The 64,856-nt window shown below is 45.8% G+C and overlaps 2 protein-coding genes across 2 annotated transcripts in view; both read left to right on the top strand.

Moving 5' to 3' along the window:
- Window positions 1-4,786: 4,786 nt before the first annotated feature.
- On the top strand, window positions 4,787-51,090 carry LOC306764737 (aminopeptidase N-like; the record flags this gene model as incomplete). Its single annotated transcript, XM_079251966.1, has 21 exons — window positions 4,787-5,078; window positions 11,154-11,454; window positions 12,288-12,430; window positions 12,562-12,698; window positions 15,486-15,612; window positions 19,087-19,241; window positions 19,724-19,837; window positions 19,923-20,066; window positions 20,180-20,245; window positions 21,524-21,589; window positions 22,286-22,458; window positions 22,607-22,683; window positions 23,960-24,093; window positions 24,165-24,220; window positions 44,485-44,632; window positions 44,712-44,803; window positions 44,886-44,993; window positions 45,061-45,228; window positions 45,302-45,442; window positions 49,355-49,436; window positions 50,929-51,090. The coding sequence occupies 21 exons, from the start codon at window positions 4,787-4,789 to the stop codon at window positions 51,088-51,090; spliced, it is 2,886 nt and encodes a 961-aa protein (XP_079108092.1).
- A 12,877-nt stretch (window positions 51,091-63,967) lies between these two features.
- LOC306764727 (aminopeptidase Ey-like) overlaps window positions 63,968-64,856 on the top strand; it is a gene marked incomplete at both ends in the record, with an annotated part of 26,284 nt that continues 25,395 nt past the window's right edge. Inside the window, one exon of the mRNA XM_079251953.1 lies at window positions 63,968-64,110. Within this exon, the coding sequence (XP_079108079.1) occupies window positions 63,968-64,110 (143 nt within the window). The remainder of the gene's footprint in view (window positions 64,111-64,856) is intronic.

Raw genomic sequence — 64,856 nt, 5'->3', positions numbered from 1 at the left:
TATTGAGGTCAGGGTTCTGGGCAGGATCCAGCCCTTCTTCGGACCTGTTTAGGTCTGGGTTCTTGGCAGGATCCAATCCTTCTTTAGACCTGTTGAGCTCTGGGTTCTAGACAGGATTCAACCCTTCTTCAGCATTGCTAAGGTCCAGGTTCTGGGCAGGATCCAACCCTTCTTTGGACCTGTTGAGGTCTGGGTTCTTGGCAGGATCCAGCCCTTCTTTAGACCTGTTGAGGTCTGGGTTCTGAGCAGGATCCAGACCTTCTTTAGACCTGTTGAGGTCTGGGTTCTGAGCAGGATCCAGCCCTTCTTTAGACCTATTGAGGTCAGGGTTCTTGGCAGGGTCCAGCCCTCCTTTAGACCTGTTGGGGTCTGGGTTCCTGGTAGGGTCCAGCCCTATTTCGGAATGTTGAGGTCTTGGTTCTGGGCAGGATCCAACCCTTCTTTGGACCTGTTGAGGTCTTGGTTCGGTGCAGGATTCAACCCTTCTTCAGCATTGCTAAGGTCTGGGTTCTGGGCAGGATCCAGCCCTTATTCGGACCTGTTTAGGTCAGGGTTCTGGGCAGGATCCAGCCCTTCTTCGGACCTGTGGAGGTCTGGGTTCTGGGCAGGATCCAGCACTTCTTCGGACCTGTTTAGGTCTGTCTAGGCAGGATCCAGCCCTTCTTTAGACCTGTTGAGGTCTGGGTTCTGAGCAGGATCCAGCCCTTCTTTAGACCTGTTGAGGTCAGGGTTCTGAGCAGGATCCAGCCCTTCTTTAGACCTGTTGAGGTCAGGGTTCTTGGCAGGGTCCAGCCCTTCTGTAGACCTGTTGGGGTCTGGGTTCTTGGCAGGGTCAAGCCCTATTTCGGACCTTTTGAGGTCTTCGTTCTGGGCAGGATCCAGGCCTTCTTCGGACCTGTGGAGGTTTGGGTTCTGGGCAGGATCCAGCCCTTCTTCGGACCTGTTTAGGTCTGTCTAGGCAGGATCCAGCCCTTCTTTAGACCTGTTGAGGTCTGGGTTCTGGGCAGGATCCAGCCCTTATTCGGACCTGTTTAGGTCAGGGTTCTTGGCAGGATCCAACCCTTCTTCAGACCTGTTGAGGTCTGGGTTCTGGGCAGGATCCAGCCCTTATTCGGACCTGTTTAGGTCAGGGTTCTGGGCAGGATCCAGCCCTTCTTCGGACCTGTTGAGGTCTGGGTTCTGAGCAGGATCCAGCCCTTCTTTAGACCTGTTAAGGTCAGGGTTCTTGGCAGGATCCAGCCCTTCTTTAGACCTGTTGAGGTCTGGGTTCTGAGCAGGATCTAGCCCTTCTTTAGACCTGTTGAGGTTTGGGTTTTGGACAGGATCCAACCCCTCTTTGGACCTGTTGAGGTCTGGGTTCTGGGCAGGATTCAACCCTTCTTCAGCATTGCTAAGGTCTGGGTTCTTGGCAGGATCCAGCCCTTCTTCGGACCTGTTTAGGTCTGTCTAGGCAGGATCCAGCACTTCTTTAGACCTGTTGAGGTCTGGGTTTTGGGCAGGATCCAGCCCTTATTCTGACCTGTTTAGGTCAGGGTTCTTGGCAGGATCCAACCCTTCTTTAGACCTGTTGAGGTCTGGGTTCTGGGCAGGATCCAGCCCTTATTCGGACCTGTTGAGGTCAGGGTTCTGGGCAGGATCCAGCCCTTCTTCGGACCTGTGGAGGTCTGGGTTCTGGGCAGGATCCAGCCCTTCTTCGGACCTGTTTAGGTCTGTCTAGGCAGGATCCAGCCCTTCTTTAGACCTGTTGAGGTCTGGGTTCTGAGCAGGATCCAGCCCTTCTTTAGACCTGTTGAGGTCTGGGTTCTGAGCAGGATCTAGCCCTTCTTTAGACCTGTTGAGGTTTGGGTTTTGGACAGGATCCAACCCCTCTTTGGACCTTTTGAGGTCTGGGTTCTGGGCAGGATTCAACCCTTCTTCAGCATTGCTAAGGTCTGGGTTCTTGGCAGGATCCAGCCCTTCTTCGGACCTGTTTAGGTCTGTCTAGGCAGGATCCAGCACTTCTTTAGACCTGTTGAGGTCTGGGTTTTGGGCAGGATCCAGCCCTTATTCTGACCTGTTTAGGTCAGGGTTCTTGGCAGGATCCAACCCTTCTTTAGACCTGTTGAGGTCTGGGTTCTAGTCAGGATCCAGCCCTTATTCGGACCTGTTGAGGTCAGGGTTCTGGGCAGGATTCAGCCCTTCTTCGGACCTGTGGAGGTCTGGGTTCTGGGCAGGATCCAGCCCTTCTTCGGACCATTTTAGGTCTGTCTAGGCAGGATCCAGCCCTTCTTTAGACCTGTTGAGGTCTGGGTTCTGAGCAGGATCCAGCCCTTCTTTAGACCTGTTGAGGTTTGGGTTCTGAGCAGGATCCAGCCCTTCTTTAGACCTGTTGAGGTCAGGGTTCTTGGCAGGGTCCAGCCCTTCTGTAGACCTGTTGGGGTCTGGGTTCTTGGCAGGGTCCAGCCCTATTTCGGACCTGTTGAGGTCTTGGTTCTGGGCAGGATCCAGGCCTTCTTCGGACCTGTGGAGGTTTGGGTTCTGGGCAGGATCCAGCCCTTCTTCGGACCTGTTTAGGTCTGTCTAGGCAGGATCCAACCCTTCTTTAGACCTGTTGAGGTCTGGGTTCCTGGCAGGGTCCAGCCCTTCTTTAGACCTGTTGAGGTCTGGGTTCTTGGCAGGATCCAACCCTTCTTTAGACCTGTTGAGGTCTGGGTTCTTGACAGGATTCAACCCTTCTTCAGCATTGCTAAGGTCCAGGTTCTGGGCAGGATCCAACCCTTCTTTGGACCTGTTGAGGTCTGGGTTCTAGGCAAGATCCAGCCCTTCTTTAGACCTTTTGAGGTCTGGGTTCTGAGCAGGATCCAGCCCTTCTTTATACCTGTTGAGGTCAGGGTTCTTGGCAGGGTCCAGCACTTCTTTAGACCTGTTGCGGTCTGGGTTCCTGGCAGGGTCCAGCCCTATTTCGGACCTGTTGAGGTCTTGGTTCTGGGCAGGATCCACCCCTTATTCGGACCTGTTGAGGTCTTGGTTCTGGGCAGGATCCAACCCTTCTTCAGCATTGCTAAGGTCTAGGTTCTGGCAGGATCCAGCCCTTCTTTGGACCTGTTGAGTTCCTGTGGTCCTCTACCACAGTCCTTGGAGCTTGAGGATCCTTCTAGGCCAGGGGTGTCAGAATCCAGTCCTCGAGGGCCGGAATCCAGAAGGTTTTTATTGTTTCCCTCCACCAACACAGCTGATTCAAATCAATGGATCCAGCAGCTTCTTGTAAACCAGTTTGAGTGTCGGTCAGGTCTGTGTTGGAGCATGGAGATAACAAAAACCTGCAGGATACCGGCCCTCCAGGACTGCAGTTTGACACACCTGTTCTAGACCTTCTCCAGGTCTTCCTTGAGGCCTTGGTACTTCTCCAGTTCCTCCTTTTTTCTGATATTTCTATCATTGGGGATGGATCCATCGATCACTACGGCTTTCCTCTGCTGCTTATCCATGATCACTATGTCTGCTTGGTTGGCCATCACCATTTTGTCGGTCTGGATCTGGAAGTCCTGCAGGACCTTAGCCATTTTATTCTCCATCACCTTGGGAGGTGTCTCCCAAGACTTAGGGGTCTCCAGTCCATATTCTGGACAGATGTTCCTGTACACTATGCTGGCTACTTGGTTATGGCACTTCATGTATTATTTGCCTGGTAGTATCTTGCACCCTGCTGTGAGGTGCTGGATTGTTTCAGGGCTTTCTTTGTACAGTCTGCACCTGGTGTCCTGCCTGAAGTTGTAGATATGAGCCTTGTTGGCCCTGGTACTCAAGGTTTGTACTGCCATGATCTGTGCTGTCCTTTAGTCCAGCCCTCCCTAGTCATTGGTAGGACTTGTTCATATCGGCCACTTCAATGATCTGTTGGTGGTACATCCCATGCAGGGGTTTTTCCTCCCATGATGGTTTCCCCCATTTCTTTCTCCTCCATGTTCCATTGCCCAACACATTCCCTTCGTGCTTTTTCCCATGGGGCCCTCTTCCCAATGTAGACATGGAGCTTGGATGCTTCATCTTGGATAGTAGCCCTGATGCTCACTAGTCTTCAGTCTCCTTCTTTGTATTTAGCTTAAAGTTGCTGGACACTGGATTTGTAGTGTCCAACGCCTTGTTGTCCAACAGTAAGCTAAACTTCCCAAGTGTGTTGTAACAGGGTTTAATAATACTTATATATATTAAAATACAATATGCAAAGTTATGTTTGACCTGTGAAAACATTTTTTATGGAATAACAAAGGCAGAAAAGTTGGAAATTAGACATTCCTTTATTATATAAACAACACAAACTCAATAAGTGCAAACAAGTTTCACAAAAAAGAAAAAAAAAATCTGAAAAACAGTTGACGGACTTGAAAGTGAATGTTTTGCATTTCTGATTGTATGCATTAATTTCTGATTAATCAACCAATTTCTTTTTAAACAGATCAATGTTACAATAGATGAACAAAGATTATTTTCACTGCCAAAGTTGAATGCATCTATCTGGCAAGGTTTTTATATATATATATATATATATATATATATATATATATATATATATATATATATATATATATATATATATGTGTGTATATATATACACACACATACATATATATTATAATTATTCTCAAGTGTTTTGGTCAGAAGCAAGTTAGAACCAGTTTTGTCTTCATGAAGGTTACTGTTAATGTGTCACCTGTTGCAGTAACTAGGAGGGGAGGTGCTACTCACATATACATGTACAAGTTGACCATGCGATCCTGCGTGCAGTATTGCAGTGCAGGCAGACAGCATGGGGAAAGGTTTCTACATCAGTAAAACTGTCGGGATCGTGGGGATCTTTGTGGGCGCCGCAGCCCTCTCCACTATCATTGCTCTGTCTGTCGTTTACTCACAGGAAAAAGCTAAAAACAATGATCAGGGTGAGGGAACGACCACCGTCCCCCCTGTCACAACACCTGCCCCGTCCAATGAACCATGGGACAAGTATCGGCTGCCCAAAAGTCTGGTGCCTCTAGAGTATAACGTGACACTCTGGCCGCGACTGAAACCACACCCAACGACTGGATTGTACATCTTTACTGGTAAGACTCCAACCGTCCTCCTAATTCACTCAGAATCTCAGGATTGAGGTGCTGCGCAGCTTTCTGTCAGAGGAAAGAGTTAATGCTTCCTCCATCCTGGCTGTCCAAACTTTTATCACATAACTAATAAACTCTGAAGTGTTTATTTAAGAAATGGGAACCAAAAAGTTAATTATTTGTTGTTCAGAAAGGCCGATTTCGGGGACTGACTCTCTTTAATCAGTTTGCATTGTCAGCATTAAAACTTAACCAGCCTGACCCAGCTTAAAACTTCTTTAAAATAACTTGAAATCTCTTTTAAAGTCCCGTGTATAATGAGGATTACGATCATGACTGTAAGATATGTTTTCATCCATCTGTTGTGGAAAAAAGTCTGCCACAAGTTTTTTTTTTTTATTTTACTCTGTGTCTCTGTTATTAGATAAGCCTCTGCACTGCCCTGCAGGCCTGACAAAGCTCCTTTCTCTGAGTTATTGAGCTCTTTTTTCGCTTAAATATTGACACATGGTCACAGTGCTGCAGTGCTCTTTAACTTTGCTATTAAATTAATGTAAATAAAATGGTCTTGCTCAAACCTTGAAAGATAAACAGGTTTGTAGAGATAATCAGTCTCTTAGGTGTCATTAAATCACAAAAACAAGATTAAAATAGTGAAAACACTGAACAGTCAGATAAGAGACTGAAATACTGATCATATTACTGAGTTACACCAAAGTTTTAGCCTGTTTCAGCTGCATAGAAATGGAAATATAATGATCACAATCTGAGTGAAGGAGTTTAAAACCCAGACTCTTTTTAAACCTGCTGTTTCTTCTAAAGTTTTGGAGATTATTATTTTTATTATTTAGTAACTAAACTGAACATGTTGATGTCGTTCTGGAGGACATTCATGTCTTCATTTTAAAGCTGTACAACAACAGGCCCAAGATGGGTTAATTACATCAGATGCTTTTCATCACTGCTGTATTAAATAAAAATGCAAACATTAAACATCATCACCAAAGAAAAATGTCTTCACGACGCCGCTTGATTTTCTCTTATGGGTTAACTGTGGGCTTTCCTTATGACCCTGGTTCACTTCTTACTGGTGTTCATACATAGGCTGTATATAAAGAGATGGGCAGAGCCCAAATATAATGTCACCTGTACGTTTCTGAAGAGCTGAATTGAAGCTCATTGGGTGGTTTCCACCGTCGCCATCTTGGCAGCGTCACACGTTTTGTTGCTCCGGAAAAATACAAAAATGGGTGAAGAGGTGGAGCTGAGAGGGGGCTGTGAGTGTGGGGGTGGATGATTGACACCAATCAAACCCCAAGCTGCCTGTAGTTAAGCGCTAACCTGAGCTAACTTGAGCTAACCTGAGCTAACCGGCTAATCGAGGTGGGTGGGCTTAAGTAAGGTGCACGACTAAACACTGTGGCCGTGCTACACTCTGCCATTTGGCCACCGGACAGTAGATACCTGTCAATCATACGGACACGCCCCTAATTATGCAGAATTTCCATGTTAAATTACATCTAAATGGATGTACACACACACACACACACACACACACACACAGTTGTCATAAAGATAAACCTGCCTCTCACCTACTGATTGCTGGGATAGACTCCAGTTTCCCCGCGACACTAATATGCACCAAGCAGTTAGGAGAATAATATAATATAATATAATATAATATAATATAATATAATATAATATAATATAATATAATATAATATAATATAATATAATATAATATAATATTACTTTCTTGTCATTAATGTTACATGTCTGTATGTCTGACCTTGGACGAGCTGGCTTGAACTTTGAATTTCCCCTCGGGGATGAATAGTATCTTTAATTTGATTTGATAATATAATATAATATAATATAATATAATATAATATAATATAATATAATATATTTGATTTGATTTGATTTGATAATATAATATAATATAATATAATATAATATAATATGATTGGATGACATTATCCAATGGGAACATTGGAAAAATGGCGCCAGTGTGTGTGGCCTGCCGTCTGTCACTGCCAACATTGTGTCTGTTTGTGCTGTTTCTGTCACTTGTTACGCGTAATGTCAACTCTCTACTGGTGTACGATCGCCAAACACTGCTAAATCTTCGACTTTCTACCAAAGATCTGGTGAAATTGGATTATGCGGGGCATAAAACCTTGCCCCCGTTTCTATCGGGGATCCCAGCTCACCTTTGCCGCGCCCTAGCTCCACCTCTCCGGCGTAAGCGTCCCCGCCGCCGAGGTAAACGCAGCGGTCAGCTGGTGAGGCTGAGGGCCTGCACGGCGCGCTTTTCTACGGCTTCCTGGATCCCGTTTGGAGCGATGCCTCGCATCTTTATTTCTCGGCGCCCGCTGGACCCTGTCGACACCTGGCTGGTGCCTGTTGTCGGCCCGGATGAGATGTTTCAGCCCCGCGGCCCCTGCTCTCCCCGTCCCCGCCGACGCGGGGTGAATCTGTGTAACCTGCGGCCTCTGAGTCGGGCTCCCCGGGCAGCTGACGCCGCGCAGCCGCCGGTTCCTGTAAGGATTTGCCTGGTAAACGCTAGATCACTAGCAAATAAAACTTTTATTCTTAAGGATTTCTTCACGTCCCGAGGATTGGACTTTCTCTGTGTGACTGAGACCTGGCTGAGTGTTGGTGAGTCCAGCGCTTTCACTGAACTTTTACCTCAGAACTGCTGCTATTTTAACTCCCCGCGGACGTCGGGCCGAGGTGGAGGAATTGCCACTGTTTTTAAGAGTCATTATAAGTGTAAGCAGCTATCGTTACCATCCTCGTTCACCAGCTTTGAACTGAGCCTGTTTGAACTTTGTCGCTCTCACACTGTGTTGTGTGCAGTGGTCTATCGCCCTCCCAAATACAATAAGGACTTTTTAAATGACTTCTCTGATTTTCTGGCTGAAATCATGCCTAAATATGACCGCGTCCTTATTGTTGGGGATTTTAATATTCATGTATGTTGTCCTGATAAGCCAATGGCAAAGGACTTTTTAACCCTCATTGACTCTTTTAATCTTGTGCAGTCTGTGTCTGATCCCACACAAGAACGCGGACACACACTTGATCTTGTTTTATCTTTTGGTTTGCCTGTTTTTAACTTAGAGGTTTGTGACGCAGCATTTTCTGATCATATGCCTGTATTATTTGAGGTTGCTCTTGCCTGTAATACAGTTAAACCTCGCGCTGCTGCCAGACGCTGTCGCATCATTAACCCTTCCACTGCTGTTCAGTTCTCGGCCGTTTTCAGTCAGACTCACAACTGTGTCACTGAGTGTATGGACAACGATACGGAGGAGCTTAGCTCATGGTTTCATTCCACCTGCCGCTCTGTTTTAGACACCGTGGTTCCGTTAAAAACCAGGCAGTCTAGGACTAAATCTGAGCCCTGGCTGAATGACGCAACTCGTGCTGTCAGACGCGAGTGCCGTAGAGCTGAGCGGAAGTGGAAAAGGGACAAACTGCAGGTGTCATTTCAAATTTTAAGGGACTGCTGGCGTCATTATCAGACAACTGTGAAAGATGCTAAAAGGAAGCATTTCTCTGATATTATTATGTCTAACTGTCATAAGCCTCGTGTTTTGTTTAAAACCATTGACTCTGTTCTTAATGCCCCACAGACTGTCTGTCTCGAGTCCTCCCCTGCTGTGTGTGAAAATTTTCTTCACTTTTTCATTGATAAGGTTGCCTCCACTAGGGCTTTAATCTCACCCTCTGCCTATGACACTTCAGTCTCTGTGCCCTGCTCTGCTGTCTTCGACAGGTTTGAATCTGTGACTCTGTCCTTGTTACAGAAGACTGTTGGTCAGTTAAAGCCCTCAGGTTCTCCGAATGATGTGGTCCCTCCTCGGCTATTTAAAGAGGTTTTCCCCACTATAGGGTCCTCTGTTCTGACCCTTATCAATAGCAGTTTGTCCTCAGGTGTGGTCCCTGGAAATTTCAAACATGCAGTAGTGCAACCTTTGATTAAAAAAACAGGACTAGATACTACTGTTCTTGCAAATTACAGGCCTATCTCTAAATTGCCTTTTATCTCAAAAATCCTCGAGAAGATAGTTTGCAGCCAATTAATGGTTTTTCTGGAAGAGCAAAAAATTCTTGAGGTCTTCCAATCTGGTTTTAAAACCTTGCACAGCACCGAATCAGCTCTTCTAAGAGTTTTTAATGATATTTTTTTAGCTACTGACTCCGGTGATTGTGTTATTCTTGTGCTTCTAGATTTAACTGCTGCATTTGACACAGTGGACCATGAACTTTTGATCTCTCGTCTGAAACAGTGGGTGGGTGTCAGGGGTGTAGCACTGGAGTGGTTCAGGTCATACTTGGCTGATCGAACTTTCTGTGTCAGCCTTGGTGACTCTGTGTCCTCCTCTGCTCGTCTCTCATGTGGGGTCCCACAGGGCTCAGTTTTAGGCCCTCTTCTCTTTTCTCTCTACTTGCTTCCACTTGGTTCCATACTTAGGAAGCATGGTATTTCTTTCCACTGTTACGCAGATGACAGTCAGATTTATGTCCCTCTCAAAAAGAAAGATGCATATTCTGTTAAACCACTACTCAGGTGTCTTGACGACATAAAGGCCTGGATGGCTATAAACTTTTTAAATTTTAATGAGAAAAAGACAGAGGTGATGGTTTTTGGTGGCACCACTGGGGCCCCCCTTGTAGATCTGGGTCCCTTGGCCCAGTTCATTAAGCCAACCATCACAAATCTTGGGGTTAAAGTGGATACTGATCTCAAGCTCGACTGTCAGATCAGTTCAGTCGTTAAATCGAGCTTCTTCCAGTTGAGGCAGCTGGCCAAAATTAAACCTATTCTTTCAAGGCAGCACTTCGAAACAGTAATCCACGCCTTTGTGACCACTAGGCTGGATTACTGTAATGCACTTTATGTGGGGGTTAGTGGGTCCTCCGTGGCCCGTCTTCAGATGGTGCAAAATGCTGCTGCACGTCTTTTAACTGGCACACGTAAACACGAGCACATTTCCCCCATTTTAGCCTCACTTCACTGGCTGCCCATACGTTTTAGGATCAGTTTTAAAATTCTTTTATTTACTTTTAAATCCCTCAATGGTCTTGCCCCGCTCTACCTTTCCGAGCTGCTGCAGCCTTATACACCCCCCCGCTCTCTCAGGTCAGCTGATCAACTGCTCCTGAGTGTACCTAAAACGAAGCGCAAGCTGAGAGGTGACCGTGCCTTTGCTGTGGCAGCTCCTAAACTATGGAATGATCTGCCTCTCCACATCAGACAGGCCTCCTCTCTGTCTGTTTTTAAATCTCATCTTAAAACCCATCTTTTCTCCTTGGCTTTTGACACCATGTGAGATGTTGAATGTACTATTATTTTTATTTTATTTTTATTATTTATTTATTTTTTTGTTTTGTTTTTGTTTATTGTTTTAATTGTATAGCTGTTTTATGTCTTATTCTTCTGTACAGCACTTTGGTCCACTGTGGTTGTTTTAAAGTGCTTTACAAATAAAGTTGGATTGGATTGGATTGGAATATAATATAATATATCTATTTTTTCTAAAATTTTCCAAATCTTCGCTTATTTCTCAAATTATTCAGTTTTGTGTAGATTATTAGTCCCTCAGATGCCCAATATCAGTCAGTTAAATCATTAAGTGCTTCACACTGAGGCTCCTGTAAAATAGATTACACAACAATATAATTAGATAATCACTTATCAATCCCTCCCTCTTGCAGAAAAATGGACCAAAGAAGGGAAAAAACAACAAAACCAAACAGAATCACTGTGCAGTTATGAGAAATTAGTGTAGAAAATGTTCTTATTAGATGTTTTACTGTTGTGAAAATAGTTTGTTTGACGTTTACCATTGAAGTGAGTTCAGTTTGATCTCACAGCCTGATACTGTGAATGGTTGGATCAATAAGGCTGAATGAGTCTTTTCTTATTCTGTTTAATTTTGATAAGAGGTATCTGACGTGTGATGCGCCTTTCTGACTGGATCCAGATGTGTGTGTGTTTGAACTGTTGATGTGAATTTACCAGACATGTCTGCTGATCAGCGTGTGTGACGTCTCTTGGTGTTTCAGGTATCTCAGATGTAGAGTTTGAGTGTGTGGAGGACACCGACCTGATTCTTATCCATTCCAATAAGCTCAACTACACTGTGATGGAGAACGGGCAGCTGGCGAGGCTCACCGCTGCTAGTGGTGGCGCTCCCTCCATCAAGTCCTCCTGGCTCCAGACCGTTACTCAGTACCTGGTTCTGCATCTGGATGGCAAAGTGACCAAAGGCAAGAAGTATCACCTCCACACCGAGTTCACTGGAGAGCTGGCCGATGACCTGGGAGGCTTCTACCGGAGCGAGTACATGGAGAATGGAGTCAAGAAGTAGGTGCTTTCTGTTTGTGGACGGGTTTCCTGTTTCCTACTTTAAAGGACCACTGTGCACAGGAAGTAGCTCCATCTACCACCACTAGAGGGCAGCTTACCTGTCTTATTTATACCTCCATATGAGAGCCAGCAGCCATCTTTCTGGGGCTGGACACAACCAGAAAACTTCACATGAAACTGCAGTCACTGCAAATGTGAGAAAAACAAACAAACAAAGAAGAAAAATCCAGGCTACAATCATAACTTTAGGTTCAGTCAACACTTTTTTCAGACTGGTTGCAAATGGAGCCATCGAGTAGCATCTGCAAGGTTACAGCTATAGTTGGTCCACAAGTCTTTTATTCCCTTAAAAAATCATTTCAGGTGCAAATGGGAGGGTTTGAAGGGGTTGTTTATACCTAGAGTGCTGAAGAAGATTACATTTCCTTTAAAACATTTCAGGTGAATTAATTATAGATAGCCCTGCGATGGATTGGCAAGCTGTCCAGGGTGTACCCTGCCTTTCATCCAAAGACAGCTGGGATAGGCTCCAGCTTCCCCGCCATCCTGAATTGGATTATTATCAGGATGAATGAATGAATAACTATAAATAATTGTTTGTGGTTTGGTTTGTTCTGCACTACAGCTGCAGCCTAAAGCACTACACACAATGACCTTATGAAGTAGATTATTCATTCATCATGATGCTGATATTTCAGTACTTTTCTGTCTCATTTATTCAGTCTCAAATCTGTCAATTATTTTTAACCGTTACCAAGTCGCTCATTCTGCTCTTTGGCAAAATATTGAAGGTTTGCCTTAAACACGAACGTTTGTTTATTTCCTGTCAGGGTTGTTGCTACCACCCAGATGCAGCCCACAGATGCGAGGAAGGCCTTCCCCTGCTTCGATGAACCGGCGATGAAGGCTTATTTCTTCATCACTCTGATGCACGAGCCTGGAACGGTGGCTCTTTCCAACGGCAGAGACATAGGTAGGTTTACATGACTGTGATCAGAGTCAGACAGAAAACAGCTGCGGATGCTAAAATAGGAGCCTTTATTTGACTAATGGGTTGGGAATGATAAAGATCTTAAATGAAAAACATGTTTTGTTCTGCTGCAGAGACAACCAACATTAACATTGAAGGCCAGACTGTGCAGAAGACGGTCTTTGAGCGAACTGAGAAGATGTCCACCTACCTGCTGGCCTTCATCGTCAGCGACTTTGACTTCATCAACAGCACTATTGATGGAGTTTTGGTAAATGATCCCTCACAGAGATCATGAGCTGAAATCAGTGTGTTTCTAGAAAATGTATGGAAGCGTTTAGTTTAACAAGAAGAAAGTTATTAAGCCGAGACTAAAGGCCTTCAGGCACCTACTCCCAATATTTCATCTGGCAATGGTTTTATCCAATTAATGAGAAGTCAGAGGGAATGCTCACATCAGTGACAAAATCCCGCCCAGAGATTCTGGTGAGTTCAACGAGCTAAGGTGAAGGATAGTGAACCTGAGAAGGTGTGATGACAGAGCCGCCTGAAGTCAGTCAACAGCCAGGATAGTGTCGCTGCTACGGTATCACCAGGGCCAAGCTTCGTCTTGTCCTAGTGTGACAGCACTCGTACTCGTTTGATCGGCGAGAAAATGCAAAAACAATGTGTCAGAACGACTCCCAACAGGATGAATTATGAAGATGGTATGTAGCTGCCGAAGTCGATGCTGACGTTGTCCCACGGACGTCCTGAAGTCTGTCCTGAAGCAGCCGAGGACTGATCAAGTTCTGTCTTTTCTTCGACAGGATAAATCAGCGCTTCTTTTGCAGCAACAGCGTGGTGTTGTCCTCAGTTAATATGTAATCAGTGTTTGTTTTTGCCCCCTTACCAGTTTGTTTCAGAATCTTTATTCATAATTTTGCTTTGAACTTGCTGTGCAAAAACACAAATTCACTTCTGAATTATTCACAATTCTGTGTAATTTCCATGCATTGGTCTGACTTTCTGAACTGGTTCTATAGCAGTGGTTCCCAAACTGTGATAATTCCTCTTTAGAGGACATCGGATGGCTTGCTGTTATTACAGGGGAGGTGCAGCAAGGTTAAATGAAACTTGGGAGTTTTGGCACTGGACAAATTTGTCTAAGTACCAATGATGAATCAACAAGAGAGACTTCAAGTACTAAAAACAGAGAAGAAAATATGATGCAGCATATCTGCTTCTGCTTGAACAGGTAACAGTCAAGTAATGATAATAATCAATGATGGGTAATAAAGAGACCACAGTCTTTTGCTTGTATCTAAACATTCATTCATTAATTCATTCATTCATTCATTCATTACCCTAACCGCTTAGTCTGATTAAGGACTGTGGGGTGTCAAAATATTATAATCTAATATTATAAAGTATGAAGCCAAACAAGTTACAACACCACTTGGGGACTTTTCATCCTCAATACAAAAAAAAATCTGCAGGTTACTTCAGAACTAAACCAACTATCATATCTATCAGAGTTGTTTTACTAAAGTAGAATCCGTCTCATTGAAAACTTGTCTCACCTGAAGAAGTCTACAGAGATTCCTGATTTAAAATGTTTCGCACTGAAGCGGAAGAACGGATTGTAATGCCAATACGGTTCACATACAGTCACTAAACTAATGATGCATTCCTTAGTGTGTTTCTTCAGTTCATGTGATGGGGGGGGGGGGCGCTTGACATTGTTGTGGTCGATGAAGACGGGGCTTTTGGCAACCACTATTCTATAGCATGCCCCCCCCCCCCCCCCCCCCCCCCCACCTCTACTAAAGTAACCAAACAAACTCCTGTCCATTATCTTGTATATACGTGGAACCATGAATAAAGCCAACACATATCAAACACGTGTTTCCCTGGAACCATGTTGGGAACAGTCAGGAACAACCAGTCCCTCTTACTGGGCCGAATGGAGCTGCTGTCACACGTTTGTAGAATCAGATAGATTTTATTTTGGCTTGAAACAGCTTCCATATGCAGGAGGTCTTGTCCAGGTCTCATCTGTTCTCATGTCCATAACAACCAGAATGTTTCCTCTCACGTTCAGTACAGTAGCTGCTAGGCTAACTGGAAAGCTAGCTGCTAGACTAGCTGCTAGACTAACTGCTAGGCTAACTGGTAGGCTAACTGCTGAGCTAGCTGCTCGGCTAACTGGTAGGCTAACTGCTAGGCTAGCTTCTAGACTAACTGGTAGGCTAACTGCTAGGATAACTGCTAGCCTAGCTGCTAGGCTAACATCTAGACTAGCTGCTGGCTAACTGGTAGATCATTTAATTATTGTGAAAAATAATTATTTCTGTGTGCAACGTTGTGATGAATCAATTAAACAGTGAATTGTTAGGATCTGTTAAAAAATAATTTGGGCTGCACGGTGGCACAGTAGTTAGCACTGTGGCCTCACAGCAAGAAGGTGACTGGTTCAATCCTTGGCTGCAGAGGGGTTTGGTCAGTGCCCTTTCTGTTTGGAGTTTGCATGTTCTCCCCGTGTATGCTTGGGTTTTCTCCGGGTTCTCCGGCTTCCTCCCACCATCCAAAGACATGCATGCTAGGTTAATTGGTTTCTGTAAATTGCCCATAGGAGTGAGTGAGCGTGAATGGTTGTTAGTAATTAATAATAATAATAATAATAATAATAATAATAATAATAATAATAATAATAATAATAATAATAAAAAGAAGCAGTGCCCTGCGATGAACTGGCGAACTGTCCAGGGTGTACCCTGCCTGTTGCCCAAAGCCAGCTGGGATAGGCTCCAGCTTCCCTGCAACCCTGAATTGGATTAAGCGGTTCAGAAAATGAATGAATGAATGATGTTAAAAAGTAACGAGTCAAGCCGAGATATTTGAGTTCAGTCTGGGAGTCTCAGGTAAAAATGAATGGCATCATCACCATGAGGAAACTTTGATCACACGATAACTGATCAGTTTTTGATGACATGCTCCTTTTTAAAGTCAGACGAATGTCTCAAGCTGATAATAAATGCAAGGCTGTGTAGAATAACAAGGTTTGTTTTGCATTTAGATCCGCATCTTTGCTCGTCGTCCAGCTATTGATGCCGGCCAAGGAGGATATGCTCTCAATAAAACTGGACCCATCCTTAAATATTTTGAGCGATACTACAGCTCCAGTTACCCTCTGCCAAAGTCTGGTGAGTCCACTCAGTTTCTCTTTAGACCTGTTTTTTCTTTTCCAGGGCCTTTTATGTGAAGGTTTTATGGGGTAGTGTTGATGTAGCCAACCCAAAGACCCCTAGCACCCTCATCGAGGGGCTGGATGACCACAAATCCTTTTATTTTCCAAAGAGAACTGAGATATAAATCCATGCAAAATGGGCTTGTGGCTGTTGGAATATGGAGGAACTAGAATTCAGCATTAATCTGCATGAAGTGTTTCCTAGTGCTGAAAACACACTTAATGGCTGCTGGACACACATCTGGCAACACTGTGTGAAAGATCCATAACAGATTTATGATAAAAATCCATGATTAGTTTTTGTATAACGACATCAAAGGAAATATTTTGGGTCATTTCTGACACTTTCATTACAGATTTCAAAATAATTTCCCAGCCACCAAAATTAGTTTTATGGTAAACTGGATGTCTTCACATAAAAAGACATCCAGTCATTAAACTGACATTTAAAGAGTTAAAAATTCCTAAAACGTTTGAATGTTTGATAGTTTTGTGCAGTTGTGTAATAAATTTATGCAGAAATATATAAAAATATGCAGTTATGAATTTCTTTCCAGAAAGCCACACTGATACGTGTCAGTGTGTTGATATCCAGTCGCTAGAATGTGACGTGAAAAGGAAAGTCTGCCGTAACGTCTCGCAGCCTCCTGAAAGAAAACATTGTATGATGTGTTTTCTCTGAGAAATCAGCAAATAAACTTTAAACGAGTCAGAAACACAGTTTTAAGGCTGAAAAGTTGCATGGAGCTGCTTTAAGCTGCTGATGTTACAGAGGTTCTGAGCTGAAGCCTCTGGATGAAGACCGATAATATTTCCTCCTGAAATGGACAAAAACACACAAATCTGGACGTTAAAGGGGTGCTATGATGGTATTTGGAGTTTTCTGAGCTTTCTACAGTGTTACAGTGTTGAATCCTCATCAGACATGTGAACAACACTGTTTTTTATCACCTAAATGCATGTTTGGGTTTGAGTTTGAGTTCCAGCACTCTCTCCGTTCGGTTTCCATGGCGACGAAAAACGCATCGTTTTAGAGAGTTTTTTTCTACTTGGAAATCCTTGTGACGTCCCGGGGGATAAGGTTTGGTGATTGGTTACCTTCTACTGGTTAACAAGGGCATGTACAAATACATCAGGCGGGTGGAAAACGTGGGATAAAGTTATTTCCAACGATGGCTGGTGAGTTTACCAAAGAGAGACATCCTGCTGCATTCGTTGCTGTGGGTTGCTGTTTTCCACTTCGTTTTCAGGCTCTGATTCAGGTTCCAACATGTAGGGCTGGATGCTATGTGTTGATGTTGTACTTTGTTTTTTATTGAGTTCATATCAGCCTAATCCTTCTGTTTATGAGATGTTACAATGACGGCGAAAGCAGGTGCGGTGCGCGCTCCCGATGTGGCGCAGTGGCGGGAGGCGGGGCTTAATGCGGAAGAGTCTCAATCCACTCGTTTTGCCCGCAGGCTGATCTGACAGCCTACGGAGAGGGTCGGTCTGAAGTAAATAAAGCCATTTGTGACAATAACTCCATCAATCCCAGCCCTTCTGGTCTCAGAAATAAAAATAAATTAGCCTGAAATGCACATAATAGTTCCACTTTAAGGAGCACAAATCAACTCCAGATGACTGCAGATGAATGTGAAATGGCCTGGAAGAGACCACACAGAGGACGCTGGACAACTGGAAGTCAAAAATATATTATAGATTTTTCTTCCTGAAAACCAGCATCAGTCCTGACCAGTGTGGTTTTTATTCCTGTCAGCCAAAGACCAGTGTGGTGGAAAATACTCTGGTCTTGAGAAGTTGTAATACATCTAAGAGTCAACTGTCTTCTTACAATGAACATTTTATTATAAACTAATACAAGCACACGCTGGAGCTTGGAGAGAGAACTCTCTCTGCAGATGCTGAAGTAACACCCGATTATAAACCATGCTTAACTCCTCCTAGTTGCTGGGCAGACCATATGAAACAATCATTCTCTCCCTGACCTTTAACCTTTAGACAACTGGTCAACCAAGCAGTTGACAAAAACAGATGCCCTGCAGGAAATTCTTCCTGTCTCAGACTTTGTCTGCACATTCCAGACAAGGATCATATGACTTAAAGAAAGCTTTGTGCATAGACACAAAACACAGCAGGATCACAGCAAATCAATGCATATATGTCTAATACTTAATTCAAACCAAACTCATAACAATTTTCCCCAACACTAGTTTCAGTCTCCCTGCTTGATATTCAAACCTTCATGTTGGAAGTCGCCTCAAATGCTCTCCTGTTCCTGCATGTTTGTCCATAAGGTGCAGCAGCAATAAATTTATTGCTATAGCGTGTTTGTTTTTATCGGTAAACTTTAGAAATGATTAACTTTTATAGATGAGACACCTGGGTTGCCATGTCAGCCTTTTTTAATCCATAAAACCATCATTCTGTTTATTTTACTGATGTAAGTAAAATAAACTGATAGTTAATTTCTATGACCTGTTGTAACCTGTTTTACAGTCTTCCTCCCACCTTCACGGACAGCTTTTCATGTATTTTAGGATTTATGTGTTAATTAACCTGAAACCGTTTTAGTTGGGCTTTACTCTTCAGCTGAGACGTTAACATGGAACGATTACACACAAACTGTACGACATAAACTGGCACTTTACCGGCTTTGGAGTTTATAAACTGCTTCTTAAACCCTCCTACAGCACTATGATTTGTTACATTTTCTATTCTATGACACATAAAAAAGCAAATATGATATTTTTTGCATGTTTACTTATTTGTAAACATTAGCATTTGTGTCAGTGATCAATATACACGAAAAATATTCATTTTATTTCTGACATTTAACCCTTAAATGCCTATTTGTGTGATTAAACTTGATTTTAAAATAATAACTACAAAGAGAACAAATTTACACAGTTATTTTATTATTATTATTATTATTATTATTATTATTATTATTATTATTATTATTATTATTATTATTATTATTATTATTATTATTATCATCATCATCATCATCATGAGTGTGGTGAGATTATCAGAGCATGAAAAACCAACATTTGACATTAAAATTAATTCTGTTTAATTTATGTTTTTGTGTCTAATGTCAAATTAAGCAATAAGTGATTTATTAACTATTTATTCTATAATAATGATTTTAGTTCCTTTCTATCATGAATCCATAACAATATTGCTAAAAAGGATCATTTACACTGCGATGGTGGTAGAAAATGTTTTTTCTATGGGAATCAGTTCTGTAAAAGAAGGTTGAAAGAGAAAAAGTGTCATTTTTTACGCTGCATTTTAAACAAAAACACTGAAACATGAAACACCAGGAGGGTTTAATAAGTTTAAGAAGAAGCAGAGAAAAGATTTTCAGTCAGATGGAAAACACCTGGGAGGGTAACAGCTGCTGTTCTTCTCTGTCCTGCTGCAGACCAGATAGCTCTCCCGGACTTTAACGCCGGAGCCATGGAGAACTGGGGTCTGATCACCTACAGAGAGACGGCGCTGCTGTATGACGAGGAATTCTCCTCCAACTCCAACAAGGAAAGGATCGCGACCATCATCGCCCACGAACTGGCGCACATGGTGAGTTCTGCATGCAGCAGACTGGATCTTTTCTCACCGAGCGTTTTCAGAACCAAGTTCTGGACTTGTTTTGTAACACACATTCCAGATATGTGGAATGTTCACCCTGCACAGCCTGCACGAAGATGCTTGTCTTTATGTTGAACCTCATTTGACTTATTTTACGGTGAGCAGAGGTTAATTATATGACTCACTAATGTCCCATTAAATGGTTCATTTGCAAATGTACCATCTTCATCCATGAATAAGTCAGAGTAGAGGCTTGAAGTATGCGTCCACTGCAGAGGAAAGGTTGTGTCACGGGGTTAAAACTTCCAGTTTGACTCCTAAATGAGGAAAGATCAATCTTTAGCTCTGAGGATGTGGAGTTTTTAAAGCTTAAATCTAAATAAAATCCAGTTTTAAGTCCAGAAACGTCACCGTTCTGACGTCCAGGTGTGATGAGGACAGCCTGACGTCCCTCTGCTCTTCTCGCCCTGCAGTGGTTCGGTAACCTGGTCACGCTGCGCTGGTGGAACGACTTGTGGCTCAATGAAGGCTTTGCGTCGTACGTGGAGTACCTGGGTGCCAACGATGCTGAACCCACCTGGAACGTGGTACGGACCCCCGTCCCCTCACACGGCGGCTGGCTCCTCGCCTCACACAGAGGTTTAACCCTCCCGCCTGCTTGTGTCTCGGCAGAAAGACCTCATCGTGCTCAACGACGTCCACCGAGTGTTTGCCATCGACGCCTTGGCGTCCTCCCATCCGCTGTCCTCTAAAGAGGACGACATCCAGAAACCGGCGCAGATCAGCGAGCTGTTCGATGCCATCTCATACAGCAAGGTGTGTATGTGTGTGTGTGAGACACACGCATCAGGCCTCCTGCAGCTCCACATGCACGTACCAATCAGAAAATCCATAAACTGTGCATGACTGAGCGTTTTCCTCGTCCTCAGGGAGCATCTGTCCTCAGGATGCTGTCAGACTTCCTGACTGAAGAGATCTTCACTCAGGGGCTCCAGGTACGACGCCGCTCTCCGTCCTGCTCACCTGTTCATCCTCACACCATGCAAACCTCTTCTTCAGACTCATCCTGACCTTTCCTGGCAGATTTTCTCTGCTTTCAGCCAGACACAGCGTTGTAATGTCCATATGAACTGTACGTCAGTAAAACTGAACATGTTCAGAGCTCAGGCAGAGAGAACCCCACCTGGTTCGTTGTCCCAACGCAGACGTCCGCGTTGGAACCGGGAGATAAAACCAGACGCCTGAACTGGAAATGTTACGAAGCCAAAGCTTTGTTGTTTTACTGCAAATCTTTAGAAGTGACATTGCTGTTGGTCGGGGTTGAGGACAGGAGAGTGTCTTCTGCCGCCTGACAGCAGGTCTCATCACATAACCATGGTTCCAATGTTCTCCGCTATCATTTATTAACAAGTTTAGGGGAGAATGAGGAGGTTCGGCCAGTTAGGTCAGTTAGGCCAGAGGGAAGTGTCATTCACACCCTTTACTGGAACCCTGTCATCACATTTAAAGGTGTTATAACTTACATAAGATCTGGCAATGATAAACCTGCAGAGATCATTAAACAGACAAAGCAGATAAACAGATTTGTTCCTAAACTCATTGTACATGTAAAGGCAAGTAGGCGTGGGCCCCTGGGCTTGTGCCCACAATGCCCATTGCATAATCCGGCCTCGCCAACACCGTGTCGTCATCTACATCCTGAGCAGTTTAGTGACTCAGCAGAACAAATTCCTGACATGGAGACGACGTGTAGAAAACACGACTCCAGCCTCCGCTGTCCGATAAGTTCCCATAGAACAAGACAGACAGAGAAATCTGGTGGAACTGGATGTTTCAGCAGAGTAAATCCGGACTAAACGGCGGTGGGAAGGCTTTACAAGCTGCCACTTTGAAAGCACGTAAACATCCTCTCCTGTAGCAACGAGGCTGGTGGATGTTAGCAGATCTGCTGCTACGCTAACGAGCAGCTCCGTCTCCCAAAACCCGGTGAAACAGTTCGCTTTAGGCTGATGCAGCCAGAACTGCTGAAAGTGGAGGAGAAGGCTTTTAAAATCCTCCTCCTTCTCGAGCTCCTTCCACAGTCTCGCTAATCCTCCAAGACATCTCCTTCAGTTTTATTTCCTTATAGGGACATGGTGTCAGAGTTAAAGGGAAGGATGTGGCTCCACATCCTCCAACCTTTACAGACACGTGTGTGTCCTGCAGTAGCTGTTGTATCGGTGTGTGTTCATGTGACTGCATGTGGAAGGTGTGACCTGTGCTCTGTCCTGCAGACCTACCTGACTGAGTTCGCCTATGGGAACGCCATCTACACGGACCTGTGGAAGCATCTGCAAATGGCATGTTCTCCTCTGCACACGCCTCAAACACGCAGCTGATGTGATGAATGTCAGCCCCCCCCTCCACAGCACAACCCACAGAAACTGATTATTAATCATCTAATCATTGAGGTTTATTGTGTTAGGACAGTGTGAACAGTGAGGGAAACTGAACCTTAATCCAGATTCATTTTATTCCCTTTGTTTCCATTTTAAAATGTATTTGGTGATGTTAACTGTTATTTAAACTATTAATTTGTTTATATTCAAGCCATTTATGCAACTGTATACACATATTTATTGTATAAATGTGATTTTAAATGGCAGCTTATCCAGATCCAGGAACTCTGTGAACATTAACATGATGACTGACTGGTTATGTATGAACGCTGCACTGGGTTCCTGCTCCGTGTGCAACATGATAACAGTACAGTAGTTTCCTGCTGTGTGTTGTTGTATTTATCTTAATGGTGCTGGAACTCCAAATCCCCCTGATGTTAACACTCCTAAAGGGTTTAATCTCATTAAGATGCATCTAATGGCAGAAACTTTATCTCATAGGCCAAGTTGGCTTCCATCACTGCATGTGACTGATCTGATGCAGGGATCAAATCGGAATAATGCAACTTACATTGTTTTGTCTATATTTGCTAGTTTACATTGCTGTCAGTCATGGAGGTCATGATCGCGCCTTCATTCAGGTCTCTGCTTGTACAGGCCGTCGATGCCAGCGGCACCAGCCTTCCTGACACCGTCACCAACATCATGGACACCTGGGTGCTGCAGATGGGTTTTCCCGTGGTCACCATCAACACCGCCGACGGCACCGTCTCCCAGCAGCACTTCCTTCTGGATCCAGACTCCGAAGTCACTGCTCCATCCCCGTTCAAGTATTTACTCCGCCGTCCTTCTCCATCCTCGAAGTCAAACAGTCCCTGCTCTTTAATGCAACTCCTCAGCATTCCCTGGAATAAATGTGCTGCTAGCAGCCGGTGACAAGCAGGTAAAGATGTGATGACTCAGCTGTTTCTGTTCCAGCTATCAGTGGATCGTCCCGATGAAGTGGATGAAGACAGAAGTCAGCCAGCCAGCCGTGTGGCTGCAGCACAAGTCAGGTACGCAACCCGGACATGGAGCGGCTTCAGGACCTTGTCCAAGCTGATTTCAGGCTCTGATTGATCAGAAATCCATCATACTTCATAAAAACTGGTTGAATAATTACGTCTCTCATATTTACATCTGAGTGTCATGAAAGGCGCCCAGAAATAAAATGTTATTATTATTATTATTATTATTATTATTATTATTATTATTATTATTATTATTATTATTATTATTATTATTAATAATAATAATAATAATAATAATAATATTGTTGTTATTATTATTGTTAGAACCAGAGTTGTGTCGTCACATAACAGACAAGTTGGTAAAGAACCGGTTTAAACCGGATCTTCATAACAAACACACATCATTAGTCCCCGTTTCTCTGGTTTCACATGAAAACCAGCAAACACCAGACAGTAAACAGGACAGGACAGCAAGTCTGGACCAAAACTGTCTACAGCAGAGCAACAGAACCTGAAATCCTGAACCAGGACTGGAGACATGCATCTGGACCATCAGTTGATCCGTCTAACTCATCAGAAATGGTCTCCAAGGCAACATGGCTGTCAGGAAGCCAGAAACAGGTCTGATGGAGGGACGGATCCTCCCCAGAACCAGGACCTAAATGGGTCTGATAGAGTGATAGATCCTCTCCAGGACCAGGACCTGAACAGATCTGATGGAGGGACGGATCCTCCCCAGAACCAGGACCTAAATGGGTCTGATAAAGTGATAGATCCTCTCCAGGACCAGGACCTGAACAGATCTGATGGAGGGACGGATCCTCCCCAGAACCAGGACCTGAACTGAAACAGTGTGTGATCATCTGGACAGAGAACACAACAAAGGCCAAAAGAAGATTTTTGGAAAGTCGTTCCGAATCCCGGGGAAGTGTTCCTGGAAAGTCCTTGAAGGATTCTGGTGAAGTGTTCCTGGAAAGTCCTTGAAGGATTCTGGTGAAGTGTTCCTGGAAAGTCCTTGAAGGATTCTGGCGAACTATTCCTGGAAAGTCCTGGAAAGTATCCTGGAGAACTCTTCCTGACGGAGTGACACAACTCTCCACACTGGGAAGAAGGAGGAAGCAGCTCGGACCTGAACTCTGCTTTGTATATTTATCTACAGAAACATATTTATTCCCAGGTGCAGATGTTTCCCGTTGGAGCGTATCTATTGGAGGTTTTCTAGCTGCACAGAAATCCAGTTGAGACGACGCAGCTTAGATTAAAAAAAAAAGCTTATTTTCTGCTCTGGAACATATCAGTGACGAACTTCCTGCCTCTGCAGCTACGTTTGAACCGATGAAGGTGACGGGCGGCGACTGGGTGCTGGCCAACCTGAACGTAGTTGGTTACTACCGGGTCAACTACGACCAGGCCAACTGGGACAAACTGCTAGCAGCTCTGAGTGGCAATCACACGGTAAGACCCGTCACTCTGCTGTCACTCTGACCTGCATTTCTGCGTCTGACGCAATGACGTTGCCATTTCAGAACATCCCAGTGATAAACAGGGCTCAGCTGGTGGACGACGCCTTCAACCTGGCCAGGTAAGTCCTGCCGTTGGGGACAAGCAGAACCCATGTTTAGAGTAATAACTGTTACACATCATCTCACAGGTTTTAAGGTAAAACATAAATCACTACATGTGTTTGATTTCTTTGCATCATCAGTTAGTTTTGTGACACAAAGTCTTAGATTTTAGATTTTTTAGGGTATGTTAAAGCCTCTACCAGTACCTCATGGTACGTCTCCCAGTACCTCATGTATTGTCTCCCAGTACCTCATGGTACAACTCCCAGTACCTCATGTATTGTCTCCCAGTACCTCATGGTACAACTCCCAGTACCCCATGTTATGTCTCCCAGTACCTCATGGTACGTCTTCCAGTACCTCATGTATTGTCTCCCAGTACCTCATGGTACAACTCCCAGTACCTCATGTATTGTCTCCCAGTACCTCATGGTACGTCTCCCAGCACCTGATGTGATGTCTCCCACTAACTCATGTTACGTCTCCCAGTACCTCATGTTACGTCTCCCAGCACCTCATGTTACGTCTCCCAGTACCTCATGTTACGTCTCCCAGTACCTCATGGTACAACTCCCAGCACCTCATGTGACGTCTCCCGGTACTTCATGTGACGTCTCCCAGTACCTCATGTGACGTCTCCCAGTACCTCATGTATCGTCTCCCAGTACCTCATGTGACGTCTCCCAGTACCTCATGTGACGTCTCCCAGCACCTCATGTGACGTCTCCCAGTACCTCATGTGACGTCTCCCAGCACCTCATGTGAAGTCTCCCAGCACCTCATGTGACGTCTCCCAGTACCTCATGTTACGTCTCCCAGTACCTCATGTTACGTCTCCCAGCACCTCATGTTACGTCTCCCAGTAACTCATGTTACGTCTCCCAGTACCTAATGTGACGTCTCCCAGTACCTCATGTAACGTCTCCCAGTACCTCATGGTACGTCTCCCAGCACCTCATGTGATGTCTCCCAGTACCTCATGTTACGTCTCCCAGCACCTTATGTTACGTCTCCCAGTACCTCATGTTACGTCTCCCAGTACCTCATGTTACGTCTCCCAGTACCTCATGTTACGTCTCCCAGTACCTCATGGTACAACTCCCAGCACCTCATGTTACGTCTCCCAGTACCTCATGTTACGTCTCCCAGTACCTCATGGTACAACTCCCAGCACCTCATGTGACGTCTCCCAGTACCTCATGTTACGTCTCCCAGCACCTCATGTGACGTCTCCCAGTACCTCATGTTACGTCTCCCAGTACCTCATGTGACGTCTCCCAGTACCTCATGTTACGTCTCCCAGCACCTCATGTGACGTCTCCCAGTACCTCATGTTACGTCTCCCAGTACCTCATGTTACGTCTCCCAGTACCTCATGTTACGTCTCCCAGTACCTCATGGTACAACTCCCAGCACCTCATGTGACGTCTCCCAGTACCTCATGTTACGTCTCCAAGTACCTCATGTTACGTCTCCCAGCACCTCATGTTACGTCTCCCAGTACCTCATGTTACGTCTCCCAGTACCTCATGTTACGTCTCCCAGTACCTCATGTTACGTCTCCCAGTACCTCATGGTACAACTCCCAGCACCTCATGTGACGTCTCCCAGTACCTAATGTGACCTCTCCCAGTACCTCATGTATTGTCTCCCAGCACCTCATGTGACGTCTCCCAGTACCTCATGTTACGTCTCCCAGTACCTCATGGTACAACTCCCAGCACCTCATGTGACGTCTCCCAGTACCTCATGTTACGTCTCCAAGTACCTCATGTTACGTCTCCCAGCACCTCATGTTACGTCTCCCAGTACCTCATGTTACGTCTCCCAGTACCTCATGTTACGTCTCCCAGTACCTCATGGTACAACTCCCAGCACCTCATGTGACGTCTCCCAGTACCTAATGTGACCTCTCCCAGTACCTCATGTATTGTCTCCCAGCACCTCATGTGACATCTCCCAGCACCTCATGTGACGTTTTCCAGCACCTCATGTGACGTCTCCCAGTACCTCATGTGACGTCTCCCAGCACTTCATGTGACGTCTCCCAGTACCTCATGGTACAACTCCCAGTACCTAATGTGACGTCTCCCAGTACCTAATGTGACGTCTCCCAGCACCTCATGGGACGTCTCCCAGTACCTTATGTGACGTCTCCCAGCACCTCATGTGACGTCTCCCAGTACCTCATGTGACCTCTCCCAGTATCTCATGTGACGTCTGCCAGTACCTCATGTGATGTCTCCCAGTAACTCATGGTACAACTCCCAGTACCTCATGTGATGTCTCCCAGTACCTCATGTGACGTCTCCCAGTACCTAATATGACGTCTCACAGCACCTCATGTGACGTCTCCCAGTACCTCATGTGACGTCTCCCAGTAACTCATGTGACGTCTCCCAGTACCTCATGTGACGTCTCCCAGTACCTCATGGTACAACTCCCAGCACCTCATGTGACGTCTCCCAGTACCTCATGTGACGTCTCCCAGTACCTAATATGACGTCTCCCAGCACCTCATGTGACGTCTCCCAGCACCTCATGTGACATCTCCCAGTACCTCATGTGACGTCTCCCAGCACCTCATGTGACGTCTCCCAGCACCTCATGTGACGTCTCCCAGCACCTCATGTGACATCTCCCAGTACCTCATGTGACGTCTCCCAGCACCTCATGTGACGTCTCCCAGCACCTCATGTGACGTCTCCCAGTACCTCATGTGACGTCTCCCAGTACGTCATGTGACGTCTCCCAGTACCTCATGTGACGTCTCCCAGCACCTCATGTGACGTCTCCCAGCACCTCATGTGACGTCTCCCAGCACCTCATGTGACGTCTCCCAGCACCTCATGTGACATCTCCCAGTACCTCATGTGACGTCTCCCAGCACCTCATGTGACGTCTCCCAGCACCTCATGTGACGTCTCCCAGTACGTCATGTGACGTCTCCCAGTACCTCATGTGACGTCTCCCAGCACCTCATGTGACGTCTCCCAGCACCTCATGTGACGTCTCCCAGTACCTCATGTGACGTCTCCCAGTACCTCATGTGACGCCTCCCAGTACCTCATGTGACGTCTCCCAGCACCTCATGTGACGTCTCCCAGTACCTCATGTGACGTTTCCCAGTACCTCATGGTACAACTCCCAGTACCTCATGTGACATCTCCCAGTACCTCATGTGACGTCTCCCAGCACCTCATGTGACGTTTTCCAGCACCTCATCTGACGTCTCCCAGTACCTCTTGTGACGTCTCCCAGTACCTCATGTGATGTCGCCCAGTACCTCATGGTACAACTCCCAGTACCTAATGTGACGTTTCCCATTACCTCATGGTACAACTCCCAGTACCTCATGTGACGTCTCCCAGTACCTCATGGTACATCTCCCAGTACCTCATGTGATGTCTACCAGTACCTCATGTTACATCTCCCAGCACCTCATGTTACGTCTCCCAGTACCTCATGTATTGTCTCCCAGCACCTCATGTGACGTCTCCCAGCACCTCATGGTACGTCTCCCATGACCCCATGTGACATCTCCCAGTACCTCATGTGACGTTTTCCAGCGCCTCATCTGACGTCTCCCAGTACCTCATGTGACATCTCCCAGTACCTCATGTGACATTTTCCAGCACCTCATCTGACGTCTCCCAGTACCTCATGTGATGTCGCCCAGTACCTCATGGTACAACTCCCAGTACCTAATGTGACTTTCCCAGTACCTCATGGTACAACTCCCAGCACCTCATGTAAAATCTCCCAATACCTCATGTGACGTCTCCCAGCACCTCATGTGACGTCTCCCAGTACCTCATGTGATGTCTCCCAGCACCTCATTTGGCGTTTCCCAGCACGTCATGGTACGTCTCCCATCACCTCATGTGACGTCTCCCAGTACCTTTTGTGACGTCTCCCAGAACCTCATGTGATGTCGCCCAGTACCTCATGGTACAACTCCCAGTACCTAATGTGACGTTTCCCATTACCTCATGTGACGTCTCCCAGCACCTCATTTGACGTTTCCCAGCACGTCATGGTACGTCTCCCATCACCTCATGTGACGTCTCCCAGTACCTCTTGTGACGTCTCCCAGTACCTCATGTGATGTCGCCCAGTACCTCATGGTACAACTCCCAGTACCTCATGTGATGTCTCCCAGTACCTCATGTGACGTCTCCCAGCACCTCATTTGACGTTTCCCAGCACGTCATGGTACGTCTCCCATCACCTCATGTGACGTCTCCCAGTACCTCTTGTGACGTCTCCCAGTACCTCATGTGATGTCGCCCAGTACCTCATGGTACAACTCCCAGTACCTAATGTGACGTTTCCCATTACCTCATGGTACAACTCCCAGTACCTCATGTGATGTCTCCCAGCACCTCATGGTACAACTCCCAGCACCTCATGTGACGTCTCCCAGTACCTCATGTGACGTCTCCCAGTACTTCATGTGACGTCTCCCAGTACCTCATGGTAAAACTCCCAGTACCTAATGTGATGTCTCCTAGTTCCTAATGTGACGTCTCCCAGTACCTCATGTGACGTCTCCCAGTACCTAATGTGACCTCTCTCAGTACCTCATGTATTGTCTCCCAGCACCTCATGTGACGTCTCCCAGCACCTCATGTGACGTCTCCCAGCACCTCATGTGACGTTTTCCAGCACCTAATGTGACGTCTCCCAGCACTTCATGTGACGTCTCCCAGTACCTCATGGTACAACTCCCAGTACCTAATGTGACGTCTCCCAGTACCTAATGTGACGTCTCCCAGCACCTCATGGGACGTCTCCCAGTACCTTATGTGACGTCTCCCAGCACCTCATGTGACGTCTCCCAGTACCTCATGTGACCTCTCCGAGTATCTCATGTGACGTCTGCCAGTACCTCATGTGATGTCTCCCAGTAACTCATGGTACAACTCCCAGTACCTCATGTGATGTCTCCCAGTACCTCATGTGACGTCTCCCAGTACCTAATATGACGTCTCACAGCACCTCATGTGACGTCTCCCAGTACCTCATGTGACGTCTCCCAGTACCTCATGTGACGTCTCCCAGTACCTCATGGTACAACTCCCAGCACCTCATGTGACGTCTCCCAGTACCTCATGTGACGTCTCCCAGTACCTAATATGACGTCTCCCAGCACCTCATGTGACGTCTCCCAGCACCTCATGGTACGTCTCCCAGCACCTCATGTGACGTCTCCCAGTACCTCATGTGACGTCTCCCAGCACCTCATGTGACGTCTCCCAGCACCTCATGTGACGTCTCCCAGCACCTCATGTGACATCTCCCAGTACCTCATGTGAGGTCTCCCAGCACCTCATGTGACGTCTCCCAGCACCTCATGTGACGTCTCCCAGTACCTCATGTGACGTCTCCCAGTACGTCATGTGACGTCTCCCAGTACCTCATGTGACGTCTCCCAGCACCTCATGTGACGTCTCCCAGTACCTCATGTGACGTCTCCCAGCACCTCATGTGACGTCTCCCAGCACCTCATGTGACGTCTCCCAGTACCTCATGTGACGTCTCCCAGTACCTCATGTGACGCCTCCCAGTACCTCATGTGACGTCTCCCAGCACCTCATGTGACGTCTCCCAGTACCTCATGTGACGTTTCCCAGTACCTCATGGTACAACTCCCAGTACCTCATGTGACATCTCCCAGTACCTCATGTGACGTCTCCCAGTACCTCATGTGACGTTTTCCAGCACCTCATCTGACGTCTCCCAGTACCTCTTGTGACGTCTCCCAGTACCTCATGTGATGTCGCCCAGTACCTCATGGTACAACTCCCAGTACCTAATGTGACGTTTCCCATTACCTCATGGTACAACTCCCAGTACCTCATGTGACGTCTCCCAGTACCTCATGGTACATCTCCCAGTACCTCATGTGATGTCTACCAGTACCTCATGGTACAACTCCCAGCACCTCATGTGACGTCTCCCAGTACCTCATGTGACGTCTCCCAGTACCTCATGTGACGTCTCCCAGCACCTCATGTGACGTCTCCCAGTACCTCATGTGACGTCTCCCAGTACCTCATGTGACGTCTCCCAGCACCTCATGTGACGTTTTCCAGCACCTCATCTGACATCTCCCAGTACCTCTTGTGACGTCTCCCAGTACCTCATGTGATGTCGCCCAGTACCTCATGGTACAACTCCCAGTACCTAATGTGACGTTTCCCATTACCTCATGGTACAACTCCCAGTACCTAATGTGACGTCTCCCAGTACCTCATGGTACATCTCCCAGTACCTCATGTGATGTCTACCAGTACCTCATGGTACAACTCCCAGCACCTCATGTGACGTCTCCCAGCACCTCATGTGACATCTCCCAGTACCTCATGTGACTTCTCCCAGTACCTCATGTGACATCTCCCAGTACCTCATGTGACGTCTCCCAGCACCTCATGTGACGTCTCCCAGTACCTCATGTGATGTCGCCCAGTACCTCATGGTACAACTCCCAGTACCTAATGTGACGTTTCCCATTACCTCATGGTACAACTCCCAGTACCTCATGTGATGTCTCCCAGCACCTCATGTGACGTTACCCAGTACCTCATGTGACGTCTCCCAGTACCTCATGTGACGTCTCCCAGTACCTCATGTGACGTCTCCCAGTACCTAATGTGACCTCTCCCAGTACCTCATGTGACGTCTCCCAGCACCTCATGTGACGTCTCCCAGCACCTCATGTGACGTCTCCCAGTACCTCATGTGACGTCTCCCAGCACCTCATGTGACGTCTCCCAGCACCTCATGTGACGTCTCCCAGCACCTCATGGTACGTCTCCCAGCACCTCATGTGACGTCTCCCAGCACCTCATGTGACGTCTCCCAGCACCTCATGTGACGTCTCCCAGCACCTCATGTGACGTCTCCCAGTACCTCATGTGACGTCTCCCAGTACCTCATGTGACGTCTCCCAGTACCTCATGTGACGTCTCCCAGCACGTCATGTGACGTCTCCCAGTACCTAATGTGACGTTTCCCATTACCTCATGGTACAACTCCCAGCACCTCATGTGACGTCTCCCAGTACTTCATGTGACGTCTCCCAGTACCTCATGGTAAAACTCCCAGTACCTAATGTGATGTCTCCTAGTTCCTAATGTGACGTCACCCAGTACCTCATGTGACGTCTCCCAGTACCTAATGTGACCTCTCCCAGTACCTCATGTATTGTCTCCCAGCACCTCATGTGACGTCTCCCAGCACCTCATGTGACGTCTCCCAGCACCTCATGTGACGTTTTCCAGCACCTCATGTGACGTCTCCCAGTACCTCATGTGACGTCTCCCAGCACTTCATGTGACGTCTCCCAGTACCTCATGGTACAACTCCCAGTACCTCATGTGACGTCTCCCAGTACCTAATGTGACGTCTCCCAGCACCTCATGGGACGTCTCCCAGTACCTTATGTGACGTCTCCCAGCACCTCATGTGACGTCTCCCAGTACCTCATGTGACCTCTCCCAGTATCTCATGTGACATCTGCCAGTACCTCATGTGATGTCTCCCAGTAACTCATGGTACAACTCCCAGTACCTCATGTGATGTCTCCCAGTACCTCATGGTACATCTCCCAGTACCTCATGTGATGTCTACCAGTACCTCATGGTACAACTCCCAGCACCTCATGTGACGTCTCCCAGTACCTCATGTGACGTCTCCCAGTACCTAATATGATGTCTACCAGCACCTCATGTGACGTCTCCCAGTACCTCATGTGACGTCTCCCAGTACCTCATGTGACGTCTCCCAGTACCTCATGTGACGTCTCCCAGTACCTCATGTGACGTCTTCCAGAACTTCATGTGACGTCTCCCACTACCTCATGTGACATCTCCCAGTACCTCATGTGACATCTCCCAGTACCTCATGTGACGTCTCCCAGCACCTCATGTGACGTTTTCCAGCACCTCATCTGACATCTCCCAGTACCTCTTGTGACGTCTCCCAGTACCTCATGTGATGTCGCCCAGTACCTCATGGTACAACTCCCAGTACCTAATGTGACGTTTCCCATTACCTCATGGTACAACTCCCAGTACCTAATGTGACGTCTCCCAGTACCTCATGGTACATCTCCCAGTACCTCATGTGATGTCTACCAGTACCTCATGGTACAACTCCCAGCACCTCATGTGACGTCTCCCAGCACCTCATGTGACATCTCCCAGTACCTCATGTGACATCTCCCAGTACCTCATGTGACGTTTTCCAGCACCTCATGTGACGTCTCCCAGTACCTCATGTGACGTCTCCCAGCACTTCATGTGACGTCTCCCAGTACCTCATGGTACAACTCCCAGTACCTAATGTGACGTCTCCCAGTACCTAATGTGACGTCTCCCAGCACCTCATGGGACGTCTCCCAGTACCTTATGTGACGTCTCCCAGCACCTCATGTGACGTCTCCCAGTACCTCATGTGACCTCTCCCAGTATCTCATGTGACATCTGCCAGTACCTCATGTGATGTCTCCCAGTAACTCATGGTACAACTCCCAGTACCTCATGTGATGTCTCCCAGTACCTCATGGTACATCTCCCAGTACCTCATGTGATGTCTACCAGTACCTCATGTGACGTCTCCCAGTACCTAATATGATGTCTCCCAGCACCTCATGTGACGTCTCCCAGTACCTCATGTGACGTCTCCCAGTACCTCATGTGACGTCTCCCAGTACCTCATGTGACGTCTCCCAGTACCTCATGTGACGTCTTCCAGAACTTCATGTGACGTCTCCCACTACCTCATGTGACATCTCCCAGTACCTCATGTGACATCTCCCAGTACCTCATGTGACGTCTCCCAGCACCTCATGTGACGTTTTCCAGCACCTCATCTGACATCTCCCAGTACCTCTTGTGACGTCTCCCAGTACCTCATGTGATGTCGCCCAGTACCTCATGGTACAACTCCCAGTACCTGATGTGACGTTTCCCATTACCTCATGGTACAACTCCCAGTACCTAATGTGACGTCTCCCAGTACCTCATGGTACATCTCCCAGTACCTCATGTGATGTCTACCAGTACCTCATGGTACAACTCCCAGCACCTCATGTGACGTCTCCCAGCACCTCATGTGACATCTCCCAGTACCTCATGTGACATCTCCCAGTACCTCATGTGACATCTCCCAGTACCTCATGTGACGTCTCCCAGCACCTCATGTGACGTCTCCCAGTACCTCATGTGATGTCGCCCAGTACCTCATGGTACAACTCCCAGTACCTAATGTGACTTTTCCCATTACCTCATGGTACAACTCCCAGTACCTCATGTGATGTCTCCCAGCACCTCATGTGACGTCTCCCAGTACCTCATGTGACGTCTCCCAGTACCTCATGTGACGTCTCCCAGTACCTCATGTGACGTCTCCCAGTACCTAATGTGACGTCTCCCAGTACCTCATGTGACCTCTCCCAGCACCTCATGTGACGTCTCCCAGTACCTCATCTGACGTCTCCCAGCACCTCATGTGACGTCTCCCAGCACCTCATGTGACGTCTCCCAGTACCTCATGTGACGTCTCCCAGTACCTCATGTGACGTATCCCAGTACCTCATCTGACATCTCCCAGCCCCTCATGTGACATCTTCCAGTACCTCATGTGACGTCTCCCAGCACCTCATGTGACGTGTCCCAGCACCTCATGTGACGTCTCCCAGTACCTCATGTGACGTCTCCCAGCACCTCATGTGACGTCTCCCAGCACCTCATGTGACGTGTCCCAGCACCTCATGTGACGTCTCCCAGTACCTCATGTGACGTCTCCCAGCACCTCATGTGACGTCTCCCAGCACCTCATGTGACGTGTCCCAGCACCTCATGTGACGTCTCCCAGTACCTCATGTGACGTCTCCCAGTACCTCATGTGACGTCTCCCAGCACCTCATGTGACGTGTCCCAGCACCTCATGTGACGTCTCCCAGTACCTCATGTGACGTCTCCCAGTACCTCATGTGACGTCTCCCGGCACCTCATGTGACGTCTCTCAGCACCTCATGGTACGTCTCCCAGTACCTCATGTGACGTCTCCCAGTACCTCATGTGACGTCTCCCAGTACCTCATGTGACGTGTCCCAGCACCTCATGTGACGTCTCCCAGTACCTCATGTGACGTCTCCTAGCACCTCATGTGACGTGTCCCAGCACCTCATGTGACGTTTTCCAGCACCTCACGTGACATTTCCCAGTACCTCATGTGATGTCTACCAGTACCTCATGTGACATCTCCCAGTACCTCATGTGACATCTCCCAGCACCTCATGGTACGTCTCCCAGTACCTCATGTGACGTCTCCCAGTACCTCATGTGATGTCGCCCAGTACCTCATGGTACAACTCCCAGTACCTAATGTGACGTTTCCCATTACCTCATGGTACAACTCCCAGTACCTCATGTGACGTCTCCCAGTACCTCATGGTACATCTCCCAGTACCTCATGTGATGTCTACCAGTACCTCATGTTACATCTCCCAGCACCTCATGTTACGTCTCCCAGTACCTCATGTATTGTCTCCCAGCACCTCATGTGACGTCTCCCAGCACCTCATGGTACGTCTCCCATGACCCCATGTGACATCTCCCAGTACCTCATGTGACGTTTTCCAGCGCCTCATCTGACGTCTCCCAGTACCTCATGTGACATCTCCCAGTACCTCATGTGACATTTTCCAGCACCTCATCTGACGTCTCCCAGTACCTCATGTGATGTCGCCCAGTACCTCATGGTACAACTCCCAGTACCTAATGTGACTTTCCCAGTACCTCATGGTACAACTCCCAGCACCTCATGTAAAATCTCCCAATACCTCATGTGACGTCTCCCAGCACCTCATGTGACGTCTCCCAGTACCTCATGTGACGTCTCCCAGCACCTCATTTGGCGTTTCCCAGCACGTCATGGTACGTCTCCCATCACCTCATGTGACGTCTCCCAGTACCTTTTGTGACGTCTCCCAGAACCTCATGTGATGTCGCCCAGTACCTCATGGTACAACTCCCAGTACCTAATGTGACGTTTCCCATTACCTCATGTGACGTCTCCCAGCACCTCATTTGACGTTTCCCAGCACGTCATGGTACGTCTCCCATCACCTCATGTGACGTCTCCCAGTACCTCTTGTGACGTCTCCCAGTACCTCATGTGATGTCGCCCAGTACCTCATGGTACAACTCCCAGTACCTCATGTGATGTCTCCCAGTACCTCATGTGACGTCTCCCAGCACCTCATTTGACGTTTCCCAGCACGTCATGGTACGTCTCCCATCACCTCATGTGACGTCTCCCAGTACCTCTTGTGACGTCTCCCAGTACCTCATGTGATGTCGCCCAGTACCTCATGGTACAACTCCCAGTACCTAATGTGACGTTTCCCATTACCTCATGGTACAACTCCCAGTACCTCATGTGATGTCTCCCAGCACCTCATGGTACAACTCCCAGCACCTCATGTGACGTCTCCCAGTACCTCATGTGACGTCTCCCAGTACTTCATGTGACGTCTCCCAGTACCTCATGGTAAAACTCCCAGTACCTAATGTGATGTCTCCTAGTTCCTAATGTGACGTCTCCCAGTACCTCATGTGACGTCTCCCAGTACCTAATGTGACCTCTCTCAGTACCTCATGTATTGTCTCCCAGCACCTCATGTGACGTCTCCCAGCACCTCATGTGACGTCTCCCAGCACCTCATGTGACGTTTTCCAGCACCTAATGTGACGTCTCCCAGCACTTCATGTGACGTCTCCCAGTACCTCATGGTACAACTCCCAGTACCTAATGTGACGTCTCCCAGTACCTAATGTGACGTCTCCCAGCACCTCATGGGACGTCTCCCAGTACCTTATGTGACGTCTCCCAGCACCTCATGTGACGTCTCCCAGTACCTCATGTGACCTCTCCGAGTATCTCATGTGACGTCTGCCAGTACCTCATGTGATGTCTCCCAGTAACTCATGGTACAACTCCCAGTACCTCATGTGATGTCTCCCAGTACCTCATGTGACGTCTCCCAGTACCTAATATGACGTCTCACAGCACCTCATGTGACGTCTCCCAGTACCTCATGTGACGTCTCCCAGTACCTCATGTGACGTCTCCCAGTACCTCATGGTACAACTCCCAGCACCTCATGTGACGTCTCCCAGTACCTCATGTGACGTCTCCCAGTACCTAATATGACGTCTCCCAGCACCTCATGTGACGTCTCCCAGCACCTCATGGTACGTCTCCCAGCACCTCATGTGACGTCTCCCAGTACCTCATGTGACGTCTCCCAGCACCTCATGTGACGTCTCCCAGCACCTCATGTGACGTCTCCCAGCACCTCATGTGACATCTCCCAGTACCTCATGTGAGGTCTCCCAGCACCTCATGTGACGTCTCCCAGCACCTCATGTGACGTCTCCCAGTACCTCATGTGACGTCTCCCAGTACGTCATGTGACGTCTCCCAGTACCTCATGTGACGTCTCCCAGCACCTCATGTGACGTCTCCCAGTACCTCATGTGACGTCTCCCAGCACCTCATGTGACGTCTCCCAGCACCTCATGTGACGTCTCCCAGTACCTCATGTGACGTCTCCCAGTACCTCATGTGACGCCTCCCAGTACCTCATGTGACGTCTCCCAGCACCTCATGTGACGTCTCCCAGTACCTCATGTGACGTTTCCCAGTACCTCATGGTACAACTCCCAGTACCTCATGTGACATCTCCCAGTACCTCATGTGACGTCTCCCAGTACCTCATGTGACGTTTTCCAGCACCTCATCTGACGTCTCCCAGTACCTCTTGTGACGTCTCCCAGTACCTCATGTGATGTCGCCCAGTACCTCATGGTACAACTCCCAGTACCTAATGTGACGTTTCCCATTACCTCATGGTACAACTCCCAGTACCTCATGTGACGTCTCCCAGTACCTCATGGTACATCTCCCAGTACCTCATGTGATGTCTACCAGTACCTCATGGTACAACTCCCAGCACCTCATGTGACGTCTCCCAGTACCTCATGTGACGTCTCCCAGTACCTAATATGATGTCTCCCAGCACCTCATGTGACGTCTCCCAGTACCTCATGTGACGTCTCCCAGTACCTCATGTGACGTCTCCCAGCACCTCATGTGACGTTTTCCAGCACCTCATCTGACATCTCCCAGTACCTCTTGTGACGTCTCCCAGTACCTCATGTGATGTCGCCCAGTACCTCATGGTACAACTCCCAGTACCTAATGTGACGTTTCCCATTACCTCATGGTACAACTCCCAGTACCTAATGTGACGTCTCCCAGTACCTCATGGTACATCTCCCAGTACCTCATGTGATGTCTACCAGTACCTCATGGTACAACTCCCAGCACCTCATGTGACGTCTCCCAGCACCTCATGTGACATCTCCCAGTACCTCATGTGACTTCTCCCAGTACCTCATGTGACATCTCCCAGTACCTCATGTGACGTCTCCCAGCACCTCATGTGACGTCTCCCAGTACCTCATGTGATGTCGCCCAGTACCTCATGGTACAACTCCCAGTACCTAATGTGACGTTTCCCATTACCTCATGGTACAACTCCCAGTACCTCATGTGATGTCTCCCAGCACCTCATGTGACGTTACCCAGTACCTCATGTGACGTCTCCCAGTACCTCATGTGACGTCTCCCAGTACCTCATGTGACGTCTCCCAGTACCTAATGTGACCTCTCCCAGTACCTCATGTGACGTCTCCCAGCACCTCATGTGACGTCTCCCAGCACCTCATGTGACGTCTCCCAGTACCTCATGTGACGTCTCCCAGCACCTCATGTGACGTCTCCCAGCACCTCATGTGACGTCTCCCAGCACCTCATGGTACGTCTCCCAGCACCTCATGTGACGTCTCCCAGCACCTCATGTGACGTCTCCCAGCACCTCATGTGACGTCTCCCAGCACCTCATGTGACGTCTCCCAGTACCTCATGTGACGTCTCCCAGTACCTCATGTGACGTCTCCCAGTACCTCATGTGACGTCTCCCAGTACCTAATGTGACGTTTCCCATTACCTCATGGTACAACTCCCAGCACCTCATGTGACGTCTCCCAGTACTTCATGTGACGTCTCCCAGTACCTCATGGTAAAACTCCCAGTACCTAATGTGATGTCTCCTAGTTCCTAATGTGACGTCACCCAGTACCTCATGTGACGTCTCCCAGTACCTAATGTGACCTCTCCCAGTACCTCATGTATTGTCTCCCAGCACCTCATGTGACGTCTCCCAGCACCTCATGTGACGTCTCCCAGCACCTCATGTGACGTTTTCCAGCACCTCATGTGACGTCTCCCAGTACCTCATGTGACGTCTCCCAGCACTTCATGTGACGTCTCCCAGTACCTCATGGTACAACTCCCAGTACCTCATGTGACGTCTCCCAGTACCTAATGTGACGTCTCCCAGCACCTCATGGGACGTCTCCCAGTACCTTATGTGACGTCTCCCAGCACCTCATGTGACGTCTCCCAGTACCTCATGTGACCTCTCCCAGTATCTCATGTGACATCTGCCAGTACCTCATGTGATGTCTCCCAGTAACTCATGGTACAACTCCCAGTACCTCATGTGATGTCTCCCAGTACCTCATGGTACATCTCCCAGTACCTCATGTGATGTCTACCAGTACCTCATGGTACAACTCCCAGCACCTCATGTGACGTCTCCCAGTACCTCATGTGACGTCTCCCAGTACCTAATATGATGTCTACCAGCACCTCATGTGACGTCTCCCAGTACCTCATGTGACGTCTCCCAGTACCTCATGTGACGTCTCCCAGTACCTCATGTGACGTCTCCCAGTACCTCATGTGACGTCTTCCAGAACTTCATGTGACGTCTCCCACTACCTCATGTGACATCTCCCAGTACCTCATGTGACATCTCCCAGCACCTCATGTGACGTTTTCCAGCACCTCATCTGACATCTCCCAGTACCTCTTGTGACGTCTCCCAGTACCTCATGTGATGTCGCCCAGTACCTCATGGTACAACTCCCAGTACCTAATGTGACGTTTCCCATTACCTCATGGTACAACTCCCAGTACCTAATGTGACGTCTCCCAGTACCTCATGGTACATCTCCCAGTACCTCATGTGATGTCTACCAGTACCTCATGGTACAACTCCCAGCACCTCATGTGACGTCTCCCAGCACCTCATGTGACATCTCCCAGTACCTCATGTGACATCTCCCAGTACCTCATGTGACGTTTTCCAGCACCTCATGTGACGTCTCCCAGTACCTCATGTGACGTCTCCCAGCACTTCATGTGACGTCTCCCAGTACCTCATGGTACAACTCCCAGTACCTAATGTGACGTCTCCCAGTACCTAATGTGACGTCTCCCAGCACCTCATGGGACGTCTCCCAGTACCTTATGTGACGTCTCCCAGCACCTCATGTGACGTCTCCCAGTACCTCATGTGACCTCTCCCAGTATCTCATGTGACATCTGCCAGTACCTCATGTGATGTCTCCCAGTAACTCATGGTACAACTCCCAGTACCTCATGTGATGTCTCCCAGTACCTCATGGTACATCTCCCAGTACCTCATGTGATGTCTACCAGTACCTCATGTGACGTCTCCCAGTACCTAATATGATGTCTCCCAGCACCTCATGTGACGTCTCCCAGTACCTCATGTGACGTCTCCCAGTACCTCATGTGACGTCTCCCAGTACCTCATGTGACGTCTCCCAGTACCTCATGTGACGTCTTCCAGAACTTCATGTGACGTCTCCCACTACCTCATGTGACATCTCCCAGTACCTCATGTGACATCTCCCAGTACCTCATGTGACGTCTCCCAGCACCTCATGTGACGTTTTCCAGCACCTCATCTGACATCTCCCAGTACCTCTTGTGACGTCTCCCAGTACCTCATGTGATGTCGCCCAGTACCTCATGGTACAACTCCCAGTACCTGATGTGACGTTTCCCATTACCTCATGGTACAACTCCCAGTACCTAATGTGACGTCTCCCAGTACCTCATGGTACATCTCCCAGTACCTCATGTGATGTCTACCAGTACCTCATGGTACAACTCCCAGCACCTCATGTGACGTCTCCCAGCACCTCATGTGACATCTCCCAGTACCTCATGTGACATCTCCCAGTACCTCATGTGACATCTCCCAGTACCTCATGTGACGTCTCCCAGCACCTCATGTGACGTCTCCCAGTACCTCATGTGATGTCGCCCAGTACCTCATGGTACAACTCCCAGTACCTAATGTGACTTTTCCCATTACCTCATGGTACAACTCCCAGTACCTCATGTGATGTCTCCCAGCACCTCATGTGACGTCTCCCAGTACCTCATGTGACGTCTCCCAGTACCTCATGTGACGTCTCCCAGTACCTCATGTGACGTCTCCCAGTACCTAATGTGACGTCTCCCAGTACCTCATGTGACCTCTCCCAGCACCTCATGTGACGTCTCCCAGTACCTCATCTGACGTCTCCCAGCACCTCATGTGACGTCTCCCAGCACCTCATGTGACGTCTCCCAGTACCTCATGTGACGTCTCCCAGTACCTCATGTGACGTATCCCAGTACCTCATCTGACATCTCCCAGCCCCTCATGTGACATCTTCCAGTACCTCATGTGACGTCTCCCAGCACCTCATGTGACGTGTCCCAGCACCTCATGTGACGTCTCCCAGTACCTCATGTGACGTCTCCCAGCACCTCATGTGACGTCTCCCAGCACCTCATGTGACGTGTCCCAGCACCTCATGTGACGTCTCCCAGTACCTCATGTGACGTCTTCCGGCACCTCATGTGACGTCTCCCAGTACCTCATGTGACGTCTCCCAGCACCTCATGTGACGTCTCCCAGCACCTCATGTGACGTGTCCCAGCACCTCATGTGACGTCTCCCAGTACCTCATGTGACGTCTCCCAGTACCTCATGTGACGTCTCCCAGCACCTCATGTGACGTGTCCCAGCACCTCATGTGACGTCTCCCAGTACCTCATGTGACGTCTCCCAGTACCTCATGTGACGTCTCCCGGCACCTCATGTGACGTCTCTCAGCACCTCATGGTACGTCTCCCAGTACCTCATGTGACGTCTCCCAGTACCTCATGTGACGTCTCCCAGTACCTCATGTGACGTGTCCCAGCACCTCATGTGACGTCTCCCAGTACCTCATGTGACGTCTCCTAGCACCTCATGTGACGTGTCCCAGCACCTCATGTGACGTTTTCCAGCACCTCACGTGACATTTCCCAGTACCTCATGTGATGTCTACCAGTACCTCATGTGACATCTCCCAGTACCTCATGTGACATCTCCCAGCACCTCATGGTACGTCTCCCAGTACCTCATGTGACGTCTCCCAGTACCTCATGTGACGTCTCCCAGTACCTCATGGTACAACTCCCAGTCCCTCATGTGACGCCTCCCAGCACCTCATGTGACGTTTTCCAGCACCTCATGTGACGTCTCCCAGTACCTCATGGTACAACTCCCAGTACCTCATGTGACGTCTCCCAGTACCTCATGGTACAACTCCCAGTACCTCATGTGACGTCTCCCAGTACCTCATGGTACAACTCCCAGTCCCTCATGTGACGTCTCCCAGTACCTCATGGTACAACTCCCAGTCCCTTATGTGACGTCTCTCAGTACCTCATGTGATATCTCCCAGTACCTCATCGTCTCCCAATACGTCATTTGATGTTTCCCAGTACCTTATGTATCGTTTCCCAGTACCTCATGTGACGTCTCCCAGCACCTCATGTGTCGTCTCCCAGTACCTCTTGTGACGTCTCCCAGTACCTCATGTGACGTCTCCCAGTACCTCACGGTACAACTCCCAGTACCTAATGTGACGTCTCCCAGCACCTCATGTGACGTGTCCCAGCACCTCATGTGACGTCTCCCAGTACCTCATGTGACGTCTCCCAGCACCTCATGTGACATCTTCCAGTACCTCATGTGACATATCCCAGTACCTCATCTGACGTCTCCCAGCACCTCATGTGACGTCTCCCAGTACCTCATGTTACGTCTCCCAGTACCTCATGGTACAACTCCCAGCACCTCATGTGACGTCTCCCAGTACCTCATGTTACGTCTCCCAGCACCTCATGTGACGTCTCCCAGTACCTCATGTTACGTCTCCCAGTACCTCATGTTACGTCTCCCAGTACCTCACGTGACGTCTCCCAGTACTTCATGTGACGTCTCCCAGTACTTCATGTTACGTCTCCCAGTACCTCACGTGACGTCTCCCAGTACTTCATGTGATGTCGCCCCGTACCTCATGTGACGTCTCCCAGCACCTAATGGTATGTCTCCCAGTACCTCATGTGACGTCTCCCAGCACCTCATGTGACGTTTTCCAGCACCTCACGTGAAATTTCCCAGTACCTCATCGTATGTCTCCCAGTACCTCATGTGACGTCTCCCAGTACCTCATGTGACGTCTCCCAGTACCTCATGTGACGTCTCCCAGTACCTCATGTGACGTCTCCCAGCACCTCATGGTACGTCTCCCAGTACCTCATGTGACGTCTCCCAGTACCTCATGTGACGTCTCCCAGTACCTCATGTGACATTTCCCAGTACCTCATCGTATGTCTCCCAGTACCTCATGTGACGTCTCCCAGTACCTCATGTGACGTCTCCCAGTACCTCATGTGACGTCTCCCAGTACTTCAAGTGATGTCTCCCAGTCCCTCATGTGACGCCTCCCAGCACCTCATGTGACGTTTTCCAGCACCTCATGTGACGTCTCCCAGTACCTCATGGTACAACTCCCAGTACCTCATGTGACGTCTCCCAGTACCTCATGGTACAACTCCCAGTACCTCATGTGACGTCTCCCAGTACCTCATGGTACAACTCCCAGTATCTCATGTGACGTCTCCCAGTACCTTATGTGACGTCTCCCAGCATCTCATGTGACGTCTCCCAGTAACTCATGTGACTTCTCCCAGTACCTCATGTGACGTCTCCCAGTACATCTTGTGACGTCTCCCAGTCCCTCATGTGACGTCTCCCAGCACCTCATGTGACGTCTCCCAGTACCTCATGTGACGTCTCCCAGTACCTCATGTGACGTCTCCCAGCACCTCATGTGACGTCTCCCAGTACCTCATGGTACAACTCCCAGTATCTCATGTGACGTCTCCCAGCATCTCATGTGACGTCTCCCAGTAACTCATGTGACTTCTCCCAGTACCTCATGTGACGTCTCCCAGTACATCTTGTGACGTCTCCCAGTCCCTCATGTGACGTCTCCCAGCACCTCATGTGACGTCTCCCAGTACCTCATGTGACGTCTCCCAGTACCTCATGTGACGTCTCCCAGCACCTCATGTGACGTCTTCCAGTACCTCATGTACACTTGAAAGTACCCCAAGCCAAACTAGGATCTGGTCCAGCTTTCTCGACGCCGAACTGGGATTAAGCCAAACTGGGAACTGGTCCCGCTTCCCGAAGTTGAACTGGAATCTAGTCTAGCTTCCCTAAGCGGAACTGGGATCTGGTCCGGCTTCCCGAAGCCGACCTGGGATCTGGTTCGGATTTCTGAAGCTTAACTGGGATCTGGTCCCACTTTCTGAAGCTGAACTGGGATCTGGTCCCACTTTCTGAAGCTGAACTGGGATCTGGTCCCACTTTCTGAAGCTGAACTGGGATCTGGTCCCACTTTCTGAAGCTGAACTGGGATCTGATTCCATGGAGAGGATACTGGAGGTTCTGTCGGAGAGGAGAAGATGAAACTGGAGATCTCTGCGCTTCAGATGAAGCTTCTCAGAACCTTTCTGGCATCAACGCAGCAGTGAAAAGTAACTGAGGTCGATTCATGAGGGAATTTTACCAGTTAGGTTTTTCCTGATGTCTTCCTGAGGACATTATCGACGTGTTATGGACATAGTGTCCCTGTAGGACAGTCATGCAGCTGTTCTGCTGCGCAGGTCATAATAAACATTGTTCATTTAGCTGAGTTTGGAATAAAATATAACTTCATTTTCAGGTTTCAGGTCTTTATTAAAGGTTGAGGAGAAAGCAGAAAGTCCAGAGCAATAAGCACAAACAACTGGGTGCAAACAGACGCTTTCCCAGCTACAGGCATGATTTAATGTGCCGTCATGTTCCTCATCCATTCTTCTTTCTACAGCAGAAACTGAGCGGAGCTGATGCACCCAACACCTAACAGCTGATTGATTCTGACAATCTTTCCATCAGAGCGAAGATCATCCCAACAGTCCTGGCTCTGAGAACCACCAAGTACCTGAACAAAGAGCGGGACTACATGCCCTGGAAGTCGGCCCTGAACAACCTGGACTTCTTCTACCTGATGTTCGACCGCAGCGAGGTGTTCGGCCCCATGCAGGTGCGTCTCCTTCCCGGTAAGCCGACAACCACGGCCAGTTCCTGTCCTCATGCTGCTCCGCATGCCTCTGCTGTTTCAGACTTACCTGGGCAAGCAGGTGGAACCTCTGTTTAACTACTACAAGACTGAGACAGGCAACTGGATCAAAGTGCCTGATGGACACTTGGACCAGTGAGTACAGATTCATCTAGATGTGTTCTGATCTGCTGCACTTCACAGGACAGATCCAGAAATGTCTTGTTTACACCTGCAGGTACAACCAGGTGAACGCCATCAGCTTGGCGTGCAGGACGGGTCTGAAGGAGTGTGTGGATCTGGCTAAAAGATGGTTCCAGCAGTGGATGACCAGCGGCGTCAACCCGTGAGTGCATGTCCACCCTGTTCTGTTTCATTTGGAAGCACGTCTGATGGTCTGACCTCGTCTCCAGCATCCACCCCAACCTGCGCTCCACGGTCTACTGCAACGCCATCGCAGCAGGAGGCGTCGCAGAGTGGAACTTCGCCTGGACAGAGTTTAAGAACGCCAGCATCGCCATCGAAGCTGAGAAGCTCCGCGCTGCACTGGCGTGCACCAAAGAGCCCTGGCTGCTGAACAGGTGGGCTCACCTTTCACACACCCACCAAACCGCGTGTGATCCACGTGTAATCCCTCCGTTTCTACCTGCTCAGGTACCTGGAGTACACTCTGAATCCAGCCATGATCCGGAAGCAGGACGCCACCTCCACCATCGTCTACATCGCCAGCAACGTGGTTGGCCAGAGTCTGGCGTGGGACTTCGTCAGGGCGAGGTGGTCGTACATCTTCTCAGAGTGAGTGCAACCTGGTCACACCTGAAATAAATCTCAGTCAGTGGCAGATATACAGCATGTTGGTGAGCTCAGCATCATCACATCGTCACAGATAAGCAGGTTTATAGGCGTCTTTGTCATCCCTGACAGCTTTTATAGATCATACTTATTGATTTTTAACTCTTTGCTCCTCATAACCCTGCTCCATATGTTTATCCCATGTCTGCAACGATGATGATGTTTAACCTGAAGTCTGGCGGCGGGACGTAAACCTCCAGCTACTAACCCACATCAGGATGACTTGCAATGGGTTTCATGAAAAGCCAATAAATTAAATTCAATTTATTCAGAGTAGTTTTAACCCATAAAACTCCTCGAGTGTTATCTCTGATATCACCGTCAGTTCCTCAGGAACGGCAGCGTGGAACCCTGTGATGGATATGTGACTTTACAGCTGGTCTACGGAGGTTTTCCAGCGTTTCTATCCGTCCAGGAGGTTTACAATCCAGACACAACATGTATTGTTTATTCAGAGACTCTAGATGGTAAATCCACCATTATTTATCACATCTTCATCACCATCACTACCATGTTGCTAAGAGACCTCTATTTTCACCTGGAAGTAACTTCCTGTCAGACTTTCCACCAATCAGAGAGCTTAAACTGACGGTAACGTCCAATCAGGAGCAGCCAAAGATCAACAAGTGATGAGAAAAGCAGGAAAATAATGATCCTCTATGGCTGGAATAAAGCCAAGAAGACGTTTGGGATGCAGCTGAGGTGGAGGTGCTGCAGTGAGGATAGCAGGTAGATAGTAGCAGGAAGACGTGTGGAAACATGGAAACAGTGTGTGTGTGTGTTTCAGACGTGAGAGAAAGCTGTTACGATGAGAAAAGGCTTGGTCGCTGCTGATCTATGTGTGTTATTTCTGTTTTCTTCTTCTGGCTTCTCTTCGTGCTGCTATACAGCGAAGTGAAGAGTATTTTCCCCTCTTCCTGATTTCTTATTATTCTGCAGATTAAAAAGTTTCAGATAAATGTTCATTTCGGACAAACAGAACCAGATTAAATACAAGTTGTAGTTTTTAAACGGTGGTTTTATCTCTTAAAAACAAAAAGCTCTTCAAACCTTTATGACTCCATGTGGAAAGTATTTTCCCCCTGAACCCGGTAAGCTCTTCTATCTCCTGCAGCATAACGGCAACCAGGCGCTGGGATAACTGGTGAAGAGTGTTTCACGTGGCAGCGGAGCAGTTCTGTCCCACGCTTCATCACAGAACTGTCGTAACTCGGCGGGTTTTCTGGTGTGACCTTAAAAAGGTCTGATGACCTTAAAAAGGTCCCACTGCAGCATTTTAACTGGATTCAAGCCTGGGCGTTAACTCCAGACCTTCACATTGTTTGCTTTGAGCCATCCAGAGGTGGACTGGTGTGTTTCAGGTCGCGGTCCTGTTGCAGAACGCTTGAGGTGACAGACTGATGGCCGAACATCATCCTTCACCATTTTCTGGTAGAAGTGGAGTTCATGGTTTCACCAATCACAGCAAGGCAGCCCCAGACCATCACACTACCACCACCATGCTGGACTGTAGCTATGCTGGGCCAGATGTAACGGGACACACACCTTCCAAACGTTCAGTTTCTGTCTCGTCAGTCCAAAGAATATTTTCCAGAAGTCTTGGCGGGTCTTCCAGATGTTTGTTGGCAGTGAAACCCTAACCCTAGTAACCCTTTGTGTTGTTTTTGGTCAGTCTTGGTTTTGGCCTTGGAACTTTCCCATGATGCATTTCTGCCCAGTTTTGAGTCATAAACATGGAGCTTAGCTGTGAGCCTAACAGGCTAATGACTCTTTTCCATCAGCACCAGCTTGTCTCGCCTCGACTCGTCTCAGTTTGGTCTGGTTTCTTTTCCATTACAGGTTAGTACCAGGTCTAAAAGGGGCGGGGTTTGCGTTAAATCGCAGTGACGTCAGTGTTGTGCACGACAAGCTCTATAACAACACAGGCTCGCCGCTCGCTGACCATAAACTGGAACCACTTTCAGTCTGTTTGATCCACTCGGACCATCGTGGTCCTTGACCTGTCGAAAGTCACTTTGGAGCTTTTCCAGCTTTTCTCGACGCTGCTGGAAACTCCGTTGCTAGCCGTAGACGTTGAGTCAGAAAGCTCTTGATAGATGTTTTCATTTCCATCTGGTTCCCTCTGTATCCTTTCCTCAGCAACCAAAGAAATGTCTCCACCTCAGAGTTGGACCATGGAACAGACTTTTGTTGCGACATCTTGGAGTCGCTCTTCCAGTGATGTCACTCCCTGACCTCTGATTGGCCGCGCCCCTGACCAATAGCGACATGCAGTCTGTCGATGTCACACACAACCCGACTCAGCTCGTTTAGAACCTGGCCTGAGGAGTTACAGAAAACGTACCAGTAAAAAGCTGAGTGGAAAACCCTCCAGACCGAGCCGAGCCGAACTGATACTGATGGAAAAGGGCCGTAAGAGGCCTGCAGTTGTTCGCATGTTGTTCTGTGTTCTTTGTGGCTCCTCGTTGAGTTGTCGTGCTGTTGCAGTAACTGGAAGGCCGACCACTCCCAGGAAGGTTTGGTCTCCATGTGTGGATAAAGTTTGACTGTGATTGGCTGGAGTCCTGAAGCCATAGAAACGGCTCTGTAACCTTTCCACACTGACTGATTTTCATTCTCACTGCTTCTTGAGTCTCTTTGGATGGCAGCATGTGTCTCTTTTCTAGATCTCCCAGCCGGCTTCACTTCCTCACACAGCTTCATTGATCAGCTCTGGATGTGATCAGTGGAACTGAACTCAGCTTTCCAAAACTTGTGGTTAATCACAGTTAACTCTCGACTTTACGAGGAGGGAGTGATTGCTTTTCCACACAGGGTCTGTAGGTTTGGAGAGCTTTTTCCTTTATTCAATAAATCACCATCTAAAATCTCTATTTTGTATTTACTCAGGTTCTGTTTGTTTGTTTGGTTTTGTGTGATGATCTGAATCATTTAACGGTGACAAATTTGCAATATAGTAAGACATAAGGAAGGAGGACCACTTCTCACAGCACTGTTGATGTATTTATTTTACATCATTTTATCCTCCTAGTCTGACAGCTGAAACATCATGTCTGCATGTGGGCTGGGATTAAAAGCTTCAGCTCCTACATGCAGTTTAAACAAATGCATTAAAGAAGAAAAGGAATATCAGCTTTACTAAGTACATAAGCCAGTGGTAACCACTTATTTATTACAACCAAGTAGCCACTGGTAGAAGACAAATAAACCCAATTTAAACAGTTTGTTGTGAAGTAAAGTTTCATTTTAATCAAAGTTACTCAATCAATGCAATGTGTGAGTCATCTTCCATAAATCACATACTGTCGCTTCGGAGTGCAAACATTTACTTTACAGCGACTGTGTTTAATATACCTGTAATCAATGAGATAAAACTGGAGGCCAGACCAGAGTCCAGACATTCTGCCAGCTGAAAACATTTGCCAGAAAATTTAAAAAAGAAACTAATATACATACATATATATACATATATATATATATATATATATATATATATATATATATATATATATATATATATATATATATATATATATATTCTAACCATTAAACAGTTGATCCATGAAAAAAGTGGTGAGAAAAGTCCATTTTCTCCTACATGAGGCCTTTATTTGTCCCTTTAACAAAATATATAAATAAATAAATATTTAAAAAGGATCTTTACTATTAATCACCATGTGATTATGTGTGATATATATATTAAATTGATCAGAGTGTAATCGTCTGCTTCCTGGTGTCCAGCGGCAGAAGAAAAGGACCAACAGGGTTCTGAGCAAATATTGAAGTATAAAGTGAAACTGTATGTATCAAATGTTACGTGATGTTAAAGTGTTTTATCTGGCTTTGTCACTGCAGGTACGGCGGCGGCTCATTCTCCTTCTCCAACCTCATCAACGGAGTTACCGAACGCTTTTCTACTGAATATGAGCTTCAGCAGGTAAGAAACCTCTTTGAACTGAGACAGAAAGGAAATGACTTGTATTCTGCTGCATTCTTTACTTTTCTAAAAGTACGGCGCGCCACGAGGCTCTGACTCCTGCATTCTGACATCTACACACACGTCTGGTGACGTTTACACACAGAAACTCTGATTATTTATCTATTTACAGCAAAATGTGGATCTTTTATGAGATAGCTGCTGGTATGGGACCCTGATGTGCAAAGAGCTGCGTCACTTCGGTCCAAAACCGGCTTGGGGGGGGTTGGCATCATTGTGGAGGAAAAAGAGGCGTGCAGAAAAAGTTTGGGAACCCCTGAAGTAAAACACTTTTAGCAGCTTAGTACCAGACATGAGCAGCTTGCGCTAAAGCTGGATTTACGGCGGCAGCAATCAAACAGGAACTTAGATGAATTTTGTCGCATCCTGGCCTCTTGTTGCTGAATACAGTTCACCTTCGAAAATATTAAAATGTGTGTCATGATCAGTTTGGGACTTGTAAATCGTACCACTGATGGAAATACTGCAGAACCTTTCTTTGTCCAAAGCTGGTCCTCGAGGACCGCTATCCTGCAGGTTTCTCTGCTTCAACTCACTCATGAGGCTCTGCACAATGATTCATTAACATGAGTCAGGTGTGCTGGAGCAGGGATACCTGGAAAACCTGCAGGATCGGAGCTGGACACCCCTGAACTGAACAGTCCTTTTTCATGTTAGAAAAGCTTAAAATGTTATTTGTTATGTTCTTTCTAAGAAATAAAGCCAGTAATGATGAACTTTGCAGCGTGTAGTAAAATAAGGAAAACAAGTTACTGCGCTTAAAAAACTAAAATACTTTTTCTTCATTTCACGTGTCTGTGGTGTCCAACACAGAAAGATTTTCAAGTACTGAATAGATTTACAAAATAAAATCAGCAACTGAAACCAAAAATAAATTAGCTACAAATGTACGTTTTACGTTTGATGCTAATATTAGCAGCTAACTAGCCGATTAGCTTACCGAGACGCAGAGCGCCTGTTTGTCTGAAACTCAATCTGCTGCAACGTGCTTCGCTGTGCATCGCCATCGTACTGCCATGGAGGGAAAGTTCTACTTTGCAGGTTATTCATTGCACGTGCTTCTCTTGACTTGGTGTAAAATGCTACCAAACTGTGGAGCATTGCGGCCCACTGTGATACTGTTGTTTTTTTTTTTACCTCGACTACACGAATTGCACATGTGCACCAAGCACAGAAAGGCTGACCAGGCAGCCGTTCTGAGGAAAAATGCTTCAAATCTGAAAAGTTTACATGGATGACTGAATCAGGTGTCAGCCGTTTATTAGCAACGTAATCATGACTAATCAGCTAATCTTGGCAGCTCTAGTTCTGACCCCCAGTCTGGTAACCGCTGGTCTACAGAAACAGCTGGACTTTCTGTGATGCTGGAAAACAAGTATGACCTGACTCTGTGTGTGTGTGTGTGTGTGTGTGTGTGTGTGTGTGGTCTCAGCTGAGGCAGTTTAAGGTCGACAACGCTGAAGTCGGGTTCGGCTCTGGGACGCTGGCGTTGGATCAGTCCATCGAGAGAACCCAGGCCAACATAAAGTGGATTGCAGAGAACAAGCAGAATGTTCTGGACTGGTTCACAGCTGAAACAGAACCCAAACCTTAACGACGAACCTGTTTACTTCTTCTTCGTGTGATTTAAATATGTCCTTGTCTCCACACATCTACACATCTGTAGTCCAGGAAAACATTTTACATGCATGAATCGTGTCTATTTAAACTGATCCCATGATTAGCCTGCAGAGTTTTAGTTATAGTTCAGTTTGGATAAAACTTACCAAGAAAAAGTTGTATTTGTTTGTTTTTAATTCTTTTTAACAGAAGCAGAATCGGCTTGTTGACATGAACCATTGTGCATATTTTCCTTGTAATTATTGATTTTTATGTATTTTCTTATGTTTACATACTGGCACAAGGTGAAAACATACAAATTTAATAACACTGGATTGAAATTGAAAGAATTTTATATTTATAGTTGTGGTTATGAAAGCTGCCCCGATAACATCATGTCAGCCTGAGCCAAAAGTTTTTTTATTTTGTTTTGTTTTTATTACTTTTATCCTTTCATCATCTGCAACTGAGTCAGAAGTCTTTGAAAGTCTTCATGTCCCTGCAGCCATTACAGTTGTGGAAACACATGATATAAAAAACTATTTTTAAACAGCTAAACACAAACCATGCTTAAAAGTTTTATTCCACCTTGGAAAAAACAATAAAAATGTTTCTTATTAATTCCTGAAGTTGCTCTTTTTGTCTGTGTATTGTTGTTTCTGACTTTATATTTCTGGTATCGGGATGTGTGATGTGTCCTGTATGAAATATGAAACATGTCTCTCTAATAAGCCAAACAGATAATATAAATGTATGGAGTGATGTAATGTAAAAATATCAAACTAACAGTACAATTTAATGTATTTCAATGCAGGTTTTAACATCTAAATATTAATATAAACATTTACAGTGTGACAATGATAAATTTTGGGGAATAAAGTATCTGATTTTAAGTACCTTGTTATGGTGGAAAAATATTTGCAAAGCAGGTTTAACAAGAAATTGATATGATTATATAATAATGTCTTGTAATATTATCATAATGACATCACAAGAAACTGATGTCATAATATCACAATATCTTGTAATGTTATCATGGTAAGGAAATCACAAGACGTTAGTATTACGATGACGATATCACAACTATATAAAGATTGACTTTGGGATTTAAACATTTGTGGTTAGGTTTAGGTAGTTAAAAATAGACTCGTTTTAGGCATTAAAAGTAAATACTTAAGTTTAAGCATGTAAATGGACGTGTTTAGTTGAAAATTTCCACCGATCCTAGCAGACATCTTCTCCATGTTGTTACTGATTCTGCGGACCAGCTACAGGACCTCGGCCAGATGACCAGTATAGACTAGACTGGCATCCTGCTTACGGTCGAGTCCAGTCAACGCAAGAGTCTGTGGACTGCTAGCTCAGCACGTACCGTTACAGAATTCTGGCAGCCTGCCAGTTGTTGCCAGAATCTCACGGCTCTTGAGGTAATTCAGGACTCCAACAACACCAATCAGCAGAATCCCGATCACCAATAATCCAAAGATGTAAACATCCTCCACGTCCTCAGAGGACAGAACCGCCAGACACATCGGTCTCCACCTGGCCCATGAGTGGAGATGTTTGGTTTAGATGTGTTTATTTTAATGTACGTAACGTAGTTAGTTTCATGTTTCCAAAACTGTTTAGTTTTAAGTATTAAAGTCAGTAGTTAGGTTCAAGCATGTCATTACGTTGCTGTAATTATATAATAATATACATTAGGGATTTAAACATTTGACTTTCTTGTTGGGAGCATCTGTGTGTTGTCACTGTGAAAACAGAAGAGAGGATTTGACCCTTGAACAGGGATACGTGTCACATAACTTAATTTTTCCACAGATAAACACTTTTATTACTTTCAAGCCAACTTTATTTACAGAAACACTTTCCGACAGCAACTGCCGTACAGAGCTGTTAACATAAAATGACTAAAGTATTAAAACATTAAACAATAAAAACATAAAACAATAAAACCGGTAAAAACAATACCATAAAAGCAAACAGCAATAAAAAAGAGCTGGTTCTTATGAAGGGAGTCTAGTCCCGCCACAGAAAAGACCATTTGAGCTTCCTCAGCCCCTCCAGGAGCAGCTGACCTGCTGACCGGAGGGTCCGGGGGGGAGTGCATGTGTAGCAGAGAGGTAGGGCGGGACAAGCTCATTTAAGACTTAAACAAATAAAAGGATTTTAAAATGAATCCTGAAAAGAACAGGCAGCCAGAGCAGCTAAAACAGGGTAAATGTGCTCCTTTTCCTGCTTCAGCCAACAGACGTGCAGCATTTAGCAGCACTTTGCAGCATTTAGCAGCATTTACAGCACTTTGCAGCATTTAACAGCACTTTGCAGCATTTTGCAGCACTTTGCAGCATTTTGCAGCATTTAGCAGCACTTTGCAGCATTTTGCAGCATTTAACAGCACTTTGCAGCATTTAGCAGCACTTTGCAGGATTTTGCAGCATTTAGCAGCATTTAGCAGCACTTTGCAGCATTTTGCAGCATTTAGCAGCACTTTGCAGCATTTAGCCGCACTTTGCAGCATTTAGCAGCATTTAGCAGCACTTTGCAGCATTTAGCAGCACTTTGTAGCATTTTGCAGCACTTTGCAGCATCTAGCAGCACTTTGCAGCATTTTGCAGCAGCTGCAGACGGGACAAAGAGTTCCCAGAAACACCAAAGTAAGGGACTTCCAGCAAAATGGCAAACGCGGCACACTGAAAAATCTGTACTCTCTGTCTGCCCGGTTCCAAACTTCATTCAAAACTCGTCCTTTCCCGAAAACTTCGCTGTGACAGCTCGTTGAAAACATCGATTACATAAGAAGAGAAGAGCGGGGACATAATTACGAAAGATGTCGACCCCTAATGACAAAGACTTCCCACCACTAAAAACGGCTCTCGCTAACAAGCTAGCTCAACACAACTATGCCGCCCCAGTACCAATGGAAACTGCGAGACCCAACAACCAAAATGCAAGACGTACACTTAATACAATGCTAACTAAACTGCCACCTGCAAAAAAACTGGCAACGGAGACCGAACCCTCTCTTGCCGACGTGCTAGCTGCAATTAAAGTCTTAGATAACAAAGTAGAAGAGTTTGGTAAACAAGTGAGAGAAAACTCAGACATGTTTGTCAGCATCGTCCAGCGAGTTGAGCTGAACTCTGCAGAGATTGCTGGTTGTACAGCCAAAGTAAATGTCCTAGAGAAGGAGCAAGCGATTCTCACCAAGGAAAATGCTGAGCTAAAAGAAAAGGTGCTTGAGGCAGAAAGATATAAAAGACGCTGGAACTTACGACTCTCTGGAGAAAGAAGGAGAAAATGTCAGAGAGAAAATAGAAGAGCTTCTCCTCCAGATCGTCCCACAGTGGAAGGATGAAATTCATGATGTTGTGGACTCTGTTCACCGTGTTGGGAGGCAAGAAGATGGACGCAGCTGCCAGATCATCATGGAGTTCGTAAGGCAACGCCATCGAGATGCAGTTTGGAAAACAACTAAAGATTCCCCAGTCTGCAAAATGCAAAACCTTCGCTTCATGCAGGACTTTACACAAGAGGATCGCCAAGCAAGGGAGCAGCTATGGCCTAAAATAAAACATGCCAGATTGATGGGTAAGGTGGCATATTACGAGGGCCACATTGCTATTATTGATGGACAAATGATAAAACCATAAACATGACCAAACCAAACGGCTATTACTTTAACAGACCAGCAATTAGCGCTTCTGTATGATGTTTCATACACTACTAATGTTTACAGGAATGTTACTCTGTTCAAGTTCATGTTCTACCATTTCCTCAAATTCTGCTAATATAACATTGTAAAATGAAAGAGAGTAAGCTGTTCAATATGAAAACTGTAATAAGGAAAATGATGCTATAATTTACTCACCTAAAGGACAGTTGATAAGATGCTATTCAGGGACCTGCCTTAGTTTATCTACTAAAGTTTCTTGTTAAAGGGAAACTCTCCTTCTGCTTACTTGCTCCTTATTTACTTTCTAATTCTTTACTTTTCTAAATTTAAATATCTGGTGCCTTTGTTTGATGACTTTAAAACACAACATGAAGCTTTTGTCAGTAAATGCTAGTGGCCTCCGAGACAAGCTAAAAAGAAAAGCCATATTCCTTTATTGTAAAAATAAAAATCCACAATATGTACTCCTCCAAGAAACCCACTCAAATACCGCAGATGAGAAATTCTGGTCCACACAATGGGGAGATAAGATCATATTTGCACATGGCACAACCCGTTCTGCAGGGGTAGCAGTTCTTTTTAATAATTGCTGTAGAAATTAGCAACAATTAAAACTGGGGAAGACGGTCACTGGATTGTCTGCGTACTTAACTTTGAAAGCTCATTACTAATTCTTGGTAATATATATGGGTACTGGAACATAGCACAAATTAGAAATCTTCTCATAAACATCGAAGCAACTATATTAGAACTTATAAACAGATACTGTACCGACAATGTTATAATAGGAGGAGACTGGAACCTGGTCTTAGATCAGTGGACGGACAGATCCCCGAGCAGATTTACAAGTCCCCAACCTAATACAATAATGATAAACTTATGTAACACCTTAAATCTACATGATCCATGGAGAGAGAAATACCCAAACCATAAAAAATTCACCTGGTTTAAACCAGACGCCTCATCCAGATCCAGACTAGATTATTGGCTAGAACTAACACAGTGTTGAATCACACCTCAGATTGTGAAATAATACCTACACCACTTCCAGACCATTGCTGTATCAGCTTATCTGTAACACTTGCAATACAGGACATCAGAAAAAAAGGATACTGGAAACTTAATGCAAACCTATTAAAAAATGAGGAATACTGTAAAGGCATTAAAGACCTAATCCAAGATATTCTACAAGATAACAGCATATCCTCATACACTCAGAAATGGGAATTCTCAAAATATAAAATTTGTCAGTACTTTATTCATTATAGTGAACACATTAAGAAAACTAATGAATTGTATGAAGAAAACACAGTTAGAAAAATATACGCTATTACCACTAAAAGAGTTCTAACAGAGAACGACCAGACTGAACTCTCATCATTACAGTCTGAACTTGATAACATTTATGAAAGAAAAGCCAAAGGAGCGTACATTAGGTCCAGAGCTAAACGGATAGAGGAAGGGGAGAAAAATTCAGCATATTTTTGTAGACTTGAGAAAAAAAGACAAGAAAGAAACTCGATCCACATTCTTCCAGTTAATGATGCAGACTGTACTGATCCCAAGTTATTGCTAAAGAAATATCATTTTACCAAAATCTATACAGCTCATCATTTTCATTAACCGACTGCGATTTCTTTCTCCAAAAAATTAAAGATCTGATTCCTCAAATCAATAACGACTTCAAGGATGAATGTGATGCAGACCTTACCATAGAAGAATTAGACAAAGCAGTCATGCAGATAAAATTAGATAAATCTCCAGGAACTGATGCTCTGACGGCCAACTTTTATAGACATTTCTGGGACTTGCTTAGAGATTTTCTTTTCCAAGTATTTAAGGAAGTTACATCAAATCTGTCTTTGCCAATTAGCATGAAACAAGGCATAATTACTCTCATCCCAAAGACTTTAGACAACTACTTCAATTTCTTTATTGAACAACGATTACAAATTACTAACTTATATCTATACAAACAGATTAAAAAAAGGACTAGACCAAATAATCAGCGAAACACAAACCGGATTTATGAAAAACAGATCTATACACAACAACATAAAATTGGTGCAAGATCTACTCGAATACAATGACCATATAGAGGACAAAGGATTTATTTTATTCCTCGATTTCTATAAAGCCTTTGATTCACTAGAACATCAATTTTTATTGAAAACACTACACATGTATGGATTTGGGTCTAAATTCTGTGACATAATTGAATCCTTCTATCAAGACACATCAAGTTCAGTTATACTTCCCCAAGGAATGTCTCCCCGCTTCACCATTAATAGAGGAGTGAAACAAGGTTGGAATCTCTCACCCTTCTTATTTATTATGGCAGCAGAAATGTTAGCTATCTGTATAAAGAATTCACATATTACAAAGCTGAATGTTTTTCAGGAGCAAATATAAATAAGCCAGCTGGCGGATGATCCCACCATCTTCGTAAAAAACTTGGAGCACATCCCTGAAATTCTAACTCTAATTGATACATTCTGTAAAGCCTCAGGATTGACACTCAACCGAAATAAATGTGAGTTAATGGCAATACATGACTGCAACCTTACAAGTGCCTACAATATACCTGTCAAACCTTCAGTTAAATATCTACATAACCAAAGCTACAAAAGACAACGAATCATTAAATATAAAAGATAAAATCTCTGAATGTAAATCAAAACTAAATATGTGGCTTCAAAAAGACTTGACTATTTTCAAAAGAACATATTTAACCAAAATGGATCCCTATCCAGATGTATTTATCCAGCATACTCTACGGCTATCCCTGACAATTATATAAAAACCATTAACCAATTAAACTTTAATTTCATCTGGAAAAACCGGGTTCATTACATTAAAAAGTCTGAAATAGTTAAAGACTATGAAGAGGGGGGTATAAAAGCCATTGACTTTGAATGTTTAAATGCTGTCCTGAAACTAAAATGGCTAAAATCCTTTCTGCTAAACAAAAATAGCATCTGGTACTGTCTCCCCAAGGGTTTGTTCAAAAAACTAGGTGGTATAGAATTTATTCTCAAATGTGACTTTAAAATTGAAAAACTACCAATCAAATTATCATCATTCCATAAACAGGTTCTTCTCTGTTGGAAACTCCTGTACACACACATGTTTACTCCACAGCAAACCTCCATCTGGAACAACAGATACGTGCTGTCAGCAGGCAAATCGCTCTATAGAACAATGGATGGAAAAAAATATCTGGTCAGTAGATCATCTCCTAGATGAACAAGGTCACTGGCTATCCTACGAAAACTTCTCTCTAAAATATAATATCACCTGCTCAGAATCTCAGTTCACTAGAGTGATCAGAGCGATCCCGAAAGCTGTTAAATTATTAGTTCAGAACATAGACATCCGATCATGATAGATCTACCCAAACTTTATGTCAATGGTCGCGATTTCCTATCAGATGGAAACTCAAACAAGATAATACGCAAACACCTCTCCAACATATTATTCCCAGCTCAATCCAACAGGAATTCTCTAAACCAGCTTTTCTCTAAACCAGAACTGAAAAAATGGAGAACTAGCTACATAACTTTTCCCATAAACCCAAAAGCAAAAGAAGTCCGCTTTAAAATATTAAGCAATATTTATCCATCCAATGATTTGGTATTGACCATAACAATTGCAGCTTCTGTGACAGTGACATGGAAACCACTGATCACCTTTTCTTCGAATGCATGCATGCCTCTAGATTCTGGGAAGATCTACAGAATTGGACAAGTACTAAATTCCAACTATTGGCTCCCCTCACCAGGAATAATATGGTGTTTGGTGTTAATATGAGAAATAGAAAATGTGACTTTGTAATGAACAACTCATTGCTGCTTGCTAATCCACACCTGCAAATGGAGGAAAACAAAACCCCTCTTCCCTGCATTTAAAAAAAGACCTGGTGGACCTTAAAACTGATGAAAAGGAGACCTGCACCATTTCTTCTTACAGCTTATGAGGAACTGAATATGTTCAATGACCCCTAGCATGTCACTGACTGGAATCTCATTCATTAAACTTTTTGTTTCCCTATTATTTAATGACATTTTTTTTCTTTTAAGTCTATTTATAGGTTATATTTCTTTTACTCTAACCTAAGCTTATTGTTAGATTTTCTGTTAATCTATTTTGATGATTATTTGATGACTACAAATGTGTGCCTTTATGTTAAAGTATTTTCAATTGAGTGCATAAAATGCCCTGTTTTTGTGTACAAAATGTTCAATAAAATAAAAAAAGAAAAAAAAAAGAAACACCAAAGTATAAAGCATCGCAGTGATCCAGCCGTGTTGTTAGAAAAGCCCAGTTACTGTTTAAAGTCCTGCATCTCTGCCAGTTGCCTCAGCTGGAAACAGCTCCATGTGACCAGTTTCCCACCCAGCAGCAGGTTTACAACGTGGGGCCAGAAGGCCCGAGTGGACAGGAGAGGACCCACCAGAACCAGGACTAAAAACCATAACTTCTCTCTTCTGCTCATTAAAATGAAGAACATTTAAGGCCATCCAGGCGTTGACCTCATGAGGACAGTTTAAAAGCTTCTGTGGGAATAAGAGTCCCTGTGTTAAGGGGATGTAGACCTGACTGAGGAGGACCTGCAGGTCTGGGTCCAGCAGCACCATCTGCTGGTGAAAGGATCCATGCTGGTGCAACTGGTCGAGGCTTTCAGCCACAGTGACGAGCAGCAGGATTTGTGTGTTTCTCTCGTGATGTGTGGCTTCTTGAGGAAACGTAAGTGTTTTCCACTTCTCAGTTATTTGTTTCTTACTTCAGTCTGTGACGTCAGACAGAAGGACGTCATGTGAAGTTAGAGACGTTTTCCAGTTCTAGTTAGGTCTGCTTCAGCTGTTCTGTTATAGTTCTCCCGTTTCTGTCTCAGCTTCCTGTTCTCTGCCCCCCCCCCCCCCTTTATTCTATTTGTAAAACTTCAAATGAAGCTAGTTTTAGTATGTTTTGGCATCTTGACCACATTGAACCAGGTCCTGACAAAAACAAAAAACAAAACCAAAACTACAACACTTAGACTCATCGAACTTGGACTGAAATGTTATATTAATCATACAGATTTATTAAAACACAGTTTCTCTTTTGTGAAGCCTTTTCTTCATTTGTCAAAATGCTTCCTATGGAAAGTTTTGTCTCACAAACTTCACCAAAATGAGGTTCTTTTCTCACTGATCTAGAAATAAAAGATCATATAAGAACATTATCTTCTATTATGGATCATAATAATACACATATTTCCAGAGTGTGAAATGACATAGTATGTAAACAATCACACTATGTTGTGTTTAAAGAAGCTCATTTTCTCCATAAAAAGCTTTATGTGCATTGCACAAGTTAGATTCTGTCTGGATCCTGTTACAGACATCAGTAAACAGCTGTTTGCAGCTGGCGGGAAAGTCTGACAGGTATGCAGTAACTTGTCAAACATCATGGCTACCGACCTTCACTCAAATGGAAAATGCGGCGTCATGTCACCTGAGACCAAGACCAGAACAATAAAATGATGAGAGAAAGTAATAGTTAGTAAATCCCATCCAGGAAACGGTGGGAGGCAGTTTTCCAGTCTGAAAGGAATTCAGGTCCAGTAAATACATGCTCACCCTCAGCCTTTCCTCTACACCTTTGCCATCATTAATACATTTGAGAAGTTCTTCATTTTGTTTTTCCCTTTTTTCCCATTTTTCCACAGCCTCACCTGCTTTGTCCTGCAGCAGAAGAAAAAGAAATAAATCAATAAAAGTAATAATAACTTTAATTGACTCTGAATAAATTGATATTAGCTGGTAAGCAGTCTCAGGACTCTTACCTTGCCTGATAAATGGCTGCCCATACTAATGACAAATACAAATACACGTTTATTACAAAATCATACACCTATGCCTCAGTTTCTATCACCAAGTTTAAGAAGGCTTTCTCACTGTCATCCCTGGGAATCTGCTGATATGTTATGTGGAATAATTTGGCTGCTTCACCGCCTGATGCATAAAAGATTAAAACAGAGAGAGAGAATTCATCAAAAGGTTGATTTCAAGTAGGACTATTTCATGTCTACACAATTCCTAATCTGGAATAAAATGCAGGATTTAACTGAACAACAGAGCTGACAGGGGTGTGCAGGCAGTGTCGACCTCAAGGCAGAAAGAGATAAATGGACTCATTCCATTTTAATTATTAGTTTATATATTTTTCACTTTATTTATGATTATTTTTATTATAATCTTTTCAGATGATAATTTCATGTAGCCTGTAGTATCTAGATGAAACTGATGGCGTTTAGTTCTGTTCACGGCTTAATAAAAACCACCCCACAGCGCCTCCTCCTGGCCAGACACAGAAGCTGCACAGCCAACCCTGCGCTGTACGGTCGCCACAGTCCCGCTCCGCCCTTTCCTCTCATATCGCTGCAACGGTGTGTTTGTGCACACGCAGTTCACCACATGAAATCATTCATGTAACACGGCAGATCACTACGCTGCTGTTCTACGTTACTGCATGATGCCAACGGTCTACGTATGTTCACAGAGAATTGATGAACTGATGCTTCGCTCTCAGAGTTGGTTGATGTTCTCACTGTAGCGATGATCTAGACAGGCTTAAACAATTTTCACATCTTTCTTTTGAAGAAAAACGTCAACATACGCTTCTGGTTGTGATGACATACAAAGTTCAATAGTCTGGAGATGGCTGCTGAACGTTTTAGCTAACGTTGCAAAGTTTCAATGGAGTCTCACTATTGTGGTTGTGTTTAATTAAGCAGAAACTTTCCTGCTTACACATTTAAATGATCATTTGTGTGTCCATCCTACCTAACCCTGGAGCTCACGGTACGTGCCTGAAAACTGAACATTAACAAGGTCAATAAATCGGCTCCTGCAGAGTTGCAGAGCAGCAACTTCATTTTTAAACCAGTTAGAATAAAATGCTAAATCAAATGCTAAAAATGACTGAGAGCTAATTTTCCCGACACCAGATGTCGGCCCTGTGTGAGCCGGAATCTGCAGCATATGGACCCACCTACTGCAAAAGTTACACTCACAAACCGATATTTTAAGATGTTACGGCTCCTGATCTGCAGCAAATCCACGAGGATTTTCTCAAATTTAAAATTATATTCAGCGATATGAAATAAATCCTGGATCCTGCTGCTAGAGCAGGATAACTTCATTTACTCTTACCGCTACTCTTACTTCCCATCTAGGGGAGGGACCAGACTAAGTGCAGCTCAAAGACCCCTATGATGGCGACGACCGTGGGCGGAAATATTTCCTTGCCTGGACCCGGGTCACCGGGGCCCGTCTCTGGAGCCAGGCCTGGGGTGGGACACTGGAGAGAACGTCTGGTGGCCGGGCCTTTGCCAGTGGGGCCTGGTCGGGTTCAGCCTGAAAAGGTTACATATGCCTCCTGTGGGCTCACCATGAGGAGGTGTAGCAATGGGAGCTGGGTGTCAAGCTGAAGAAGGAGTCCTATCGGGCCTTCTTGGCCTGTGGGACTCTGGAGGCAGCTGATGGGTACCGACATGCTCAACAGGATGCGCCTTCAGCAAGGCAAAAACTCGGACATGGGAGGAGTTCGGCGAGGCCATGGAGAAAGATTTCTGGACGGCTTCGAGGAGATTCTGGTCCACCATCCGGCGGCTCAGGAGGGGGAAGCAGTGCTCCATCAATACTGTGTACAGTGGAGGTGGGGAGCTGCTGACCTCAACTCGGGACGTTGTGGGTCAGTGGAAGGAATACTTCGAAGACCTCCTCAATCCTACCAACACGTCTTCCCATGAGGGAGCAGAGCTGGCGGACTCAGGGGTGGACTCTCCTATCTCTGGGGCTGAAGTCGCTGAGGTCCTTGGCAGCAAGGCCCTGGGGGTGAATGAGATCCGCCCGGAGTTCGTTAAGGCTCTGGATGCTATGGGGCTGTCCTGGCTGACACGCCTCTGCAGCATCGCGTGGACATCGGGGGCAGTACCGCTGGATTGGCAGACTGGGGTGGTGGTCCCCCTTTTTAAGAAGGGGGCCGGAGGGTGTGTTCCAATTACAGGGGAATCACACTCCTCAGCCTCCCTGGTAAGGTCTATTCAGGGGTCCTGGAGAGGAGGGTCCGCCGGATAGTCGAATCCCGGATTGAGGAGGAGCAGTGTGGTTTTCGTCCTGGTCGCGGAACAGTGGACCAGCTCTGAAAATTCAATTGAGAAATCAAAAATTGGTATTTTTTTTGCTTCACAATTTTAAAATCGATTTTTTTTGTTAGAAAAATCTATTTTTTTTTTCAAATAAATAAAAATAATTCATTGTGAAATTTTAGTCATTTTTGCTGCTTTTATTGATCTTTCTACTTGTCTTCTTGGACATTATAGCAGCAGAATGATGGTCTGGCTACTGTGTTGTTTTTTCCTCATTGAAATTAAAAAAAAAAAAAAAAAATAGACGAGCAAAAAAGTTTTATACATTTTTGAAAAAAATTTTAATCTACAAAAATCAGCAGTATCAAAGAATAGCGAGAACCGAATCGGGACAAAAACATATTGCTTCTAATGACTGACCTGAATGGAGGGAGGTAAAATGAAAAAAGTAAAGTCTTGAGAATGGACCCCTGTGGGACCCTGCATGACAGGGCAGCAGAGAGTGACTAGAAATGGTCCAGTTTAACAGAGAGCGTCCTTTCAGAGAGGTAGGACCTGAACCATTCCATGGTGGTAACATGAATGCCAACGCTATGCTTCAAAGGTGCCGTTAAAATGTTGGGATGTGGAACGCTTCTGTCATCAAACCAAGATCACAATGTCATCAGGATCTGTAGCTAAACACAGACCCCCAGTAGAGCCGACTCTGTCCTCTGAAGAGACTTAAAACCAGACTGAAAGTCTTCAGACACATCGTTTATCTTCTATCTTTACTGATGTGTTAACAAACACTAAAACATTATTGTACATGGTTTATTGAAGAGCAGACGCTTATCAGCAGCGTCCTTTCCCATGAGAACCTAATACATCATCCATTCATTCCACACAGTGCTTGTTCTTGATGGAGAGGTGGGGGTGGTGAAAGCTGTTAAATACTGGCAGGCACGTTGTCGTTCTGCCAGAGACTCAGCAAACCAGACGAGCTGCGCTTCAATCTGGCTTTCTACCTCCAGCTTCCAGATCCGGCTTCATCTCGGGAATTCACAGCAGATCAGAGAACAAATGGGGGAAAGCTGCAGAATCAGCAAGCTGTGTGTTCTGTTTGTCATTTTAGCTCTGGTCTCCGTGGCAACCATCGTCACATTGTGGACTATTACGCTGACAGGAGGTGATGATGATGGTGATGCGACAGCTCCGTGGGACAGGTAGGACATGACACCGTAAAGAACCGGAGTTGCTAAGAGAAAATGTGACGTGTGTAGAAACATCCCGCTTGATCTGCACACTCAGATCACATGTCCTTAGCAATGTAACTTGTTTTTGTTGACAAAATCTCAACTTGTTTTGTTGGTGAGTGTGTAGAAGAACAAAAGTCATTCAGGAAAAATGTACCTTCAGGTTGGACTTTGATATTTTCTCTCCTATTTAACACAGTGTCTCAGTTATATCGTTTGTTGCATGTTTGTTCAATTGCAGTGATGAAAAGTTGTTCTGGATAGAAGTATCCAGATTGTTGTTCCTGTTCTGGATGGTAGTATCCAGAATGTTGTTCCTGTTCTGGATGGTAGTATCCAGAATGTTGTTCCTGTTCTGGATGGTAGTATCCAGAATGTTGTTCCTGTTCTGGATGGTAGTATCCAGAATGTTGTTCCTGTTCTGGATGGTAGTATCCAGAATGTTGTTCCTGTTCTGGATGGTAGTATTCAGGATGTTGTTCCTGTTCTGGATGGTAGTATCCAGAATGTTGTTCCTGTTCTGGATGGTAGTATCCAGAATGATTGTTCCTGTTCTGGATGGTAGTATCCAGAATGATTCTTCCTGTTCTGGATGGTAGTATCCAGAATGATTCTTCCTGTTCTGGATGGTAGTATCCAGAATGTTGTTCCTGTTCTGGATTGTAGTATCCAGAATGATTGTTCCTGTTCTGGATGGTAGTATCCAGAATGTTGTT

Source organism: Telmatherina bonti, assembly GCF_933228915.1.
Source record: "Telmatherina bonti genome assembly, chromosome: 2".
NCBI classification, from domain to species: Eukaryota; Metazoa; Chordata; class Actinopteri; order Atheriniformes; family Telmatherinidae; genus Telmatherina; species Telmatherina bonti.
This window is presented reverse-complemented; position numbering and strand designations above follow the sequence as displayed.